Below are 66181 nucleotides of genomic sequence, written 5' to 3' on the forward strand. Positions count from 1 at the left end.
CAGATTGGCTACATTCTCCTTTCTCAGGCCCTGGCAGACAGCACTAATCAATCACGGCCGTCCTTTCGCACCGAGGCTGACTGCAGCCTCCATGGTGTCTGTCCGCAGTTCCAGGCAGCCCACAGCAGCTGATCCGGGTCAGCCCTTAAGATGAAATCCACCTGCCCTTCCTGCTTTAGGCTGCTCCCACCAGGCCCTTCATCTTGAGCCATCCTCAGGGCCGCCTGCGCTGTCACCTTTGACTCCTGTCCGCCTCACTGCCGGCCACAGGCCGCTTGAGCGTAGCCAGCTGTGGTTCTCTCTGTCCCCATAGGCCGACGCCGCACGGTTCCGGAGCTTGGGCCCAGGAGGCGGTTGAGGGCACTGGGGCGTTGGCCCCCAAGTCCCCAGCACCGAAGAGGACCTGGTGGGTTTGCTGTGGGTCCCGAGGGCAGCCAACCCCCTGCTGGGGAGAGTGTGTGCAGGCCCGGGGGTGATGCTCTTGTGTCCAGCACCTGTGCAGCAGCAGCACCCAGGCCCTGCAGGCACAGCTCCCAGTCCCGACAGGCCTTGTGCAGTGACCCTCCCCCACCCCCCAGCCTGGCCCCGGGGCAGGCAGGAGGTGAGTAGCAGACAGCAGGCCCAGGGCGGGGCAGCCGCCCAGCACCCGGGGGGCGGCACACTGCAGCCGCCCCAGAGACCCGCCACCCTCCCCGCCGCCGAGCCCAGGATGCGAGAATGGCCAGCTCATCTCTGCCCACCCTGGTGCCTCTGGGCCCTGAGAGCCTGCGCCCCTTCACCCGGGAGTCCCTGGCAGCCATAGAGCGGCGGGTGCAGGAGGAGGAGGCCCGGCAGCAGCGGAACAAGCAGATGGAGATCGAGGAGCCTGAAAGAAAGCCGCGCAGCGACCTGGAGGCTGGCAAGAACCTGCCCCTCATCTACGGGGACCCCCCACCGGAGGTCATCGGCATCCCCCTGGAGGACCTGGACCCCTACTACAGCGACAAGAAGGTCTGGGCCCAGTAGGGTTTCTTTTCCCTGCCTGTCCATCGTCCGTCTGTCTGCCTGTCCCTAGACCTCACAGCACTCTCTCTGCCACAGACCTTCATCGTCCTTAACAAGGGCAAGGCCATCTTCCGCTTCTCTGCTACGCCCGCCCTCTACATGCTGAGCCCCTTCAGCATCATCAGACGCTGTGCCATCAAAGTGCTCATCCACTCATATCCTGGCCAAGTGGGGCGAGTGCAGGGGCAAGAAGGGGTTAGGGGCAGACAAAGCCAGGTGCTGTAGGCGAGGAGGCCCTCCGCCTACCTCCCCTCCCCACCTGCTCCCTCACTTTCCTTGACCCTCCCCCTGACGCTGTTCAGCATGTTCATCATGATCACCATCCTGACCAACTGTGTGTTCATGACCATGAGCAACCCGCCTTCCTGGTCCAAGCACGTGGAGTAAGTCTCCTCCTCCTCGGAGGCCCCTTCCCGCCACCCTGCCCTGGTCTGGGACATAGCCCACCCCAGGGGTCTGCACCCCGAGGATGCCCCAAGTGGCACTGCTCTTGTCTTCCAGGAAGACACACACTGCAACTGTCCCCCCCATCAACACCACCAGACCCCAGGGTGGTGCACACTGTCACTCTCACCAATATCCTCAACCCCCCGGGGCGGCATATTTCACTGTGGTGACCTCCCTCCTGGGAGGCCCATCCTCACCACCCCTGGCCCTGGGCACACTCTCCTGACCAGGTACACGTTCACGGGGATCTATACCTTTGAGTCCCTCATCAAGATGCTGGCCCGGGGCTTCTGCATTGACAACTTCACATTCCTCCGGGACCCCTGGAACTGGCTGGACTTCAGCGTCATCACCATGGCGTGAGCAGGGCCTGGAGGGCATCCCGAGGTGGAGGAGGGTGAGGGGAGGGGGCCAGGCCTCAAAGAGGGCAGCTGAGTGGGCTGACCCTCTGGGAGGGGCCGACTGCGGGGGTGACGGGCAGGTGTGCGGTGAGCTACCTGGTCCCGGGAGCTGCCATTTCTGGGGTCTGGCAGGGAGGCTCTCCTGATGCCCCCTCCATGAGCCTCCACACTCTCTGTGCAACCACAGGCGGCAGTGCTGGGCCCCGATCCCACAGGCCTCACGCACTGGGAGAGCTGGGCTACCCTTGCCACCCCCACGCCCAGCAAAACTCCTGCACTGTCTTCCCCAGCTCTCAGGACCCAAGAGGAACCTTGGGGTATCTGACCTGACCTTCCCCCCCAACCCCTGTGGTAACCCCAACCACAAGGATTCCTCAGCAATCCTCATTCCGGGCCTAGAGAAGCTATGATTTCTGCCCTCACATCCACTCCCGACTCTGACACAACCTTCACCCCAACCCCCCTGCCCAGGTACCTGACGGAGTTTGTGGACTTGGGCAACATCTCAGCCCTGAGAACCTTCCGGGTGCTGCGGGCCCTGAAAACCATCACGGTCATCCCAGGTACTGGGAAGGTGCAGGGACCCTCTGCCTGAGCCAGCGGGCCTCCCCCTACCAGTGCCCAGGCCTGGAACCTGACACTCAGGTCCAGGAGCCTGACCCAGGGTCACAACACTCTCACACCAAAACCTGGAAACAGTTGGGGGGGCCCCATGGCCAGGGAGGAGCAGGGGCTGGAGGCTGGAGGCTGGGCGTCTGAGAGGCAGCACAGCAAGGCGGTTAGAGCACAGACTCGGAGCCAGACTTCTTGAGCTCAAGTCTCATCTCCACCACTTCCTAACTTGGACTTCGGGCAAGTGGTTCAACCTGCCTATGACTCAGTTTCCTCCTCTATAAAATGTGCATAATAATAGTCCCACTCACTGGGGTGTTACGAGGATTAAATATGCATGGATGTGTGTTAAATAAAATGAGCAGACTGGGCAGAGCAGAGAACTCCCCCCGAGAAAGAGACAAAGGGAATGAGTGATGGAACGTGCCGGCCCCGAGGGCTCAATAAGGAACATGCCACATACCCACTGAGCAATCCCAGGCCAGGGCAATCCCAAAGTAATGCATCAAGAACCATGAAATAAATAGAATCCTGAAAACCCAGATCCTCAAAAAAGCACATGGAGAAACCGGACAAGGTTCACGAAAGGAAAGGAAGATGGTCTGAAAAGAGACGGACCCTGGGAGGAGGAGAATTAGGTCTGAGTGCTAGAAAGTACCGTAAGTTTCCCCTAGTCCAATGCCCTCAGACTGTGGCTGAGGAAGGTGAGACCCTGACAGGCCCTGGGAGGGGAAGTGCTTTCCGAAGGCCACACTGCTCTCTGGCCACCGAGTGAAGGCTACGGTCCTCAATACCACGCTTCCAGCATCCTCCCAGCTTGGAGGGTTTTGATAAGGCAGCTGCTGAGCCCCTGTTTTCCACATCAGGATGAGAAAAGGAAATGAACTGGGGAGACTGGGTGGCTCTGTCAGTTCAGTGTCTGCCTTCGGCTCAGGTCATGGTCCCAGGGTCTTGGGATTGAGCCCCACATTGGGCTCCCTGCTCGGCGGGAAGCCTGCTTCTCCCTCTCCCACTCCCCCTGCTTGTGTTACCTCTCTTGCTAAGTCTCTATCTGTCAAATAAATAAATAAAACCTTAAAAAAAAAAAGGAAAGGAAATGAACTGATATGGAAGTGAGAGACACTCTGATTAGGCCCAAAGAAGAAGTTATGGCTCTTCCATAAACGATGGGAATCCATCCCTGGAAGTCTGTAAGAGTTTCTATGCCTTTGTCTGTCCAAAGGGGCAGGTTGCAATAAGATCTCCAGCTCAGTCTAGAGGGACTGTTCCTTGGGTGTTAATAGGCATTATAAGAAAAAGGGTTCTTTTGTCAAGTAAGTTAAGAAAATGTATTAAAATGTGTGTTTGTTTCTGCAGGACTTGTCAGAGCCTTTGATAGGCTAATCTACAGTCATGCTCCAAGAGTAGAATCTAGAACTGAGCCTTTCCCAAACATTTATCGAACCCCTTCTTTTAAGGGCACAGCTGGGGAGATCAGTTTTGTGTAGAACCACAGTTTGGGAGTGTTGACCTGGTGACATTCAACTCCACCGTGGGCCTGTGTGTTGCTCTACGAGTCAGGCAACAACCTGGGAAGTCCTTACAGTGCATTCTTCTAGTGGCCGAGATTCTGTGGCCATTCAAAGGCTCCACATCAAGGATGAGATGGGAGAGGGGTGGGCTCATTTGGGGAGGCTTCAGGGAAGTGGTGCCCCTCATACCTCAAGCCTTGACGATGTGTAGGCAAAGGCTTGAGGGGATAGGAGAGGGAGCTCTCACCCTGCGCATCCCCTACCCTCACCCTCCCTCTGGTCAGGGCTGAAGACGATTGTGGGGGCCCTGATCCAGTCCGTGAAAAAGCTGTCGGACGTGATGATCCTCACCGTCTTCTGCCTGAGTGTCTTTGCGCTGGTGGGGCTGCAGCTCTTCATGGGAAACCTGCGGCAGAAGTGCGTGCGCTGGCCCCCGCCCTTCAATGACACCAACACCACGTGGTATGCCAACGACATGTGGTACGGCAATGACACGTGGAACGGCAACGACACGGGGAACAGCCATGAGAGCTGGGCCAGCAACTCGACCTTTGACTGGGATGCCTACATCAGTGACGAAGGTAAGGGCGCAGGCTGTGGAGGCCCGGGGGGATCTGTCCCAGCCCCTAGGGCAGCCCCTCGCGTGGGATAAGCAGCAGGGGGCACCGAAGCTTAAATCCATCGCTTACCAGCTTGGGGAAACTCTGACAAGTCACTTGGTCTCCCTAACCCTCAGAACCCTCACCTCTAAAACTGAGGCAACAGTGCCTTTCTCAGGCGCCTGGGTGGCTCAGTCGGTGAAGCATCTGTCTTCGGCTCAGGTCATGATCCCAGGGTCCTGGGATCGAGCCCCGCATGGGGCGCCCTGCTCAGCAGAGAGTCCGCTTCTACCTCTCTGTCTGCCCCTCTCTCCCTCCCCCTTCCCTCTGCTCGTGCATGCTCCCATGCACGCTCTCTCTTTCTCAAAAAAAAAAAAAAAAAATCTTTAAAAAAAAATGCCTTTCTCAAAAGGTGAGCATGCCAATGAATGCCCCATGGCTTTGAAAATCCTCCAGCTTTCCCTATGAAAAGCAGGAGCCCATTGTCCCCATTCCCCAACCGACACATTCCTTATTTTCCCCCATAACATGATCTCCTGGCACCCTGGCAGGGCCACCACCTGCCACCCACGGACTCGCCTAGTCACACCCCATACTCCACAACCACACACACGAGCCACCCGTTTTCACACAGCCACAGTTAGTCCATACAAGGCCTTCTGGCGAATTAGGAAAAGGTACCCCTTCTTCAACCTGGCGCCTGGATGCCAGCTCTCCCCACACCTGCTCACCCCTCAGTTGGGCGTCTCACGCAGGTGTGCGCACACACCGTCCGGCCGGCTCTGTGCCCCTGCTGCGTCCCGACTGCCCAGCCACACACCGGAGGCGGCTGAGCTCCCTGGAGTGCATCTACCCAGAGACCTTAAAGGAGGGGCAGGGGCAGCCAGAGAGCCTCCATTTGGTGTATGTGGTGCACACAGATGTGCCCCCAGGCGTGCAGTGGGTGCGAGTGTCCACAGTGTGTCCACGTGTGTGACCTGTCTCCTTTGTCGCCTCTGACTCCCAAAGGGAACTTCTATTTCCTGGAGGGTGCCAATGACGCCCTGCTCTGTGGGAACAGCAGCGATGCTGGGTGAGTGATATGGGGGACTGGGAAGAGGTGTCCCAGGGGTGTCAGGAGACGGGAGCTGATTAGGGACAAGGACGTGGGGTGGAGGGGAATGTAAGGAAAACCCGTGGACGTGAATGGAACGCTTCCCTGTTTGGGGGACGTGGACAGAACTATAGGATTTTTCCTCTTGGGATGCCCCCCGTCTTTTCCTCGGCTGGCGTTCTCTTCCCTCCCTAAAGCCAGCAGCCTGTTTTATCCACAGGCACTGCCCTGAGGGTTACGAGTGTATCAAGGCTGGGCGGAACCCCAACTACGGCTACACCAGCTACGACACGTTCAGCTGGGCCTTCCTGGCCCTCTTCCGCCTCATGACCCAGGACTACTGGGAGAACCTCTTCCAGCTGGTACGACTGCCCCCGCCCTGCTCGAAGGCCCAGCGCCACCTCACCCCAGCCCCACAGCCTCCTCAGGGCGTGGCCGGACCTGTAACAAGGCCCCCTCCTCCCTGAGACCCCCCTCAGCACCCCTGCAGACAGCTTCTCGGAGGCCTCTGACACTGGGGACCTGCCCACATCTGACCACGGCCTTCTCTTCCTTCGCCACCTTCGCCTTAAGCGCTGAGATCTGGGCCTGGCACAGAACCCCCAGGCCTCACAGAAACCAGTAGGGTAGCTTAGAAATTCAACCCTGCCGCTACACAATTATTTCGCTTCTACTGTTTGCGTGGTAGGCGGGTTGCGTCTGGAGCCGCAGTGCCTTCTGGTCCCTGGTAATGTTTCTAACACTGATGATATTAATGATAATAATAATAATGGCAACTATTATTTGTTGAAGTCTTATTAGATGCCAGGCACGGTAGCAACGGAAGGATTCAAGTTGACCCCAAAGCCCGTGTTCACCCCCCTTTTCTTATTTTTCTTATCCTGGCTCTCTGATCTCAAGATGTCTGTCTCAGGTCCTCAGGGCTCTCTGAGCCAGGAGACCAGGAAAGTCTGGGTCCCAAGTGTATATTATGAAGCTCCCCAGAATGTGGCTTAGCCTGCCAAGGATGGCTATCCCCTGCCTCAAGGTCCTCAAATCGCCAGGCTCTGTGAGCGACCCTCCCTGTCTACCTATCTGGGCAGTGGGTGTGTGGAAAGGGGTAGTGGGTGAAAGCAGGCAGGGGGCTATGGGACGCTCCCTCTCCCTCTCCCCCTCTTCCCAGACCCTTCGAGCTGCTGGCAAGACCTACATGATCTTCTTCGTGGTCATCATTTTCCTGGGCTCCTTCTACCTCATTAACCTGATCCTGGCGGTGGTGGCCATGGCGTACGCAGAGCAGAACGAGGCCACCCTGGCCGAAGATCAGGAGAAAGAAGAAGAGTTTCAGCAGATGCTGGAGAAATTTAAAAAGCAGCAGGAGGAGCTGGGGAAGGTCTGGACTCAGGGAGAGGAGGCCCTCAGCCTGGGTTCTCCTGGGCAGGCTAAGGGTGAGGGAGAGGCATGGGGTGGGGGCTGCAAGGCAGGCTGAGCACAAGGCCCCAGGCTGGGGGCTTTGCGGGGATGGGAGGCATCCAGGCAGTAGAAAGAGTAATCCGCAGCTCTGTGCCTCAGTGTCCCTATAAACAACAAGGCATCTGAGTAGTTAAACCTGAAGTGACCTTCCAGCTCAAATATCTATGGTCTCGTGATTCTTTCTGGGTGGGATAAGGGGCCCATGCTGAGGGAGAGGTGGGTCCTGGGGAGGTCCCGGCGTGCAGCCGCCCATTTCCTCACCACCTCCTGAAGTGTGGGGTCAGTCAAGGCTTCCGAGAGCTGTGGGTCTTCAGGGATGAAGGTCTTCAGTCACTTTGGTCCCTACCCTGTCAATCCCATCACCCCCGAGGTCGCTCCCCAAACCACCACACCGGGCTCAGGACTTGGAAAGAAGCTCTGAGAGTCCATTAGTCCATCCACCGGGCTCCGAGATGGACTCCGTGCCCACCACCCTTGCTGATCCACAGGCCAAGCCTGCCCAGGCTCCGGAAGGCGGGGAGGCAGATGGGGACCCAGCCCACGGCAAAGACTGCAACGGCAGCCTAGACACGTCGCTGGGGGAGAAGGGGCCGCCCCGGCAGAGCTGCAGTGCAGACAGTGGTATCTCAGATGCTATGGAAGGTGAGTGCTTGACACCCCTCTGGACATCCTACTCTGCCTGCCCTGCCCATCAGGACACTCGGGCTCCTGGGCGGGGGGCGGGCAGGTGGCGACTGGCTGGGCCCAGCTTCGGAAAGACAGTAACTGAATATAGGTATCAAAGAAATGGCCGTGATAAATATAATCCTGGCTTAGCCCTGCCCAGTTCTGGCTGCAAGGCCAGGCTGCTATGGGAACTGGGGGCTTCCAGGGGAGGACCTCAGGGGCTGCCAAGGCAATGGGGAAGGACAGGAGGATCATACTAACCAGGAAGGCCCAGTATTCTGGAAACTGGAAATCCTCCTCAAATGTCTTCTGGACAGAAGTTAGAGGTCAAAGGTCAAACTCTGCCCAGGTAGAGTCCCAGATTCCCCCAAATCCCCATACTGCCCTACAAGTGCCAGGGAAAGAACGCGAAAGGTAACAAGGACAGGGTGGACAGACACAGACGTGGATGGCTGGATGGATGGACGGACGGATGGATGGACGGATGGATGGACGGGTGGATGGATGGACGGATGGATGGACGGATGGATGGATGGGCTGAAAGATGGGTGAATGGGAAGAGACATGGGTGTGTGGATGGATGAGAGGAAAGGGGGGAGGGAGGGAAATAGGAGGAGGGAGGAAAAGGGGAGGAGGAAGCAAAGGAAGAAGGAAATCTGACATGGAAGAGATCTGGTCCCCTTCTCAGGTCCCCCTCCCCTTCCTTGTGCCAGGAAGGACTGGCAGGGCCTAGAGGACTTTGGAGACCTCTAGAGGACACCTTCTCATCCCACCTCATATGACACTGTGCCCTGCCGGAGAATGCTGCAGGGGGTGCTCAGTGTCACTGGCCGAGGAGGTCACTCAACGCTGCCCTGGCTGGGATCGCTGTGAGAAGTTTTGGGTGTCAGACACTGTTTGAATCACCTGCAGTGACTTGGGGGTCACCAGCTTGGGGGTGGGGCTGTTACTATCAGACTAGAATCTGCAGCCTTTGCGAGGTCCAATTAGCTAATTTCCTGGGGTGTCCCAATCCTGCCCTCGAACCCAGGTCTCCATGGGACTGCTCCTGACTCTCTCCTCATCTATGAAATGGGGGGCACTGTTAGCACTTGTCTCATAAATTTCTGGTGGTAATGAAATAAGATCACGCCAAGGCTGCGGACTCCCACAGGCCAGCAAGAAGGGCAGCTTTAGCCATGGGCCTGACAGAGCCCCAGGGCTCTAGAGCTGGGATGGCAAGAATAGGCGATGTTTCCAGAAAGCCACTCCGGTGGGAAAGGATAGACGGGCTGGGGACAGTGTGGAGGGGTCAGCTTTGCTGGCAGTGGGAGGGAGAGGCCTCGGGGGGGTCCTTGGTCCGCTCTGAATGGCATTGGCCAGAAGCAGGTGGAACGGGGCCCAACCCTCTGTGGTGGCCTCCCACCTCTCCCTGCGGACGCTTGGGCCCAGCCAGAGATCAGGGGTCTCCCGTGCCAGGATCACAGCCCCGGGGCCACGGGCAGAGGGTGGGAGTCACTGAGGGGCGGGCTCTGTGAGGTGTGCCAAGAAGGTCCAGCCTGAGGTGGGGCATTAAGAGAAGGGATTCCAGGTAGGGCGGGCCGAGGGGGTGGCGGTTTGAGGGTGGGAGCATTAATAGGCGGGGCTTTGGGGGCAGGACATGGGGGGGGTTGGGGCATGTGGGCGAGGCCTCCAGGGACAGGTCTTGAGGGTGACACCCCCCCACGCCCCAGAGGGGGCTTGAAGTAGGCTTGGCGAGGGGATTGGTTTGAGATGTGGAGCTCAAGCAGCAGGCCTGGAAGGTGGGACCTAAGGTCTGGGTCAGGGATGGAGGACACTTGGGGTGGGGGTGGGGGTCCTCAGCAGGTGTGTTTCTACCCTACTCCCAGAGCTGGAAGAGGCCCACCAGAAGTGCCCACCGTGGTGGTACAAGTGTGCCCACAAAGTGCTCATATGGAACTGCTGCACCCCATGGGTGAAGTTCAAGAACATCATCCACCTGATTGTCATGGACCCCTTCGTGGACTTGGGCATTACCATCTGCATTGTGCTCAACACCCTCTTCATGGCCATGGAGCATTACCCCATGACAGAGCACTTTGACAATGTGCTCACCGTGGGCAACCTGGTAGGGAGGGGACAGGGAGAGGTGTCACTCCCAGGCAGGACAGGAGAGGGGCCAGAGGGCCCTATGGGGCCATCTGGGCTGTGCAGAAATACGGGGCACTATTGGGGGGCGTATGGAGACAAGCTGGGCTTATTCCTCCCAGTATATAGGGGGCAAGAGTTGAGATACAAGGGAGGTACATGGGGTGACCCATGGGATGTGGAATTTGGGTTTTAGAGTATTTGGAGGCAGAGAGAATGGGAATGAGGTGCGAGACATTTTAAAATTAGGACTCAGGGGGTCTGGGGTCCAGGCCATGCCCTGGAGGCAGAGCTGGGGGAGTGGGGGGCATGGGTGACAGGTCTCCACTTTCAGAGGTTGATGTGGACCTAAGAGGGACCAACGGACCTGAAAGTGGGGGCATAGAGCCCTGGGCACCCAGGCCCAAGAGGCCCCCTGGCATAGTCCCCCAACCCCAGTGCCCTGCCCACTACCATTTCTCCAGCGTGGCCAGGCCAGCTCTGGGCGGCGGCCTTTCCTGCCTGGCTATTGTTGACATGCACTGATCCGCCTGCTTATCCCTGCCCATTAGGAGCATTATCACCTCGTTTCCAGCCCCGCAGAGCCTGACAAAGGGAAAAAGCCGCCTCATCCTCCAGCCCTGCCCTGCCCTTCCCCATTCCCTTAGAAATGTTTCCAGATGGCAAATGGGCCAGATGCTCCCCCTACCACCCTGAGGGTGAGGAGAGCCCAAGGAGAATAAGATTTGGGGGCCTGAGGCAGGATGTGGACGATATGCGTGGCGTGGGCATCAGACCCTGGCCTCCCAGCCTGTGAGGCAGGCACTTCTATCCCATGGAGATGTCTAAGGCAGCCATGCCAGGCTGGGTTGGAGGGGCAAGCATGTGCTCTGGACTCACAGTGCACTTGCCGGGCTGTGCGTGATGGGCCCAGCCTGCCACCTGCCCACCACCTGCCCACCCCCTGCCCGCACTCTGCTGCCGTCTGGGCACCTGCTATGGCCAGGGACAGCGCCTGGGCGGGGTTCAGCATGTGCCCGGGCAGGCTGTGGACCAGGGCAGCTGGTGCCCGGCAGGAGGGGGGCTGTGGCCAGGGAGCTTTCAGAGGCTAGGAAGCCCTTACACCCCTGCGCCCGGTTTGTGGAGGGCAGCTCTGGCCTTCTCCTGGATCCCTGACCTTGCCCCCTTTTGGCCCCTACCCTAGATTTCTGAGTCCACCAAGGTTTGCTGAGTTTTGCCAATCAGGGTAGAGAGGGTAGGGTGTAGAGACAGGAAGACTGAATTAAGCACCCCAAGACCTGGCTTTGAGGTCTGACTCATTCCCATATGGGTGGTGTGAGCAAGCACTTGCCACTTACTCTCAGAGTCTCAACGTTCTCCTCTCTGGGACAAGTACGTAGAAATTGGCATTCCAGTGAGGTCATCACGTGAACCGCAAAGTGCTGTATAAGTGCTAAATATTATGACTGGGGGGAGGCCCCCAAGAAGTGAATGACTGGCCCATGGGCACAAGGCCAGAAGCGGATGGGTTCAGGCCTCCCTGAGGGTGGTACCCACTGTGCCCTGGGGCAGGGCCATTCCACTCACGCACGCACACGTGTGGGCCGCGGGTACCAGTGCCTGCCCCCACTCAGGGCTCTGCCAGGAGGTGGGAGTTGGGGGGGTGACTCCCAAGGCCCTGCACTCCCTGAGGCTCTGTGATGTGGGGCACCCCCCACCCCGCAGGTCTTCACTGGCATCTTCACAGCAGAGATGGTACTGAAGCTCATTGCCTTGGACCCCTACGAGTACTTCCAGCAGGGCTGGAACATCTTCGACAGTATCATCGTCACCCTCAGCCTGGTGGAACTGGGCCTGGCCAACGTGCAAGGGCTGTCCGTGCTCCGCTCCTTCCGACTGGTGCGTGAGGCCCAGGGGCCAGGCTGAGGAGGGGCAGGGTGGGGGTACGCAGGAAGATGGGAGGGGAGATCCCCAGGAAGCCACTTGTGCGTGCCACTCCACCACTCAGAACCTTCCTTACTGGAAATGGGGAGGAAGAGAGCGCCCTCCCTTATCACACAGGGCGGCTGGGGGCCAAAATGAGAGCCCTGGGAGCTGACATTTGGGCTTGACTCCTTAGTGACCTTGGGTGACAGTGGAGAAGGCACCATATTGCAGACCTGAAGGCTGGGGCTCAGGAAGCTCATTAGTAGTGGAATCAGGAGTCCAGTTTAGCAGCCTTTCCGCCACCCCGTAGGAACGCTTTTTTTTTCTTTAAACTTTATTATGGGACCTGTCATTCATCCACAAACATATAAAGTATACTGAACGTCTGCGCACCTATCACCCACCCCAACAGCCATCAACGTTCTGTAGTTCTTATTCCCTCTGGCCCCTACTTGTTATGGGGGGAGCATGTTAAAGCAAATCCTGACCTATAATGTCACTTGTAAAAAAAAAAAAAACATCTTTAAGAGATAAGGACTCTATTTCTTTTGAACACAGAAAGAGGATGAGGTAGTCAGATAGGAGTGTTCCCATTTAACAGAGAGGCAGGCTGAGGCCTCAGATCACTCATGGGGCGGGGTTTTGAGTTGTTCTGGAGAGTTCTTTCTCCTAAGGATGGGGCTCCCTCGGGTGGGACCGGGTGGTGGGAGGGGGAGGCTGGGCCTCACTGGACCCTGCTTGGCCCCTACCCTCCCCCCTGCCCCGCAGCTGCGGGTCTTCAAGCTGGCCAAGTCGTGGCCGACGCTGAACATGCTCATCAAGATCATTGGCAACTCGGTGGGCGCGCTGGGCAACCTGACGCTGGTGCTGGCCATCATCGTGTTCATATTCGCCGTCGTGGGCATGCAGCTGTTTGGCAAGAGCTACAAGGAGTGTGTGTGCAAGATCGCGGCCGACTGCAGCCTGCCCCGCTGGCACATGCACGACTTCTTCCACTCCTTCCTCATCGTCTTCCGCATCCTGTGCGGGGAGTGGATCGAGACCATGTGGGACTGCATGGAGGTGGCCGGCCAGGCCATGTGCCTCACGGTCTTCCTCATGGTCATGGTCATCGGCAACCTAGTGGTGAGTTAGGCCGGCAGGGTGGCTCCCCCCCCCCACCCTGCCCCCACCGCCAGGAAACCCAAGCGTCCGAAACACGTGCATTCAATTATGTCCTTTAAATTGGGCTGTCCTTCAAGGGCCTTTGCCCCATGTGGTTAAACTGGAGGAAATCACTGATACTGTAATGTATTCTGCTTTCCCCACCCAAAAGGGCAATTTTATATGGTTTAACCCACGGGCTCTCCAATTTTAACCTGCTTAAGAAGCACCTGGGAGTTTCTTAAAACCCAGATAGATTCCTGGCCCCACGTCTGCAGAGTCTGATTCAGCAGCTTGGGGCCGGGGCCTGGGACTCTGCTTTTCTAACCAACGCAGCTGTCACTGGTCCAGAGACGACGCTGTGAGTAGTACTGTTGAAACCTAGTGTTTGGGGCAAAGTAACATGATAACTGGAGTCAGACAGACCCACGCTCCAGGCGCAGCTCCGTTGTCATCTGTGTGACCTTGAACAAGTGACTGCTCTGTGGTCAGCTGGGTGCGGGAAGGCGGCACGCGGGGTTGGCATCAGAACTCCCCGGCCTCCTGTCTCTCTCTCACCCTCTCACCCTCCTCTGTTCCTGGAATTGGGCCCCGGGAGAGGGGAGAATCCAGAGATGGCATAAACTGCCTTCATCCTGCCGCTTTCTGTGGCTCAGGGCTTCCCTGTGGGGCTCGTGTAGGGGAGGAGCCGCAGGGGGGCCCATGAGGAGCAGGGGTGCAGGCCGCCATCATGCTGACCAGCATTTCTGTGGCTGGGGCCCCGGGGTGGCGTGTCTCCACATCCTGACGCCCACAACTCCTGCCCTGCTCAGGGTGGGTGGCACTTCTGCCAGGAGCCCTGTGCCTGGCTGCCCCCTGCTGTGGCTGACGCTGCCCTGGGCAACGGGGTGGGGGGGGTGGGAAGACGCACGTCCCCACGTTCCGCAAAGGCCGGTGGAATCCTTAGGCTGCTGGATCAGCGCTTCTCAGATATCGCTGAGCTCCGGCTGGGGGTAGGAGTCGGCTGGAGGGGAGGGGTGTCACCTCCACTGAGGAAGAGACCCTGGGATGAGGTCCTGAGCCCCCAGGGAGAGCTAGGCAGGAGAACCCCGGCTGGCTGTCCCTGGGAGAGGGCCTGGGGCCTGGGGAGAGAGAGAGAAGATGCCCCAGCAGAACTTTGGGGCAGGATTGGGGTGGGTGGGTAGCTCTGAGTAGAAGGTAAGTTTAAAGGCCCAGCATGACTATAAAGGTCTGCGGTGGGTTTCCGTCTGTACGTGTGTAAACTCAAAAGCATTGCAAGCCCCTCTTTTGCCACTTACCAGGAAAACTTGAGACGTTATTTAACCTCTCTCTGGCCTCAATTTTTCTCATGCGGAAAATGGGGATGGTAATGGTGGTGACCCCCTTCAGCGTGTGGTCTGAGTGCTCAGCAAAGCACTTGATCTACAAGGCTGGGGCCAGGGGGCGGGGTGGAAAGTGACGGTTCATGTCCTCACCTTAGGTGTCACCCCACCCTCCCCAAGGACTGGGCTCCTGCCCTGCGCCTGTCCCTGCGCAAAGGGCTTTACATGCGTTATCCCTAATGCTCTCCCAACCCTGGGAGGGAGGTCAGGTCCGCGCCGTGCTCCGAGGAGCCACTGCCTGGAACCACACAGTGAGTGTGAGACTGAGCCCAGACTAGAACCTGGGTCTGCGTCACGCCAGTAGCATCAGTAATAGCAGCAGGGCTGAGAATGATGGTGTCAACAGGGGCAGTAACAACGGCGACTGTTGACCTCTCTGCGCATTTGTCCAGCATTCTGAGTGCTTTCTGTGTATCTATCTCCCAATGCTCGCCACCACCCGACTGCGACATGCTGTTTCTTCTCTGGTTTGTAGATGAGGAAGCAAAGGCTCAGGGTGGGAAGCTAGTAACCTGCACAGGATTGGAACCCAAGCAGTCTGGCTCCAGAGTCTGGAACCTCTCCACTGCCTCTGTGTGCCTGTCCCACATGCGTGTCACTCCCCACACACACGCACGCACGCGTGCGCACACACATGCACACCACTGCTACTCCTTCCCAGCCCAGCTCTGCCTCTCTGCTCTCTCACTTTGCTCAGAAGGACTGGACCGGCCCGGGGAGGTGGCACCGGCAGCTCCTTGGGCTGTCCCCGCCCACTGCCCCCCCCCCCCAGCCCAGGCCTCACGGAAGCTGGTGTCTGCCAGAGGGAACTGAGGCATCCTGCCAAGGAGTGTGGGGCCCCATGTCCCCTGCGTGTGGCATTTGGGCACTTCCCCTGGGTTACTACGAAGAAGAGGAAATGACAAGGGCGTAGGTAACCCACCCCTCAGAGCCCCTGGAGGAACACGATGTCCATCCCCCTTCCCTCCAGGCCTCCTCCCTACGCGCCTTGCCTGAGGCAGCTATTTCTGTCCCAGGCAGGAGCCGTGTGCAAACCCTGCTGACCCAGAGAGCAGCTAATTCCCATCTCAGATGTGTTTCTGGCAACTGGATGCCTCTCCCCCCCCCCACCCACCCCCGACAAAGGGAAAGAAAGACCAATAAATGTTGGTTGGGGGCAAAGGCAGAAAAGTAGCTAGGGGGCAGACAGATGTGGAGGAATCCCCCCCGCACCTTCTCCCCCAGTGTGTATATATAGATACACACACACACTTTAAAGACATATGCTAACATGGTAGGTAAGGCGATGGTAAAAAGACCTTGGAGGACCCCTGGTAGAAGCCAGGCCACGAGAGGCACATAGAGAAGTTGGTCAAAGGTGGACACGTATAGGCTCCCCTACTCCTTCATGTCCACTCGTGCACCCAGCCCTGTCCCAAGGTCCCCAGAGTAAGGGGACCTTACTGGCCTCCTCTGGCTGACAGGAGCCAGGACCCCTCACCCCAGCTGGGCTTCACCTTCCTCCTCGTTCCCTGGTGGAAGGTACAGCCACTGTACTGTGCAACCGCTGGGGCTGCCATTCACATTGTAGTCTAAATGAATGATGTCCTCTAAAGTTATGCAATGACTGGACACCTGGATTCTAGTCCTGATTGTGCTGGATGTCATGGGGCATGTCCCTCTACCTCTCTGGGACTCAGTTTCCTTATTAATAAAATGCTGAGCTGGTCTCAAGAGTTAATCGTACTCTTTCCTGTACCTTGTACCTTCTGTCCTTGCACACATAATGGCCAACATGTTTTGAGTGCCTACTGTGTGTTGATCTTTCAATCCTCGCAACAATGCAAGGAGGTGGGTACTGGAATCACCCCCATTATACCCACGAGGAAACTGAGGCACAGAGCAGCAGTATGATTTGCCTCAGGACACATTGCTAGTAAACTGGGGTTCAAGGCCAAGCAGCATGGTTTCAAAGCCTGTGCACCCCAGTCTCTACTGCCATGCAAACCCACTGCAGTGTATCTGATCAAATGTCTGTCTCTACTAGGTTGGAGCTCCCTGACACCACAATGGGAGAGGCTCAGCAAATGTCTGCCTCTGGAAAATAAGGCTGGAGACTGGAGGGGTAGACCAGTAGCCTCCTAAGTCTTTCAGTAGGGAAATGGGAAGAAAACCAGGTGGAGCAGGGAATCCCAGGGAGAGAACAGGGGGTGAATAGCAGTAGGGTATGCTCTTCCCAGAGCAATAGGATACATGCATCCGAGCACCGGGGAGCACTGGCTCTATTAACAGACAGGAAAAGAAGGCTCAGCTGATTCAGGGTCCCAATAAGTCCTGGAAACTCAAAGACGAGAGCCCTGTTCGTTGTTCTGCCTTCCCCAACAGTGGAGGTGGAAGACGGAGTCCTGGAAAGAGCCCCTGTCACCCAGCGGGCCTCCCCAAACCCTGCCTCTGCCATGGTCTTGCAGACTCTTATCATGTGCCTAAGGCTCTACTTCTTCTTCTGCAAAGTGGGGGTGATAGTAACCCTCCTCACCTCTTCGAGCAGTTGTGAGGAATCCAGTAGGTGATATCCTTTCAAATGCCCCACACGTGGTAGGTCTGATCTGGAGGCCTGAGGCCCCTGGTGCTGGCTGAAGGTGGCACCCTTGTGGGGCCCCCGAGGCTGAGCCGAGGTTCCTCCCAACCCCTGCTCCCCAGGTCCTGAACCTCTTCTTGGCCCTGCTGTTGAGCTCCTTCAGCGCCGACAGCCTGGCCACCTCAGATGAGGATGGTGAGATGAACAACCTGCAGATCGCCATTGGGCGCATCAAGTGGGGCATTGGCTTTGCCAAAGCCTTTCTCCTGGGACTGCTGCATGGCAAGATCCTGAGCCCCAAGGAAATCATGCTCAGCCTCGGGGAGCCCGGGGAGCCCGGGGAGGCCGGGGAGAGTGTCCCAGAGGACGAGAAGAAGGAGCCGCCACCCGATGAGGGCGACAAGGACCTGAAGAAGGACAATCACATCCTGAACCACGTGGGCCTGGTTGACGGCCCTCCCCCCAGCATCGAGCTGGACCACCTCAACTTCATCAACAACCCCTATCTGACCATTCACGTGCCCATTGCCTCCGAGGAGTCCGACCTGGAGATGCCAACGGAGGAGGAGACCGACACTTTCTCAGAGCCTGAGGATGGCCAGGTGAGCCCATCACAGGACCTGGTTTGAGGGGGCCACGGGTCACATAGACATGGCTTCAAATTTTTGCGTGACCCTAGAGAAGTCACAAATGCTCTCTGAGACTCAGTTTCTCCATCTGTAAAATTGGGGTAATGGCACCTATCTCAGAGCATGGTCACGAGCTTTAGGTGAGATGCTGTGTATAAGCACACACAAGGCTCTCTGGGCATGGTGGTTGACAATCACTATTCTGACGGGCCCTGCCTGTCCTTCCCCAGTGTCCCTTCGCTCTGGCTCCACACCTCCACCTGGGTTCCTGCTCACCAGCAGGGGGTGCTCTTGGACAGGATGTTCCTACCCGTCGCACCTTAGCTCCCGCGTGGGGACCCAAGAGGTCTCCTTTAACCCGCCTCTGAACTTGAAGTCGCTCCCACTATCCCACTGGGGCTGGTCCCAACCTCCCAGTGTGGGCCAAAGTGCTGGGTCTGGGCTGGGGACTCAGAGAGGTGGAGGGGTTTGGGGGGGGGGGGCAAGGGGGTTGGGTACAAGGAGAGCAGAGAGCTGGGCAGTCTCAGCAGGAGCCCTGACCCACCCACCCAGGAGATGCCCCCTCCTCCTGCCCCTTCCCTGCAAGGGTGACAGAGGGACTGGTAGTCACCCCCAGAAGCTCAGGCTGAGGCCGGGACCTTGCCTGAGCCTCTCAGGGGAGTGGACCCTGAGCCCCAAAGCCCATCCTCCAGCTCTGGCAGAGGAAGGACTAGCACCTCAGGTAAGGCAGGGCCCCCGTCCATCTCCACCCTATCGGCCCTGGGCCTGGCTGGGTACTGGCGTCTCAAAGAACTTTGTTCTGAAAGCTCTTGACTCCTTATTCCCCCCAGATATGTGTCACGCTGACTTACCAGGGGGCCGAGTGCCTGCCAAGCTATAAATACCCAGGGAAATGTGGCACCAACCTCGGTATGAGGAGCGGGGGTGGGGGAGGGCTGGAGAGCACCCCGGGCCAAGGCTCTGGGGACTCTCAGGGGGGCAAACAAGGCTCCAAGGGGGATTGTGGGAGTTGGGACACACAGGCAGGGCAAGTGGCTTAGTGGGTGCCCTGGCTGACCTAATGCCTGCCTCGGTTTCCCTTTCTGTCAACTGGGCACAAGGGGACCTCCGTAATTTTCTGGTGACCGTTCTGGATCCAGAGGCTGCCCCCCAAGCTGTCCTCTCCATCTTCCCCTTCAGGGACCTCAACTCCAGCCATGAAGGGGTCCCCTTGAGGAGGGGGGGCTAGGGCCAGGAACCTGGCTTGGGACAGCACCAGCTGAGGTGGGGGAGGCCTGGCCAGGCCAGAGCCCCAGCCTACCCCACCCTGCCCCACTCCCATCGCGTTTCCTTGGCCCCAGGCTGGAGCTTCTGCTGGGGAAAGTTTTCCATTCCTTCCGGGCTCCTCAGCCCAGCAGCCCCTGGGCATGGGAAGGCTCAGAACTTGAGGACACTGTGGCGCCATCCCCTGCGGGCTACGGCAGCCCCGGCTCCATTCTGACCCCTTTTGTGCTCCCTCCAAAGTCCCTTCAGACCCCTTATTCCTCCGCTGCCCCCACCCCACGCTTCCCAGGACCCCCAGCCCGGCTCAGCCACCCCCAGCCTCCTCCCTCACCTGAGGCCCTCACCTGCCTCCCTGTGTCCTCACATCCCTTCCCAGGTCTCGGCCTGCCCTGCTGCAAATCGAAGCCCCGCGAGGGCAGGAGCCCAGCTGCCTTGGCCACTGTGGTTCTCCTGCAAAGGCCGCAGTGCTGGCTCCATAATCCAGGGCTCAGGGAATGAATGAATGATGAATGAATGAGTAGGTCAGCTCCACCCCCTCTTTCTCCTCTCCCATCCTGACCTCCTCTGGTTCACCTGGTGGGAGGACCCAGGGCTCACATGACCCCGTGGTCCCCTGCAGAAGCCACCGCAGCCCCTCGATGGGAACTCATCCGTCTGCAGTACTGCCGACTATAAGCCCCCCGAGGAGGACCCCGAGGAGCAGGCTGAAGAGAACCCCGATGGGGAGCAGCCTGAGGAGTGCTTTACGGAGGGTGAGGGCGAGCCCGTGTGCGTGCACCCCCACCACCTCACCTGGCAGCCCCTGGAAGGGACAGACCAGGCCAGGGCCTTTGGGGGGCAACAGCCCTGGCCCAGCCCCAGCCAAGTGCCTCCTCGAGGACATCTCAGGATCATGTGCATCACCGAAAGCATGCAGAACTTCCGAACCCCACCCCCCAACATGCTGCCCTGCCCTGACACAGCCTGGGGGAGACACAGCCCCAGGGAGGGGCGCCAGAGCCCAGATGCCTCCCAGCCCCTGACCCCCTGAGCCTCAAGCGTGTGCGGTGGGTGCACACCGGCCCCTGAGGACTGCCGTGCAGAATCCCCACAGGGCCCTGAGTGTAACCTGGTGCTTGGGGATGGCCAGTGCTTGGGAACGGCTGCTCTAAGACCATTACCCTCCTCGGCTTCATCTTCAGAGAGAGGCCAGCCCAGCCCTTCAGGAGAGAGCCCTGTGGACACACTGCTGCCCCCAGGGCCTGGGCTGGGCAGCATGAAGTCCACCAGCTAGGGGTGGGGAGAATGGGATCAGCCGATCCCCAGGAAGGCGGTGGGCACACGCTGACCGCATGTCCGGAGGCAGCCCCCAGTCCTGTGATGTGGTGCCCTTGCCCCTTCCCTCCCCCAGCCTGTGTGCAACGCTGCCCTATCCTCTACGTGGACATCTCCCAGGGCCGTGGGAAGATGTGGTGGACACTCCGCAGGGCCTGCTTCAAGATTGTCGAGCACAACTGGTTCGAGACCTTCATCGTCTTCATGATCCTGCTCAGCAGCGGAGCCTTGGTAAGCACTGCCCTGGGGGATGGGTGTGGGCAGAGGCAGGTGCCAGGCCCAAAGGAGGCCCTCCCAGGCTCCCTCCTTCCCACACCATGGGAGGGACGAGGCTTGGGCAGTCTGGACCCCAGAGAATCCTAAAGGGACTCACTTGTGGTTGCAAGATATGATGTAGAAAGTGTTCATTTTCTTAAAGTGACAGGTGGGGTCCGACTCTGTGTGCACCCCCAGTGATAGGTGCCAGCCAGGGCAGAAGTGGGAAGGCCCTTGGAATGTTGAGTTGCTTGGGTGGGGGGGGGGGGGCGGTCAGGGTTGAAGATGTGTCATGGTGCTAGCCCCCAAGCAGATGACTGAGTGTCACCCCTGGGGAAGGGCTGCTGAGGGGCTTCTCCCCAGGGATCTGGCACCCGTGGGCCCTGGGGAGTCTGGGAGAAGCCAACAGCCTGCCCCTGGCCTGGCCCCGGTGCCAGACCCCTGGGAAGCCCCAGCAGCAGGCAGGGTGGGAGACGTGGTTGCTGCCCTGGCCTTCCGGGCCCGGGCCATCCCCGGCCATGCTGGCGTCCCCAGGCCTTTGAGGACATCTACATTGAGCAGCGGCGAGTCATCCGCACCATCCTGGAGTACGCCGACAAGGTCTTCACCTACATCTTCATCCTGGAGATGCTGCTCAAGTGGGTGGCCTATGGCTTCAAGGTGTACTTCACCAATGCCTGGTGCTGGCTCGACTTCCTCATTGTGGATGTGAGTCTGCCCCGGGGGATGTGAGCCAAATCCAGAGGCGGCCCTGAGGCCAAGGGGCTTAGAAAGCCCTGGCCTTGAGGCCCTTCCTGCCCTGACCAGCCCACCCTCCCTCTGCAGGTCTCCATCATCAGTCTGGTGGCCAACTGGCTGGGCTACTCGGAGTTGGGACCCATCAAATCCCTGCGGACGCTGCGGGCCCTGCGTCCCTTGAGGGCGCTGTCCCGATTTGAGGGCATGAGGGTGGGTGCCAAGGGGGGGCTCTGAGGAGGGCTAGGGATTGGGGGAGCAGCCACCGCAGGGCAAGGTGCAGGGGGCGCAGGTCTGTACTCCAGCCACCACGGGGGGGAGGAGAAGCCTCAGACTCTGGGCCCCGCTGAAGGCCAGATCTCAGGGCCCCCAGACATCCTCCTATACTACTCGAGGGCCCCTTCCGGCCCTCAGCCCCTCCGGAGCTCCTCCGTGCCACCGCTGGGGGACAGCAGAGGCTGCATCAGCTCCCAGAGGGGAGCCGTGAGGGCACGGGGGCAGGGAGGGAGGAAGAGAGGCAGGTCGATGGGTGTATAGGTGCCCCTCCCCGGTGTCACACCGGGGCCCGCCAGGGCTCTGAGACCTGGGTGAGCCGACCAGTCCTGTGCCTGGCCTCTGGGCCTGCCCACCCTTCCCTCAGGCCCTTGAGAACAGAAGTGACAGTAAATAATAGAAGCTTTGGCTGAGACATTTGGGACTTCCCCAGCCAAGAGGGGTCTGTTGGGAACAAGACCCACTTGGAGGGACAGACGTCTGTGAAGCAGCTGGTCACAAGCCAGCAGGGCACTCAGCCGGAGGGGCTCCCTCCTGTTCATGCAAGGGGCCAGCCAATGCTGGGTCCTCCTGCCCCCAGAACCAGGGACCCCTCCTCCCCGAGGGGAAATGACCTGCCCATGCAGCTGGTTGGTGCCCCAGCCAAGAATAGAGCTACCCCAGGCATTACCAGGTCTGTGCCACCCACTCTGTCTGGAGGTCGTGAAACAACATCTCCTTGAAAAAGGACAATTCTCAGATCTGGCCCAGCCTGACAGAGTGAAGTTGGCCTATGCAGCCAGGGCTGGGGAGTGGGGCACAGGGTCCTGCCGCTTTGAAGACCCCCGATGGCTTCTTTTCGGTCTGTGTGTCTCTAATGCTGGGAGCAGATGAGCAGGGGGCCGGGTCACGGGGGCTGAGTTTCCTATGGGGGCCGAGGTAGGAGTGTTTGTCTCCTGCCTAGTGACCCGTGGCCAAGCTGCTTCCAGAGAAGCCTAGTGCCCCGACTCTGGGCTGATGGATCCAGCGAAGCAGAGAGCTCTCTTCAACCATAGGCCAGCAGCACCCCCAACCCTACTCCTCACTTCCCCACCCCCACCCCCAACATAGAGCCCAGCAGACTTCTCCCCCAGGCCTGGCTCAGAGTGACCCTCCTCCAGGAAGCCTTCCCTGAATAACAATGCCCAGCCCTGTCTGGTGCCCTTGTTAGTGTAGGTGGGGAGCCCTGTCCCAAAGGGGCCTGGGTAAAGATCTGGCAATGACCCCTTCCCCCCGGCCCCCCAGGTGGTAGTGAATGCCCTCTTGGGAGCCATCCCCTCCATCATGAACGTGCTGCTTGTCTGCCTCATCTTCTGGCTCATCTTCAGCATCATGGGTGTCAACCTGTTTGCCGGCAAGTTCTACTACTGCATCAACACCACCACCTCTGAGAGGTTTGACATCTCCGAGGTCAACAACAAGTCTGAGTGTGAGAGCCTGATGCACACAGGCCAGGTCCGCTGGCTCAACGTCAAAGTCAACTATGACAACGTGGGTCTAGGCTACCTCTCCCTCCTGCAGGTGGTAAGTGTAACCTGCTGCCCTTGCACAAAACTGGGATGGAAGTGCTCCCAGATTCGTATTGTACCTGAACCCACTGTTCCTCTTTGTTAGGAGGCCCCCCCGCCCTGCTCCCAGTGCTGTGTAGTATCTAGACCTCTCTGGTCTCTATGTGATGCCTGCCCTGTGGGGCTCTGGGGAGGACCAGGCTGGGGTGAGGAGGGAGACTCATGGATGGTGGAAACGGCCATCTCCTCACACCCAGCCACACTCTCCCAGGCCACCTTCAAGGGCTGGATGGACATCATGTATGCGGCCGTGGACTCCCGGGAGGTGAGTGGGCCTCACCGAGATGCGGCCGGTGAGTGAGCCCGGGGAGAGGACGCAGACCAGAGACACCATGGCAATTCTGCCCATCCCCGGCCCCATGCTGCCTCCTCAGAAGCCCCCAAACTCAGGAGCCTGGGCGTGGAAGGGCCCACCTCTGGGCCCCAGGCCCTTCTTGCCCACAGTGAGATGGGGAGCAGGGGGCAGCCAACATGCCCCCCCAACCTCCCCATCCCACCCCGTCCCAGCCTGTCCTGTCCTGTGGCCTCTGCAGAAGGAAGAACAGCCCCAGTATGAGGTGAACATCTACATGTACCTCTATTTTGTCATCTTCATCATCTTTGGGTCCTTCTTCACCCTCAACCTCTTTATCGGCGTCATCATCGACAACTTCAACCAGCAGAAGAAGAAGATGAGTATCCACCCACCTTCCCTGGGCTCTATCTCCCTCTCTTCGCTCATCCGTCCCTTCGGATAGTCCCACGTGCTGCCTCAGCAGCGACTGTGCTGTGGCTGGCGGCATGACTGAGGCAGCAAGCCTGGGTTCAGACCCTCCCCGGCGACCGTGAGAAAGGGACTTGGCCTCTGTGAACCTTGGTTACCTTGTTAAGAAACGAGGCTGGTGCTCCCTACCCAGCTGGGTCATTCAGAAGACCCAGCGAGACCCTGATGGCAAGTGTCTGGCCCCAAACAGGCTATGAGCCAGTGCTGGTCCTCTTCCAGACTCACCCCACACCCCTCCCTCCTTTCTCGGGACCCCGCAGACCCCCTTCCCCTTCCTCCCTCCCTCAGCCCCCATCTCTGGCCCCTCCCGGTCCCCTGTTGGGGTGCGGGCTGCTTTAAGGGTGGTGCCTGAGGTGGGGAGGTCCTGGAGGCAGAGAAGAGGGGCTTCTGGCCTTACAGGCACCATCCCACTATACTTTGGAGGGAAAGACATCTTCATGACGGAGGAACAGAAGAAATACTACAACGCCATGAAGAAGCTTGGCTCCAAGAAGCCTCAGAAGCCAATTCCCCGGCCCCAGGTACCGGCCCTCTGAGCCCCTCCTCCTACAGCCTGGATGAACCTTGTGCCCAAGGGGGCCCATGGGGGCCAAATGCAGGCTGTGCTCTGCCCACCAGGTGGTGTCCCCAGCGTGACGCTGGGTCCCCATGCGGGAGAGCTTGCCTCTTTGTAACCGCACTGAGGCAGTGCGTGTGGGGGCAACAGCAACCTGATAAACCCCAGTCGCTGGTTTGCCCCCCGCCCCAGTTTCGGCCCACCCCTTCAGCGGGTGGCCTCTGGGGCAAGGGCCCCTAGACGCGGGAGGAAGAGGGTGTCCAGACACCCTCCCCGGTGAGCAGTGACTTCGGGAGAAGGATGAGAGGTTGCCAGGGGACCTTGAGAGGAGGAAGCATCCTAGAGTGAGGAAGAAGGCCATGGAGCCCCCCAGAATGGCTTGTCCGGATGGGTCTCCCCTCCCTGCCGTGGCCGACTCCACCACAAGGCCTAACACCTCCCCGCCCCCGTCTCTCTCTCATGCTGTTGTGTCATCCTGTGTCTCCCGCCCGTGCACATCCTGTGTGGGTCCTGACCACTGCCGCCCCCCCCCCCGCCAAAATCCACCCACCTGCACCCCTGCACCCTTCCCACGCTGCAGAACAAGATCCAGGGCATGGTGTACGACTGCGTGACCAAGCAGGTGTTCGACATCGCCATCATGATCCTGATCTGCCTCAACATGGTCACCATGATGGTGGAGACAGATGACCAGAGTCAGCTCAAAGTGGACATCCTGTACAACATCAACATGGTCTTCATCATCATCTTCACCGGCGAGTGCGTGCTCAAGATGCTCGCCCTGCGCCAGTATTACTTCACCGTCGGCTGGAACATCTTCGACTTCGTGGTGGTCATCCTATCCATCGTGGGTGAGCGGGGCCGGGCCGGGCAGACTCGCGGGAGCCCGCTGCTCCCGTCCTCGCATTCACACACCTGCTCTTGCACCTGGAAAGCTCACACACGCATGTACATGGACACGTATGCATAGGCAGCTGGAGTTCACACTTAATGCACAAAAGGCACATGGGCCGGGTCCACAGGCAGTCTGTCACCTGCACACCCACGAATACACTTCTAGAAACCAGTAGATGCGCACTCGGGTGCCCGTGAGCCTAGTGGAAGACAGAAGATGGTTCCAGGCTCCACACACACAGAATTGCACAGACGTGTGTCATCATGACAGCAACTAACCACCATTTACTGACCATTTACTATTTGCCTGACACTGTGCTACCCCAGGAGGTAGGTACTGTTACCACCTCTGCTTTACAGCTGAGGAAACTGAGTCACAAACAAGTCATGCTCCGAGTCACACACAGGGCTGCCCTCCCTCTCTGTCTCATCTGGGGCATCTACAAACAGCCTTGGGAGTCGGTTTACCCTGAACCCCATCAGCTTGGGCCTATCTCACCTCCTTCCGGCTGTGTCAGGGCAGAGCAGAGCCCGTGGCCCCACGACCCTGGGGGAGCCCAGCTTCATGGACTGTGCTCCTCTTGCTCGGTTCCGGGGAGGAGCATACCAGGCCAGGCCCCCTTGAGCCCTGCATGCGCCCCACGCCCCACTCCCCGAGCCCGCCTCCTACCCCAAGGACAGCGCTCCTCACACTTGCTCCCTGCAGGCCTCGCACTCTCCGACCTGATCCAGAAATACTTCGTGTCTCCCACACTGTTCCGGGTGATCCGCCTGGCCCGGATCGGGCGTGTCCTGCGGCTGATCCGTGGGGCCAAGGGCATCCGGACTCTGCTCTTTGCCCTCATGATGTCCCTGCCGGCCCTCTTCAACATCGGCCTCCTCCTCTTTCTGGTCATGTTTATCTACTCCATCTTCGGCATGTCCAACTTTGCCTACGTCAAGAAGGAGTCGGGCATCGATGACATGTTCAACTTTGAGACCTTTGGCAATAGCATCATCTGCCTCTTCGAGATCACCACGTCGGCTGGCTGGGACGGGCTCCTCAACCCGATCCTCAACAGCGGGCCCCCCGACTGTGACCCGACACTCGAGAACCCGGGCACCAGCGTCAGGGGTGACTGTGGCAACCCCTCCATCGGCATCTGCTTCTTCTGCAGCTACATCATCATCTCCTTCCTCATCGTGGTCAACATGTACATCGCCATCATCCTGGAGAACTTCAACGTGGCCACCGAGGAGAGCAGCGAGCCCCTGGGCGAGGATGACTTCGAGATGTTCTACGAGACGTGGGAGAAGTTCGACCCCGACGCCACACAGTTCATTGCCTACAGCCGCCTCTCGGACTTCGTGGACACCCTGCAGGAGCCGCTGAGGATCGCCAAGCCCAACAAGATCAAGCTCATCACGCTGGACCTGCCCATGGTGCCGGGGGACAAAATCCACTGCCTGGACATCCTCTTTGCCCTCACCAAGGAGGTCCTGGGTGACTCTGGGGAAATGGATGCTCTCAAGGAGACCATGGAGGAGAAGTTCATGGCCGCCAACCCCTCCAAGGTCTCCTACGAGCCCATCACCACCACCCTCAAGAGGAAGCACGAGGAGGTGTGTGCCATCAAGATCCAGAGGGCCTACCGCCGGCACCTGCTCCAGCGTACGGTGAAGCAGGCGTCCTATATGTACCGCCACAGCCAGGACGGTAGTGGGGACGGCGGCCCGGAGAAGGAGGGCCTGATAGCCACCACCATGAGCAAGATGTACGGCCACGAGAATGGGAGCAGCGGCGTGCCGAGCACGGGTGAGGAAAGGGGCTCGACAGGGGACGCCGGACCTGCCATTGGGCTCACGCCCATGAGCCCCTCGGATGCTGCCCTCCCTCCCTCCCCACCCCTGGGGCAGACAGTGCGCCCGGGGGTCAAAGAGTCTCTTGTCTAGTAGCAACGGCGAGGTAGCCAGCTGAGCCTGGCACGGCACCCCCAAAACTCCCTCCTGGTGCCTGCTTGCCGAGGGAGCAGGCTTTGAGTCTGCAGCTGACTGGCTCCCTGTCAGGGACAGGTTGTGGCCACGCTGGGGCTGACACCCAGGCCATGGAAAATGGGAATTGCCCTCGGAGGCTCCACCCTGGGCCTGAGGCTCCCCCCACCTTCCGCCGCCTCCCCCCCCCCCCCCCCCCCCCCCGCTTCTCTGGTTTCTCACTTCAAGTTGCTCTCACCTCCTCATGGGCCCAGCTGCCTCTCCTTTCGGGGGAGGTCGGAACACCAGAGATCTCTGCCCCCCCCACGCGGGGGAGGGGCCAGCCTACAGCGGAGGGATGAGCTGCCATCCTGCCACCAGGGTCTTAAGGGCTACAGGCCTCTCCCCAGGAAGTGGCTCAGGCCCCCCAGGCCTCTCCCAGATAAAGATGTCTTAATTGAATGAGAGCGGACACCTGACCCAGGGCGTGCCCAGCCTCCAGTGACTGGGATACAGCTTCGTCCTGCCGGCTCACGAATTTCCTGGAGAAGAGAAACGTCACTGGTGCACAAGTGGCTCCCCGAGTCCGATTGGCCACTGGATCCTGATGCATCTGGCGGGGGTTGTGGCCCCTGAAACCACGTCCCGCTTTGTCCATTGTGCAGCCCCTGCTCCCCTGGCTGGCCCCTGGGGGACGAGCATGAGGGAGGAGTCCACTCAAGAACTGTCTTCTTCTAGGAAGCATGGCGGGTTGATAGAGGTGGGGTCCCGCCAGCCGCATCACTGCACAGGAGGCTTCCTTGGCCAGAGCGCCCAGACCTGGGGCGGGGGCAGGGACCCTGGAGCTCAGGAGGTAGACTTCTGGGCCCTCCCTCCCCGATTAGCACCACAAGGCTCCCTGTAGCCTCACCCAGCCTCACCCCCCAGCACACCCATCTCTTCCTCCCTCATCTTTCTCTCCCCCCTCCTCAAAGTGATCCTAAGAGTATTGTCGTCAAGCCCATGTTAGAGATTTCAACCCTGGGATGTGCACAGCTCACCTGGCTCAGGCCCAGCCTTCCAACTTCCTGCTGCCTGGCACGCCGGGCAGCATCTTTGTTGGTACCACTGGTCCGGGTGTGGCCGTGCCAGGCCTCTTCTGGCTCTTGGAGAACAGACGGAGGCCGAGCTCAGAGGAGGCAGTGAGACACCTGCTTCAGGCGTCACTGGATTTACTCACTTGTGTGTGTGCCTTGTGTCTGCTTCACGCCTGTGTGTACAGCTGTGTGTGTGTTCAAGGTCACGAAGCACTGTGCCCTGCCTCTGTGTATTGTGTCAGCGTGCCCCTGTAGTCTGGTGTGTGTGTGTGTGTGTGTGTGTGTGTCTCCTATGCAGGTGTGCCCGTGCTGTGTGTGGATGAGTGTGAACATGTCTGGTAAGGTTTGCACGTTGAGTCCCCGTTGACCTTAGTTCCTCTTCTCTTTCTTGTTTCTTGTGAACAGTTTGATTAAAACTCAGGAAGCAGCAAAACCTCCAAAACAATGTGGGTGTGTGGGTGTGTGGGTGTGTGGGTGTGCGCGTGTGCCCACAGGCTGGAGCCTTCCTTTCTGTCTGCCCTATTCTCTGGCCTCCTGGCCACCCATTGTCCCTTCTTCCTATTCTGTTCATCACACCCATTGCCCCAGCCCCGCTCCCTGTCTCTTTCCTGTGTCCTCCGTGGAAAGGAGGCCCTTCTCCTTCTACCTTCCTGCAACCGTTCTGTCTCTTGCTTCAGAAGATGCGTCCTAGAGAGGGCAGCCTCCTCTCTGACCAGCACCCTGCCCCCTGCCCTTCCCTCACACTGGGGCCCCAAACTGGGGTGGCCTCAAGAGCCTCCACATCTGTTGGACTGGATACTCACCACTGGACTTCATACAGACTGCAGAGCCTCCCCTGCCCGTGGCCCCCTCCCCTGCACACCCACACCCATCCCTACTCTGACTGGGTGGGAACAGACCCAAGCCAGGCTGGCAGGCAGGCTCCTTTGTACAGTTCTTATAATAAACCTACCCCCCTCCCCCGACCGGTGCCTCTCATGTGTGGGCTTCTTCCTTCTGCACCTCCGTGTGCAGACATTGACAGCGTCTGAGGGCTGCTAGAAGCAAGAAGGGCTGGTGGGGATTGGAGCCAAACGGGGAAGACTTGGGGAAGCTCAGGGTGGGCAGAGGGCAAGATAAGGAGGACTCCAACTCCCTTTCTGGCCCAGGCCAGCTCTCTCTTGCCCCCCCTCCAAAAGGAGGCTTGGGTTTTGAAAATTAATAAAGGGAAGCCTCACTAAAACGGAGTTGGGAGGTTCAGCAGGGGGAGCTCTCAGGCTCCACCACTCCTCATCAACTGCAGACCCAATAGGAAGAAGTGGACCTTGCAGGTGGCTACCACTTTACTCTCCGGCAGGGAGAGGAAAGGCTTTCCTCCTGCCCTGGCAACAGCCCAGCCAATGAGAGACACTCAGAACTCAGCCAATGAGAAGCCACCATACTCCCTACTCCCACTTTCCTCCAATAGACTTTGCGTTTACAACAGCCTTCCCAACATCCCCCTTTCCTCTATAAAGAAGCCGGTCCTCCCTCTTGTGGCGGTGCCTCTAGTTTTGCCTAGCTTGCCTGTTTGGTCTTGCGATTCTCTGCTCTTCCGAATTAACCCGTCTTTTGCCGGTAAGATAACTGGCAGTTTTATTTTTAAGGTTACAGCTCCAACCTCTTAGCTGGAGTCCAAGACGCCAGGTGAGGTCAGGGGTCGTGGCCCCCTCCCCAACAGGCAACGCCGCGCTCCCCCCGCCTCCATGAGGGTGCCCAGGAAATGGCATTGGCACCCAGTGGCCCCAGCCCCTCCTCTCTAGAAGCCCCCTTCGCTTCTCTGCGTCCTCCAGAGGCCCCGAGGTGCCTGAGGAACACATGGTGTGGCCCCTCCCTCCTCACAGATACTGTCCCCCCAAGGACCCTTCCTCTGGCCTCTGACCTCCGGGAGCCCAGGGTCCTGTGGACCTGTGACAGTGAGTAGTATGATGTAGTGAGCTAAGTCCACAGTCCTGGTGGGTGAAATCGAATTTTATATATGTTTTTGTTTTCTACATCTTGATTTTTGACTCCCAGGGCTGTATTTGTCCAAACTAGGAAACGGCCCTTTACAAGATTTCTACACCCTCTTTTCCTGGGTCCTGAGGTTACATGGCACCTGTGCGGGCCCGGGAGGGCCACCAGAGGCTACCCTGACGTCCTTCAGCCATATTCCTGAGGCCCCTTCCCTCCTTGCTGTTCTCTATGCGTGGGGAGAGGGGTCCAGCATCCCTGCAGGGTTCTGAGCTCCCCTACCAGGGTGCTGACCTCCCTCCCTGGGGCGGGGGGGGGGGGGGGGGGGCTCCTTCTCACTCTTAAGTTTCTCCATGCTGCGCCTGGGGCTTCTCCAGCTCCAAGGACAGGAGAGCTTGCAGGGTGCCCTGGCCCACCCTTCCCCTGAGCCTTGAATAGTGGTGGAAAAGAGGCAAAATACTAGATGAAAAACAAAAGCCAATATTTCAAATCATCCCCTCCATCAGCTATCAGCTGGCCCCAGTGCCTTTGCCAGTGCCCCCGGGGGGGGGGGGACCACTCCTCACTGAGAACCACCAGGTAACTTGGGGCGGCTTTCTGGCTGGAACACTACAGGGCCAGGAATCAAGCCTACCTCCTTCTTAGCCAGCGGGGCCTCCACCCTCTGCCACAAAGCAGCAAGCCCAGCAGGGCCAGGCAAAGTGGATTAGTGGGAGGGGCGGAGGTCTGGGCCCCTCCTTCCAAACTGAGGTTCTGCCCTCTCCCACCCTCCCCAGGGGTGCTGCGGGTCCCTGACCTCTTGCTTCTTCAAACTCCTAAGCCCCTGGTCCCCTCTCCCTCCACCCCCATCTCTTGTCTCCATGCTGCCTTCCTGGAAGGGGGAGGTGGAGGCTGCCGAATGTTGGGGTGTGCAGCCCAGGGTAGCCGGGGGCAGAGGCAGGAGTGGGCTTATGGGGCCTCCTGTTCCAGGAAAGAAAAGGCGTCACAACACGAGACAGAACTCTGTGCTGTTGTCACCGGAGAAGGAACAGCACAGCCCCAGCTGTGACAAATAACCCTGCAGGCGGTGGGGGCCCCACTGCTTCCACCCACTCCTGAAAATGGATCCCTGCCAGGCATGAATGGGAATGAAGTCCAAAGGACACATCTGCATGCCTGCCCGCAGGGGATGTGGGGGTGTGGGTGTGTTTGGAAGATGCCATCTGCCCCCCTTCCTCCGTGCCCCCTGTAGTCACCCTGGGCCCCGGGCCCAGCTCCTGAGCAGGACCCACACCACGCAGCCCAGGCAACGCATCATGTGAGCATACATGTGCGCGCGCACACACGCACACACACACGTGTGTGCCCCAAGTCTTCCCCAATTCTCTTCCCAACTTTGGGGGGACACTAGCTCCAAAGCTAACCAAGATCTCCATCATGAGGAAGTACTTTGCTAAAGGAAGAAATCCCTGGATTTTCCCCCCCATTCCTCTGGGGGGGTCTCCAATCACCCCACCCCCCCCAGCACAAGGGGCCTGTGGTCCCCAGGCTGACCTCAGGTGATGTTTATATTCCTGGGCTGTTTGTTCCGTGAACTGAACATCTGACGCCTTTTCAGAGAAATGTTTTTTTTTTTTTCATTTGGAACATCTGGAAACAGCAAGAACATCTGGGACTGCCAGGAACGAGCTGTTCCTTGGGTGAAACCTAAACCCTCCTGTCGCTGTTTTCTATAGTTCTGGTCCTGGCCCACACTCCTTGGCAGTGGTCCCTACCATCCAGGTGAGGCCTGTGTCCACCAGGACTGAGGGGATACCACCCAGACCCCTGCCTTTCTCATTGCCAACCCTGGCATGGAGCAGGTCCACGTCTCTCTAAACCCAGCTGACCCACCAGTAACGTAGGCTGTTTGAAAAATGGAGGGTGGCAGGAAGAATGAGATGTAGGCAGAGGACACATAGGATTCAGCATCTTTCTTCCCCTCCTGGGAGTTGGGAGAAAAGCGGGATTGAGGGGACAAGAGAGAAAAAGGGGGAAACATAAAACTCAGAGTGGGCTTGGCTGCGGGGCTGAGGTATGCAAGCCTGCCATGTGTGGTTGTGCAGGTTGTGCACTGCACAAGGGCAGCCCTGTTCCTCCCTGCCCCCCAAGGTGCAAAAGTTGTGTCTGACTCAGGGACACAAAGAGAGAAACTCAGACAAGTTTCTGGACGCTATGATTCCATCCACTGCTCTGCTGACTGGCAAGATAAAGCCAGAGAGCCTTTGAGTGTCAGAACCTGGAGGTTCCCCCGCACTAGGCTCCTGTCCCCTACCCAAGACCTGGGAGTTAATGGACAACTCCCTGGAAGTCCCCTGATTCCTGAGTGGTGGGTTTTTTCTAAGCTGTCTCTACCTAAGTCCACCCCCTTTGGCATCTTCTAGCAAATTCTCTCACCAAGTGAGGGAGGGAGGCCTCTTGCCAGGGTCTGGCCAAGTAGATGCCACATCTGGCTCTTGCTCAAGAACTTCTGTGGCTCCCTCCCTCCACAGGGACAAATCTTCATCAAGCCCCAACATGGCTGCCTGCGCTCCAGCTGAGAGGCTGCATGCTGGGCCCCTCCGGGTGCCAGGCCAGGGCCCAGTACAAGTCCCCCCACCACCCCCAGCACCCCTGCATCATCCTTCCAGGTGCCTCTCTTCCTGCAGAGTGCAAGCCGGCCCAGAGCCAAGGAGCTGGGCTCGCATTCACCCACAGGTCCCGGGTGTCTTCAGCTAAGGGCCTGGGAACCTAGACTGCACAATGGAAGCCTGGGGACCCCAGGACATGACCATCAGTGGGGTGGGGGCGCGGGAAGGGGAGCACAAGATGCCCTCGGATGACCCAGTGGCCCTTGCTCATCCACTGTGGTGCCCTGTGAGCCTAAGCTGCACAGCTGACGAGAGAGCCCGCCCTCCCCCAGGGTCCCGGGAGAGCTGGTGCCTCCCCTGGGTCCCAATTTGCATGGCAGGAAGGGGCCTGGTGGGGAAGAGGCAGGGAGGGGACGGGCTGCAGCCCAGGCAGTTACACGTTTCCCCCCAGGAGCCTCTGTCCTTGCCACCAGCTTGGGGTCCGGGACGGAGCAGTGAGCATGGCCGGACTGCTGCGCCCCGGGCCCGGAACCTGGCTGGTGCTGTTGCTACTTTCAGGTACGCTCCCTCCCCCACCACCGAAGCGGCCATCGCGGGCTGTTTGGCCGTTCTGTTCTGTTGTTCTGTGTCCCGCTCTCTCCAGCCCCTGCCTTCTGTCTCCCACTTTCTGCCTCCTGTCTCCCTCGGACCGCCCTGGGGCCTGGGTCTGTGGGTGTCACCCCTGCTCAGTAGCTCTGGGCTGTGGGGCCTGGGCCCCGCTCCTGCTTGGAAGGTGTCCGACTGAGCTGGGCGCGAGGGGCTGGTGTCTAGGACCGGGACGGAAGAAAGGAGTATGGTTTACCCCAGTCCCCCGAGGGAAGTGTGTGTATGTGTGTGTGCGTGTGTGCGTGTGTGCGCGCGCGTGCGCGCTGGGGCGGGGGGACACGGGAGAGAGGCTGCCCCCAACCAGACCCTGGGATGTGCATGTTCCAGAAATGGTCCCCTGGTCTGGAAGACAGTTGTGACCTTCCTCCTGTCTCATCCCGGTGTCTGCTCAAGGCCAGCCAACAGGCCCAAGGCAGAAGGGGGACTGGGAGGTGGATTTCTGGTGACTCTTCCCCACTCCAGTCTCTCCAGAGCAGTGTCAGGGAGGGCTGAGGGCTCTTGACCTTGATGTCCTGGGAGGAGGAAGTGGGTCTAGGAATGTAGGGGCCACAGAGGTGGGGCAGCCAGTTTCCAGTGGAGAGCCCGGACCCAGCCCCGCCTACTTCCTCCCACCCAGCAGGTGTGCCTGCAGCCAAAACAGAAGACAAATACGCGGATAGCAAAGGTCAGCAATTTCCCCTGCCCCTTCTGGGGGCAAGTATGTGTGTGTCCAATGCTGGTCCTGGTCCCAGGGGCTGTCCCATGGCGGCCCCTGTGCCCTTGTCCCCCCTGGATCTCCCCAGCCAGGACACCCATCTCTGGGCGACCTTAGGGTCTCCCTCTCAGAGGCCTGGCTCCGAGGCTCCCCCCTCCAGCACCCCTCCTGCCAACTGTCACCCTCATTAGACATAAGCCTCCAGTCCCAGCAACTAAGGGGTGTGGCTCAACCCAGGGTGGGAGGGGGGAAGCCAGAGGGAATTGCACGGAGGACTCAGGCTGGGTCTGTCTAGCTGGGGAGTCAGACTCAGCCTGAGAAGGAGCCTGTAACCTTAGGGGCTCTGACAGGCCATAGGGCCTCAGAGATTCCCAGGGGCCTCTCACTGGGAATGCTGGGAACGATGCAGGAAGGGGGCTTCTTGGAGCAGGTGGGTGGAAAGAGCTCGCCAAGCTGAGAAAGAAGTTTTAGGAATCAAAAAGTGGGAGCACCAGGCCAGGTGGGGGGCTACCCTATGGGCCTCTAGGCCCCAGTGGGTGAGGCCTAGATCACACTGCTGTATGGGCATGGAGAGGAATAGGAAGGTTCCAGAGGCCTTCTAAAGGAAAATCAAATGTTGGGGTGGGGGCATTCGGCAAGGGGCGGGACCCAGTGGTTTGGCCTGCGGCCACTCATGGAGCTCAGCTCTCACACACCTCCGCCTCATGACTGTCCCAAGCCCAGGAGCAAGGACAGACGAGGGGGGCAGAGCCGGGGTAGCGCCCCAAGGGGAGGGGCCCACGGTGGGGCAGGCAGTCAGGAAGATGCTCCACGGGATGCTGATCCCGGCCTTGGCGCCCACAGGAAGCACTTGCTCCGGCATCTGGCAGAACCCACGCTTCATAGCGCGGAAAAGGGGCGCCACAGTGGAAATCAGGTGCCACACAAAGGAGTCGGCAAGTGTGAGCTGGCTCTGGAAGCGGGAGATGGGCTTGGAGCCCAAGCCGCTGCTGGACAAGGGCCACGTCGTAAAGAGCCACAACGGCTCCATCGCCACCCTCACCATCAAAGGCATCCAGTTCCAGGACAATGGCATCTACTTCTGCCAGCAGAAGTGCTCGAAAGGGTCCCTCAGCAAGGGCTGTGGGACTGAGCTACGAGTCATGGGTGGGTTTGGGGCCTGCCTTCCAGCTGGGGTGGGGGGCAAGGGCGACGGGGCTACAGAGCCTTCGTAGAGCCATCTGCATCCCGCCCTGGCCCAGCCTGCCACCAGTGGGGGGGGGGGGAGAGGGGCACACTGTGAAGGTGGCCACGGCCGTAGATGGCCCAGGAGAGCTGCTGAGGAGGTCCTGAGGGGCTCAGGCCCAAGGAGGGGGCCCCCAGCCTCACCGCCCCCCGCCGCCTCCCCACAGGGTTAAGCACCTTGGCACAGCTGAAGCGAAGGAACACACTAAAAGATGGCATCATCATGATCCAGACCCTGCTCATCATCCTTTTCATAATTGTGCCCATCTTCCTGCTGTTGGACAAGGTGACCACGGCGGCCAGTGAGGCGGCCATGGGGCAGGCTAGACATGGGCAGGGTCTCCATCTCCCCGGCCCCGGAGCCCACCCATTGACTCACCTATACAGTCTCTCCTTCATCCATTCAGTTGTTCTGAGTGCTCCTCACTCCCTGACCCCAGACCCCTTGCCCCCAACCCCTCTCCCCGGCCCAGTCTCCCCGGCGCTCCCCAGCCTGGCCCAGCAGTGGATGGGGTGGCGGGAGCTAACACTCTGCTCTCCATCCCCTGCCCCACCAGGATGACAGCAAGGCTGGGATGGATGAAGATCACACCTATGAGGTAAGGAAGTGGGGGGGCCCGCGGCGCCGAGGGCTGTGGGGTGGTTGGCGGCCGTCCGCTGGTGTGGTCCGAGAGGAGCCAAGGGCTGAGCACCATCCCGTGTCTCCAGGGCCTGAACATCGACCAGACGGCCACCTATGAGGACATAGTGACTCTGCGGACAGGAGAGGTGAAGTGGTCAGTCGGGGAGCACCCGGGTCAAGAGTGAGGGGCCGGCCCTCCCCACGCCCCTGGGCCCAGCCAGCCGGGCCCTCATTGACTGAGTGAGAGCCGCCTCCAGCAACCAGCTCAGCCCCTCTTCCCTGGACCTCGGTCAGCCTCTGAAGCTGGCCCGCCACGTCTGCCTGCCACCACCCCCCCTCCGGCCCCTGGTCCCCAGCTCTTGCCGCAGAGACTGGAGTGGAAGGGCTGCAGGGCAGGGCAGTGCTTTGGAGTGGGGAGTTCTCTGGGGATAGACTGGACCCAGACTTCTGGGGGTGCTATGTGGGGATCCAGCCCATGTTCGGGATGGGGAAGGCAGAGGCTTGTCTGGAACCTGCAAATGGACTCAAGCAGACCACCTTCCTGCAGAGCCCGGGAAAAGCCGTGGTCCATCCCACTTGGCCACAGATGGGCCACAGAGGGCTACATGCCTCTCCCACCCTCTCCCACCCTCTCCCACCCTCTCCCACCCTCTCCCACTCCCTCCCACCCTCTCCCACTCCCTCCCACCCTCTCCCCCCCCTCCCACCCCAGGGGGCTCCTAGCCTTGATCCATTCTCCCATGGAATAAACAGTGTGTCGAGAAACCACACACAGGCTTGTGACATCTATGGGTATGGGGTGGGTCAGGGTATCTCTCTGGGCACAAATGTTTGGGCCTCTGTGGGCCCGGACGGTGTGGGAGAGGATCACTGCCATGGGTCTCATGGGCCTTTCCTGGGCTCACTAGGCTTCTCTCTGAAAGCCTGGCTGGGATCTGTGGTTACGCCCTTTGGGTTTTCCCTAGCTGGGCCCAGATCGGAGAAAGGCTGGTAGCCCTTTTTAGCAGGAAGCCTTCATCCTGCATTCCCTTTAGCCCACAAGCAGCACTTGGGTCCTGCTCTGTAGGGCAGGGGTCTCAGCCTTGAAGGAGCTTGCCCTCGCCCACCCATTCCCAATCCTTCTGTGCCTGAGGGCCCTCCATCTGTGAGAAGCCCTCCCAAATATCCCCAGTCCCTGCCCAAGCCCCGTTCCTGCCTTGTGCTGCCCATGCTGACCTTAGTCTCCAATTAAACTACTCCCCACCACGCCTGAAAATTTTTTTTAACTTTGGCCCAGAGCCACGCAAGAGAGAGATTCCTAAAGAAGGAGGCTTTGCGGTGGTGAAGTTTGGGGGTCCTTAGGTGACTCCTTCAGCCTTTCCCAGCACCACATCAGAGGCCCCCTAAAGCCCCAACATCCCCACAAAATGACCCCTAGGGCCCTACAAATTAGGCCCCAATGTGCCGGCTGCAGGAGGGACAGGAGCAGTTCCCAGCTAAGAGCTTAGGGCAATGAACCTCCGTGTGCCAAGCCAGGCCTCACTCAGCTTCCTGTTGACCTTGCGGGGGCGGGGGGGGGGGGGGGGGCTGAAACACCTCTTTGCCACTCATGCTCTGGATTTGGGCCAGAGAAATCCCTGCCCCCAGGGAAGGGCCAATTTAACTGGAGAAGAAAGACCAGCGTGTGGGGACCAGTAAGAACAGCCACCAGTTGTTACTAGCTTCCCTGCTGGACCAGCAGGTGGGGTGGGGCAGGGGGCTAAAGTTCCTGCGCCTGGGGTTTCCAACAGTCCATGTGTGCGTGGCTCAGTGGCGCTCACCGGGAGCCAGGCTAGGCAGGCCAGGCAGGGCCCGCTCCCTCCGTGGCCTCCGTGGCCTCTGGGTGGCCCCGAGGAAACTGGTTTGTTTTGGCATCTGCCTCCACTGAGCTGGAGTCCTTCCTCTCCTGCTGCTTTGCATAGTGGCACTAATTCTGTCCTCCTGCCTCCGCCAGGGACCCTAGCAGGGGGCTGGGGGTGGGAGGGTGTCTTCACTTCTCCCCTCAGCAGGGTCTCCCCTGACCTGGGGCTGCCCTGCATCTAGAGAGGCCCTGGCTTTACCAAAATACCGATACTTTTGGGTCACTGAGTTTTCCTAGCGCTTCGCAGTGCTGTTGGCTGAGAATTATTTGAGCCGTGAGCCCTGCCTCCTTCCCCGGACACCCCTAGAGGGTATTTGCCCTCATGGTTGTGATGTAGAAGCCCTCCCTGGTCTGTTTGTCTTTTTTTTTTCCTTTGTTTTTGTTTTTGTTTTTCTGTTTTAGGGGCTTATGCTCTGGTTATCGTCATATCTATATTAGGGGCCCCTGGCCCCCAGAACTGACTGAGGCACTGCTGATGAAACTGCATGATGCTGGGGGGGGCAGTGATGAAAGTCTCAGGTCTCAGTTGCTTTATCTGTAGAACGGGAATCATAAAATCTTGTCTGAGAGAAGGGAGTTGAACCAGATGCTGTTCTCTCTTTTTTTTTTTAATTGTCATACAGTAAAATTGACTTTGTTTTCTTTCAGTATACAGTTTGATGAATTTTAGCACGTGTGCAGATTTATATACCCCCCCCCACCACAATCAGGATACAGAACATGAACCAAAATCTTTTATTGGGCCCCTAAAATACTTACATACTGAGCACCTCTGAAATGCCAATAAAACTGTATCAAACAGCCCCCTATTCATGTACATAATCTTGCATAAGCCCCAGCATAACCCTGGAAGGGGGCAGCATCATCCCCATTTGATAAATGAACAAATCAAGGCTCAGGAAGATAACAGTGGGTCAAAGTCATAGCTTCTGGGGGATGGGACGCCTTCTGATGCCAAACCCAGCATTCTTCCCGGTACCTCGCCGCTGTCTCCCTCGGAGGACCCTGCAGCATGGAGACGTGGAGGAGGAAGTAAAGAAGGAGGAGAACCCGGGAGGAGAGAATTCCCAGGACAACATTGGCCATCTGCAAACATTTCCCATTGTTCCCAAGTCCCAACACACGAGGACACGCGACCCAGCCTGGCTGGAGTTCGCGCCACGGGGCCATCCTTCCAGGGGTCCCCCTCTGGCCAACTCCCCCAGGCCTCCCCTTCCACAGAACACAGCCCTGAGGTGCCGTGGTGGGCACATGCCCCACTGCCCACCGGGGGAATCCAACCGGGTCCCTTGGGGCCCTGCTGTAAGCAGAGACTGGTTCCTTCTTCGTTCTAGCTTGACTTCCGGCCCCTCTGATGCAGGTGCTGCCAGGCCTGGGGTGCTCTCTGACCTGAGGGTTTGGGTGTTTTTTCCAGCAGAATCAGAGGTGAGAGAAAAACAAAACAGAATGTCAGAAGCTACCGCTGTGTGGGTGTCGCTGGTAGGTAGTGTTTGTCCCTTAGCAGGTGTCTGAGTCTTCTGCGAAGGGGCCAGAAAAGGCCATCTTGGAACACAGGGTTTGGGATTCCGAGATTCTGTCTGCCAGTGTTCTGCTCTTCAGATGGCCCTCGGGGCTGGATTCAGAGCCCACATCTGTGAAGTTCCCCGGGTGAGTCCGGCTCTCCACAGTGCTCCTGGTTCCGGCACCCTCAGAATCTGCCGGTGACTCAGTTGCAAACAAACAAAAAAACAACACACCTTCTACTTGGGATACCTCAGCGACCCCTCCAACTCCAAAGCCTCTACCTGGAAACTTAGATGACTCCACAGAGCACAAAAATTAACTAGCGTTCAATCCTGAGTTCAGAGTGTAGTTTGTTAAAGCACATTTAGATGGATCCTAGCGCATTTCCTAAATTAAAAAAAATAAATAAATAAAGACCTCTTTCTCTCCAGCTGAACACCACTTTCTCTGGGGGTAAAAGCGGGGGGGGGGGGAGGGGGGCGGTGCCAGACACCTCAGGAGGTCCCGCTTAGGGCTCAGGTTCTGCAAGTCATGAGTCTGTGTAGAATATTTGTGTGTACTTGTGATCAGCATCTGCATACTGCCTTGTCTATTTTTTTCATTTAAATTTTTTTCATGCACATAGTGCCGTGTATTGCAAGATCTTGTACTTTTTATGATTTTTGGGGGGTACTTCTCATTTCATTCTCTGAGAAGGACATGGAGACACAAGGTGGCCTACCTTATCGTTTCCAGGTGAGTGGGTATTTGAGTTCTTCCCTTGGCATCGTCCTTGCATTTGCTTGCCCCGCCTAGCACGTGCTGGTTGAGTTCCTGGCTCTGGGACTGTGCTCGCTGTCTGTCCTCCCCCTCCTCCCAGGCTTTGCTCTCACCTCTGTATCTTAGCTGTTTCTTTCATGGCATTTTTGGCAATGTGAAATTTCCTTGTGTATTTTGCCATTATGTATTCGTTTGTTTGCTCTTGTCTCTCTTCCCCGTAGACTGTAAGCTCCAGCAGAGAAAAGATGGTGCCTTCTTTTCATCTGGGTATGCCCATCTGCCGGGTACAATATCCGGCACATAGAAAGAGCAATGACTACTTCTAGAACCAGTTAATGCATGAAAAAGAGAATGAGTGAATGAATGAATTGATGAAAGGCATGAATCCAGCCTTGAAGGGTTTACAGTCCCACAAGGGACATAAAGTGTCATAAGCACAGAATTAGGTAAAAAGGAGTCAGAGGTGATTTCCAATAAAGGGCACCAATCAGAAAAGCACCCCAGACTTCCCACAGCTGCTGGACACACCTGGGTACTCACTACTTCTTTTTCTTTTTCTTTTTTTTAAGATTTTATTTATTTATTTGAGAGAGAAAGCGAGAGAGACAGAGAGAGCAGGAGGAGGGGCAGAGGGAGAAGCAGACTCCTCGCTGAGAGGGAAGCCCTACTGTTGGGGATCTCGATCCCAGGACCCCAAGATCATGACCTGAGCCGAAGGCAGCCACCCAACCGACTGAGCCACCCAGGTGCCCCTCACTACTTCTCTATCCATGGGACTGTCTCCCTGGGGAATAATCCCCAAAGTGGAAATCAATAGGTCCGTTATGGAGGCTGTTATGCACTTGTAGATGGTCCAGAGATTCTCCGCCAGGGTAAACAACACCCTTAGTAACCCACAGGAGTGCCTACCCCTATGCTACCCCCACCCCCAAGCCCTCCAAGGCCCTTCCTCCCTGCTTGAGCCCTGTGGCAAACCCAAGGGTCCAAAGAGAAAGGAAGTGAAAACATGATGCACACTGAAACGTGCAATTCACATGTGAAGGATGATGTGATTTGGTTCATTAAATCGGGTTACATCGGGTTGTTTTTTCTGCAGCTTTTCTTGGTGTCTGTGGACCTCATTCTGGGGTGAAGCTCCTTCCGTTCAATTCCCCCCCAGCTTCACTGAATATCTTCTGAGTGGGGATTTGACCCTCCTCTGCTAGCTTTGTGCTGAGGAAAGTTCTGTCCATGCCCAACAGCGCCACTGTCTTTCCCGGATGAGGGTTCTAAAGAGTTCCATGTGGTGGGAAGATGGGGGCCTTGGGCAGCGATCACTTAGGAGCCAAGAGACTGTGGGCAAAATACTTTATTTCTCTGAGTCTGAGTGTCCTCCTCTGAAATGGGCCTCCCACCCCTATCAGCCAGGAGGGAGTCTAGCACGTGGTGGGCACTCAGAAATGTTGATCTCCTTCCCCACCTCCCCTGATGAAGCCTTTGGGAATCCCCACATAACATTCTCTAGAGACCCTGACCTAGGGCTAGATGACTGACATGGTGCTCGGACTCATGCTGGAAACAAAGCGGAGGCAGAGTTACATCCCAGGGGTAATCCCAGCCTCCAGCCTCAAAGAAGCCAGCACAGAGTTCGTGGTGGGAAACGTGGGCCTCAAGTGACCAAGGTGGGGGAAGTAGGAAGAATGGTTGCCAGTCTCTCTGAGGCTGGCCCCAAGGCCGTGGTAAGTATGACTCCAAAATAAGTTGGCCCCAAACCTCACGGATTGAACCTCAGAGGGCTTCCTGAAGCCTGAAAGAGGCCACTTCCATGAGCTTCCACAATAGGTACAGAAAACCCCAGATTTCAAATCTGAAAATATGAAGGGCTTCCAAACACACTGGATTTCATGGATTCCAAGATGATGGGCAATTCATCTCGAGCCTTTTGAGGCTGACCCCAGAGATGCTAATCACAGCCTCTTCCTACCGGCCACCATGCAGAGGCCATGGTTCGACAATCTCTGAACCTGAAGAAGCCAGGGCTCTGGCCCTTCGGTGCCCCAAGAAAGGGTGGATGATTCCCCAGCACCGGAGGGAAAAATCCCAAGTCTACCTCCCCACCCCCTCCGTTCTTGCTGCCACCATGGTAACCCTAAAGGGGTATCCTCAGGGACCTCCAGAGTCCTGTGAGCCGATCTAGTTCTGGGGTCAATGGAAGTGGGTTTGGTGAGAAGAGAAGAGCCCCTCCCCTGCTCTGGCCGGTTCCATCTGTTCTTGGCAGTACCCTGCCTGTGGGGAACCTCAGCCCCACTTCCCCTGTGCTCACCTCGTGTGGTTCTCGAGCAGTCCCCAGCTTGGGCTCCTGTACCCTCAACCCTAGGGAAGGCCTGACTCTTCCCCCGTGGTCCACAGTTCACATACAAGTTCCCCCACCATGAGCTAGAAACTGGTCCTGAAGGGTTCCACATCAGTCCCCCTCCACAGGGTGGAAGGAGGGGGGCAGGGAGGTAGAAGGCTGTGTGGGGCTCAGAGAGCTTCCTCCATTTTGCTCCTGGCCCCTCCCCTGTGGTAGAGCTGCAGGGAAGAGAGGAAAGTCTTCCCCACGCTCCCCTTTTCCTCAGGCCTCCGTCTTTAATGATAGCCCACTCTGGTCCTCCCTCAGCCCTGCCGGGGGAACAGCTCCGTGTGTCCAGTGCCTTCCCCAGTAGATAGTGAATCAGGGCACGGTTAGGCAATGATTCCAGAATGATGGGAGAAAAGGATCCTAAAAGTGGGAGGTGGCAAGACGCCAGCACTCCTGTCCTGGACCATGAGGGTGTGACTTTTCAACGGTTGGCTGTCAACACCATAACCAACGACCTCTAGAAGGGTTTGCTGGTTCGTTTGTTTGTTTTCCCACAGGGCAAGCGCTAAATGTTCTTAGATTCAAGGGGTGGAAGGTTTACACGGAGGGGAATGTGTTCTTTCCTGCTCTTAGCCCTGGGGGTGATCTGTTGCTGGTGGCCTGCAGATGCCACAATGTCCCCAAGCCTGGGCACCAGGAGGCTGGAGGGCGGCTGTCCTACACAAGCCTGCCCGGCCCCCGCCTTACAGGGCTACCTGGTCTCCGACATGCCACCGTCTCGCCTCGGAAATGAGGAACAAAAGCCTGCCTCGTAAGGGAGGACAAAATGAGGCAAAGGGACCCTCGTGATGAGGGGCAGGATCCCTGTGTTGAGAGGGATTTAGAAGAAGAAATGACCGAGTGGTCCACCCAGTCTGCTCAGGAGAAAGAGTCTGGGATGATCAACAGGGAAAGAGCAGGGTTTTGGAGGTCAGCTTCAGCTGAGGTAGCTGGCACGAGCAAGGCTCTCTGAGCCTCGGTCAGCTCCTCTGTAAAATGGGGAGGTAATAATACCGCCTTCACGAGATGGTTGTGAGGGTCAAAAGTGTCACAACATGATGAGCTCTGTACGAATATTTAAAGGGGAAGAAAGACTGGGAGGAAACTAGGGTGACTGGAGAGAACATCTGTGGGGGTGCTGTACCCGGAGTTCCAGCGCCGGGGACGAGACCCAAGCCCTCAAGGGCTCTTCCAATCTTGAGATCGTCTGGCGGGGCCTGGGCTTGGGGGGCGGGGGGAAGCACTTGGGGCCTGGGTCTGTTCACTTCTCTTCTTGGTTTGCATCTCTGTAGCAGGTCCGAGGAGCAGGGGGGGATGCCTCCAGTTTTGGTTCTCTGCCCCAGCCACCTGGGGGCGCCCCCACGTCAGGGAAAAGGCGGGGGGAGTTGGTAGGGAGTGGACAGTGTAGGGCTGGGGCCCCCTGAAGGTCGGAGTTCAGCACCAGCTGCCTCAGGCTGGACCAGGTGGTGGGATGGCGGGAAAGGGTGGGGGATGGTGACAGCTGCAGAGGTGGAATCTGGGGCTGAATTGTGCCCAGAAACCCCAGGATCCATGGCTGTTCTGGGCTCCCTTTCCCCAGACACACATTCTCTCTGGTGGACAGAGGGGAGCCGTGCAGGGAGGAGGATCGGGAACAGAGGGCGAGGAAAGGTGGCGCAGCCCTCCCAAGCACTCCCCGGCCTGACACGGCCCCGCTTTTGGGGACCGGTTTGGGTCCTCCTCCCCTGGGCGGGCCACCTCACAATGGTACCCTAGCAGAGCGCACCTGCCTCCTCCCCCTTGAAATGAGGACCGATTGGGTGGTCTCTCAAGCTGAGACCCTGTGTGCAGGGCCGGTGACGTCGGAGAGGGGAAGATGGCAGCGAAGGCCTGGGGGACATGACCCCAAGAAGAGCGGGAACAGGACAGGAGGGAGGAGGCTCTAAATTATCCATCAGTACAGACCGGCCAGTGGCCTGATGCATAAATGTATAGAGAAAATAGGGGGGGCAGAGGGGGAGAGAGAGAAGGGACCAGGGTATAAAAAGGGCCCACGAGGGACCGATTCCAGGATCCCAGCACCCAGCTCCCCAAAGCGCTCAAGGTCCTGTGGACAGCTCACCCGGCTGCGATGGCTGTAGGTAAGTCCCCTTGGGCTGGGTGAGGCGGGGGCCCTGCCAATGGATGGGGGCGCTAAGCCTGGGCTCTGGGGCTGCTGAAGGGGAGCACAGAGGTCTGTGCCCGGACGTTTGGCCAAGCGTTACATGTTCTCAGTCCCGGGGCGGGGGGCAGGGGAAGGGCTGGAAAGAAACAGGCCTCTCTCCGTCTGGGCCCCAGCCTTGCCCTCTGTGTCCCTGTGTGTCCTTGTGTGTCCCTGTGTGTCCCTGTGTAGGCCCTCGGAACTCTGTGCTCCTGGCCTTCACCCTGCTCTGCCTGCCCTGGCCTCAGGAGGTGGGCGCCTTCCCGGCCATGCCCTTGTCCAGCCTGTTTGCCAACGCCGTGCTCCGGGCCCAGCACCTGCACCAGCTGGCTGCCGACACCTACAAAGAGTTTGTAAGCGTCCCAGGAATGGGTGCTTGGGGGGGGGGCGGGGCAGGAAGGGGTGAGAAGTTCAGGGTGATTTCATCCAAGCGAAGAGGCTGTCTGCTGAGCACAGCCTGAGGGGGCTTCCGAGTCAAGCAGTGAGGCGGTCCTGGGCGGGTGTCCTTGCTGCAGGAGCGTGCGTACATCCCCGAGGGCCAGAGGTATTCCATCCAGAATGCGCAGGCCGCCTTCTGCTTCTCGGAGACCATCCCGGCCCCCACGGGCAAGGACGAGGCCCAGCAGAGATCCGTGAGTAGGCCAGGGCGGGCCAGCCAAGGGTCAGGGGCCTCCCTCCTTCCAAGAAGGCGGCCCCTCCTCTCCACAGGAGTCAGGCCCCTGGGGCGGGAGGGGGCGCGGGGTGGCAGGGTGGCAGCGGGAGGCCCCCAGGCCCCCAGGCCGAGGCCGGCGCGCCCACCCTCCCCTCTGCCCGCAGGACGTGGAGCTGCTCCGTTTCTCGCTGCTGCTCATCCAGTCGTGGCTCGGGCCTGTGCAGTTCCTCAGCAGGGTCTTCACCAACAGCCTGGTGTTTGGCACCTCGGACCGAGTCTACGAGAAGCTGAAGGACCTGGAGGAAGGCATCCAAGCACTGATGCGGGTGGGGATGGCACTGTGGGTCCCCTCCTGGAGGGCCGTGCCCGCCCTCTGCTGGGCCTGGTGGCCCCACTGGCTCAGACGAGGGGTGGGGGGCTTCCAGGGGCGACGGTGCCCCTTCCTTTATAGTAAGCAGTCCGGCCTTGACCCCTGAGAGCGCTTCCTCGGTCCCCCCACCCGTGAATCCTCCGTTCCCTTCCCTGAGCCTGGAGGGGAGGGCCGCACCCGGAGGGACCTGGAGGAGCAGCGGCCGAGACCTGGGCCTCTCTCTCCCTCCCCGCCTTTTGCAGGAGCTGGAAGACGGCAGCCCCCGGGCCGGGCAGATCCTGAAGCAAACGTACGACAAGTTTGACACAAACCTGCGCAGTGATGACGCGCTGCTCAAGAACTACGGACTGCTCTCCTGCTTCAAGAAGGACCTGCACAAGGCCGAGACGTACCTGCGGGTCATGAAGTGCCGCCGCTTCGTGGAAAGCAGCTGTGCCTTCTAGTGGCCAGGCCTCCCTTTCACCCCCTCCCCTGTGCCTCCCCTCACCCTGGAAAGGGCCACTCCCGTGTCCACTGTGCTTTCCTAAATAAAATGAAGTTGCATCACACCATCTGAGTAGGTGTCATGCTATTATGCGGGGCAAGGGGCAGGCTGGGAAGACAACCGCGGGCACCCCGTGGGGTCTGCCGGGAAGGGTAACTGACCCGATTCTTCCTGGGCTGGAAAGAAACCGACACATTCACTCCTGTCCGTTGCACGTCAAGTCCCCTGCCCAGGCCCTGGGTCGCAGCTCTCTGGGCAGCTGTAGGTCAGGCGCACCCCCATAAAGTCCCTGGAGGTGTTCCTTCCTCCCCCATGGGCCCCACAACACCAAATCTAACCCCCAAGAGCGGGAAAAAATGGAAAGCAAGACAAGCTAGTAAGTACAGAAGCAAAACGCCCCGACATGGGAGCAAACAATGAGAGAGATCGGAATTACTTTTGTGCAGAAAGTACACATTAGACCCACCTGCTCTTGGAAAACAGGAACGATGCAAAATGGCTTTGGGACAAACAGACCCAGAATATTTGGGATCTGAACGGTGGCAAGGGAAGCAGAGGAAAGACTAAATCGGGGTTGCAAATTCAGCCCCAGGAGGTGCCTGGTAGATAATTTGGAAAGTAAGGAGGGCTGGGCGTGAAGGGATAAGTCCTGACTGACAGTCCACTTCCTCATCTGGGGTACAACACAGAACATGGGGACCAGAGCAACCTGGAGAACTCAGGCCTTGGCGCCATTCGGGACCACAGGGCAGGGCTTCCAAACCTCCTGATTTTTAAGACACACAAGACATCCAGAGTTTCACACGAAATCTGATTTTTAAACATTGGTGACTAATTCACATTGAAAACATTTTTAAAAATATTTTACTTGTTTATTTATTTTAGAGAGAGAGAGTGGGGGGGAAGGAGCACAGAGAGAGACAGGATGGGGGAAAGAGCTCAAGCGGACTGGGCACTGAGCCCAAAGCCTGACGCGGGGCTCGATCTCACGACCCTGAGATCATGACCTGAGCCGAAACCAAGAGTTAGACGCTTAACCGAATGAGCCACCTAGGTGCGCCCATATTGCAAACATTTTTAAGGTCAAAAATGAACCCAAACGCATTTGCTCTTCGAGTTGTCAGTGAGTGATTTGTTCTAAGGACAGTGTATTGGGATAACTTGTGAGGGAAAGAATCAGAAATATTTGGACTTGAATTTAGGCTCCTGAGTAGATTACTTAACCTCTCTGGGACCCAGTTTCCTCACCCATAAAATGAGATGATAACAAATTGCCTTGCAAGGCTAATGTCAGGATTAGATAAAATGGTGTTTCTGAGGTGTTTGACACATTACAGCCCTCAAAAATTGCAGCTCTTTTGCACTGAATTTTGGAGCGTCCCGTGTTTTCTGATGGAATGTTTAAATACTTGTTATTAAATCAAATTCTGTTTTGCTAATAGCTTCTCAACTGTTTCTTAATTCCACATAAACTTACAAGGCAGTGGTTAACACTTTAGAATGAAGTCTTTGGTCACCCAAGCACCTTCGCTAAGTAGTGACCTATATATAAATCAATACTTAGATGCTCAGAGTAACTCTATTATCCAAACATGATTTTACAAAATCAATAATTCTTTTATAATACAAAAGTCAGTGTCCTAATTAATCTTCTTGAAAAGTTCAAATTTGTATATGCTATGATGAATTTCCTTCAAAACAAGACCCACCTGTATTCATTTTGGATACTTTACATTTAGTAAGTTCTTGGGGAGTCGTTGAGAGCTGGGATAATCAGAGCCCAGAGCTCCATTTCTTAGCTCAGAAACCATTCGCCTGCCGTAGATCATTCTTTTAGTGTCTGGCTTAAAATCATGGACTTTGGGGGTTAGAAGGGGCTCATAGGTCATCCTAATTCATTCTAACTTAGGAGTCTTACTCCATAGCATCGCTTAGAGATAGTATTCGCTGTGTAGCGCTAGTATGAGGGAGTTACTATTTCGCAAGGCAGCTCACTCTATTATACCGCTCTGGTTTCAGAGAAGTATTTCTTACGTTAAGCTGAAAAGCATTATTCCTGTATTATCCCTCATTGGATCTTAGAATTATTTGGAAATCTCATATTCTTCAGAAGTTGAGGTAATGAGCACAAATATAAGGATCTCTTAGCTTGGACAAGTGTTTTAGAAGGAAACGTGACCCATCTTTAGAAAGTACAGTGTTTGTTGAATGAATGTGGCAGAAGAGTGCCTTGGGAGCAGTGTTAGAGCTGCTAGTGAGAGGGTTCTGCAGTGGGCTTGTCATGACAGCAGTAGACTGCAGGGGGAACCACAGGCCAGGGAGCATCGCTCAGCTCCTTCTGGGTTTAGGCGAATCCACTCCACCAAAGCTGGTTGAGAAATTCAAAGACACTGGTTGATTTTGCAAAATTTTAGAATTTAAAAAGACCTTAAAGACCATCTCCCCTAAACTTTTTGATTTGACCAATGTTATTCTGCCTTTCGGCTTTTCACAATTAAGCAGTGGAGGCCACCCTCCATTGCAAATTAGAAACACCTGAAATGTTTTCTAAACAACTCTGGCAGTAGCCTCCACTCTCGGCAGTTTTGATTTAATTGGTCTGGAAGGGAGCCAGGAAGGAGTGGTTTTAAAAACCTCCCCAGGTGAGTCTAATGTACAAACAAAGTTGAGAACCAGTAAGTCAGGGACCACAAAGATGAGATATCCGGGTCCACCCTTGATGAAGACCTGGGTCAGTTGTGGCTCTGTTTCTAATTCTAAACAGTCCTCTAAAAATGTTTTAATAAGCCAGTAACAAAAAGACAAGTACTGTATGGTTTCTCTCTATGAGGTACTTAGCATAGTTAAATTTATAAAGACAAGAAAGTGGAATGGTTGGTTACCAGGACTGGGGGAAGAGGGAATGAGCAGTTGTTGTTGAATGGGTGGACTATCAGTTTTGCAAAATGAAGAATTCTGGAGACTGGTTGCACGGTGTGAGTGTACTTGACACTACTGAACTGTACACTTAAAATGGTTAAGATGGGGGGCGCCTGTCTGGCTCAGTTGGTAGAGCATGTCACTCTTGATCTCGGTGGTTGTGAGTTTGAGGCCCATGTTGGGTGTAGAGGTTATTTAAAAATAAAATGCTTTTTAAAAAATGATTAAAATGGTAAATTTTATGTTATGTATATTTTACCACAACTTTAAAAATTTTTTTAAATTTCTAATGAAAAATCTTCCCAAAGGTGAGATTGGTGAGATTTGCCGAAGAAAGAGTTCAATAGCCAGAGCTCAAGTAATCTTGAACCCCCCTGGAATAATGTTTTTCGGACTCCATGTAATCTTTTAAATTTACTCTAACCTAAAGTGACCTAAATTTACTCTAATCCGAATTTCTTCTGTGAAAATTAGTAAAAAGAAACCTAGTTTAGAATGGAGTTGGGAGGCCAGCAGGGGGCGCTCTCATGCCCTACCACTTGGCGATTGCAGACCCAACAGGAAGAGATGGACCTTGCCGATACCACTTTACTATCAGGCAACTAGAGGAAAGACTTTCCTCCGCCCCAGCAACAGCCCAGCCAATGAGAGGCACTCACAACTCAGCCAATGAGAAGCCCCCATACTTCCAACTCCCACTTTACTCCAATGGACTTTTTGTTTACAACAGTCTTCCCAACGTCCCCCCCCTTTCTCTATAGAAAAGGAGTCCGCTTTTTCGCCCTGCAGGCTTCTCTATGGTTTTGGGGTAGCATACCTCCCCTAAATTGTGATTCTTTGTTATTCCCATAAAAGCCCATTTTTGCTAGTAAAATAACTGGCATTTTATTTTTAAGGTTAACATTAGTGGCCATGAGTGGGATGCAGAGAAGCGCCCCAACAATTCTGGGGCTGGGGAGCAAACGGGCGCTGGTCCCCGCAGAGCCAGTCGGGCGCACTGACTCCTCCAGGACCTTGGCGTTGTGAGGGTAAGTTTTCCCCTGGATTTTGAGCTCTGCTCTCTTTGTGTTTGAGCTCTTCGGTCTTTTTTCAGGACGTGTTTTCAGATCTCGTTTTTTTTTTTTTTCTGAGAGCGTTCGCTTGGCCTTCCGTCTGACTCTTTTTCCGAATCGAACTGTTCCTTTTGGATTGGGCTGCCCTTCGGTCTGACTCCCATTTGGAACCAGACTGCTCCTGGTGGAACTGGGGCTGTTGAAAGTGTGTTGGCCTTTGGTGTGGCAGAAATCATACTCACCACAGCGGAGTCCTATCATTTGTTCCTCTTGGCCCAGCTACCGTCTTCTTTATGAGCAACATCTTCAGGTGATACTGGCAGAATCCACAGTGCACCTCCCATAGGATTCAAATAGATCCCTCAAAATCTCTTCGCAGAATGAATCAATACCGTATAAAGAAGTCCTTCAAGGCATCAAGGCTATAATAGAAGATTGCAAGGCTCGGAGCCTCATTATCCCCTGCACTAGTGCCTATAATACCGCTATTTTACCTGTGAGGAAGCCCCAGTAGCTGAGGATGGGGGTTTGTCCCCGACCTCTGAGCAATAACAACATTGTTACCGCTTGGCACCTTTGTTCCTAAGCCCCATATGCTACGGACCATCCAGTCCCACTGAAGGCCAATTTTTTTTTTTTTAAGATTTTATTTATTTGACAGAGAGTACAGATAGGCAGAGCGGGGGGCAGAGGGAGAAGGAGAAACAGGCTCTCCGCAGAGCAGGGAGCCCAATGCGGGGCTCGATCCCAGGACCCTGGGATCATGACCTGAGCCGAAGGCAACGGCTTAACTGGCTGAGCCACCCAGGCGCCCCTGAAGGCAAATTTTTCACTGTAATTGATCTATGCAGGGTTACAGACACAGTCCTTTTTACTTTTCACCAACCTTAAAAGCTGATTTGGGTGATAGAAAGTTTTCTGCAGGTTCTATTTTGTTACAATTTGTATATGATTTACTTCTCTGCTCCCTTTCTCAAACCTCTTCACAGGAGACAGCATCCACCTGTTAAAACTTTTGGCCTTAAAGGGACATAAGTTCTCAAAAAAAAAAAAAAAGGGCCATTTGCTCAAACTCAGATGCGATACTTAGGGCATCTAGTCTTGAGACAAGGACTACATTTATACCCAGACAAAACCCCTCACAACTGCTTAACACTGACAGATTACCTTTTGACCCTCCCCCCATGGAAATATACAGGAAACACCTCTAACCAATGCAGGTTTTTCATGGTTTACTGATGTTTCTTTTTTTTTTTTAAAGATTTATTTATTTGAGAGAGAGTACATGTAAGCGCAAGCTGGGCCGGGGCGGGGGGGCAGGGGCAGAGAGAGAGGGAGAGAAAGTCCCAAGTAGACTCCATGCTGAGTGCAGAGCCCGATGTGGGGCTTGATCCCACGATACCAAGATCATGACCTGAGCTGAAATCATGAGTCAGATGCTTAACTGACTGCGCCACCCAGATGCCGCTTACTGAAGATTCTTATTTAAAGGATGGTAAATATTGTGCTGGGTATGCTATAGCAACTCCTTTTGAAGTCGATGAGACAGGAGCTTTACCTTTATAATTCAGCCTTACTCCAGCTTGTAACTTAGCTGAGGATAAAACTGTTACCATTTACACCGATAGGTGATAGGCGGTATGCTTTGGGGGTAGCTCATGACTTTGGAATGTTATGGAAACAGCAAGGTGTCTTTACCTCCAATGGAAATAAAATTAAAAAATGGCTTCTATGTCCAAAAATTTTTAGATGCCATACTTTGCTGGCTGCTCTGGCTATTACTAAGGGTCCTGGGCATTCGACACTTAACTCCCTGGAGGCCAAAGTAAACCACTTCGCTTATATTTCTGCCAGAAGCAGTGCTCCCAAGGAAACAAAAAGCTAAACCTCTGTCATGTTCCAAAGTGATGTTCTCCCAAATGATAACTTGGAAAAATTGACCAGAGATACCCAACAATTGGCCCTAGAGAGGGAAAAACAATATTGGAAATCTAGTAACTGTTGGCTCAATAAAAAGGGGGACTTCTGGTTTGGACCAAATAACAATCCAGCCCTACCAGAAATTCTAAATGTTCCATTCCTTAGCACTGTACATGCATTAAACATTGGTCCACTGAGAAATAATAGCATTCACGCACCAATATTGGTGGGGAAATACTAACAAGGTCACAAAAAGTACCTACCTCTCTTGTTCCACCTGTTTAAAGTATAATCCAGGGAAACCTGTTTGTACAAATGAATTTCATACGGCTTCCCCTTCTCGTGGATATAAATGTTTTAGTCATGGTTTATATGTTTCTCACTGGCGTGACGCTTTCTCTTGTAAACAGGCCAATGCTGCTTCTGTGGCTAAAATTCCATTAGAAAAAAATATCCCTACCTGGGGAACCCCTCTCATACTGCAGAGTGATCAGAGAACCCATTTTACCAGTCAGGTGCTCCAACAAGTCTGTGCCATTGGCTGGTTTCACAACACTTTTCATTGTGCATACTGTCCTGAATTCTCAGGGTTTGTTGAACAGACTAATGGCACTGTTAAGACTCAATTGGCAAAATTTGAAGAAATCCTTCAAATACACTGGCCAAAAGCACTGCCATTAATCCTAAATCTCAGATCTACCCTAGAACTCGTACTCTCACTGTTTGAGGTAGTCCCACGACGTCCGATACCCTTGGCCCCTGCCTCCACGGACCCCCAGTTGACAAAAGAAGATACACTTCAGTATTGCAAGGGCCTAACTGCTTCGTTAAAATAACCATGCTTTGGTATAGCTGTCTTTTCATGGTCCATTCCTGGGAGATGATAATCTTAAGCGTCACACCTTGCAACCTAGAGATTTATTTCATCTGTTGGAAAAGACACCTCCGGAAAGGCTCTCTTCAACCTCGCTGGAAAAGACTTTATCAGGAACTTCTAAACAACCCGTATGCCACCAAACTCCAGAGAATAGACTCTTGAATTCATGTGTGACACATCGAAAGAAAGCACCAAACCCTGACTGGACCTGCATGCCCTCTGGTGACCTGAAGGTAAGATTGCCCAGAATTGAAGCAGGTGGCATCTGATGGGACCACGTTTCCAAGATGTCAGGGCAGGCCTGTATACGTTTTCCTCACTGTTGCTGCTGCTGCTGCTGCTTCTTCTTCTTCTTTTTTTTTTGTGGAAAGATGATGCCCTTGTCTGCATTTTCTAAGCCCGCGCAAAAGGGGGAAACCTCTTTTGATTATGGGCTTTTGGAAACAGCCTCATGATGATCCCAGCACAAATTAATCTTACACTTGCTTTTTCTGAAGGATTAGAAGGTTCAGAATTCACAAAGCCTTCTTTTATCTGAACTGTTAACTGAATTTAGACTCTTATCCAAATTCATGGTCTCTGAACTTCATGGTCTTTGCCACCTTAGAGGCTGTATTATCAATAACACATTTGTTTCAAACAGTTCCTCTGAGATAACAATACTGTTTTTATTTTTTTTTAAGATTTTTTATTTATTTTTTAAGAGAGAGAGAGACAGCGAGAGAGGGAACACAAGCAGGGGCAGTGGGAGAGGGAGAGGCAGGCTTCCTGCCGAGCAGGGAGCCCGATGTGGGACTCGATCCCAGGACCCTGGGATCATGACCTGAGCCGAAGGCGGACACTTAACGACTGAGCCACCCAGGCGCCCAACAATGCTGTTTTTAAACAGCTTTCAAAGTTTGCTGTTTTGCAAAAAGTTCATCAGCTCTTGGTTTAGAACCATCGTATGATGTGGAATTGTTAATGTTACTTTTTCTGTTTTGTATCCTTATTTTCAGTTTTGTATTTTGTTGCTTATCAGACTTTTAAAAGCAATGTACCCGATAAGGTGATGCTGGCTCAACCCTTGGGGATGATCTCCAGTGCTTACAGTCTTGATGAGTCTGGACTATCAAGGTGGGAAGGTGGGAGAGCTCTCCCTCCGAACCTTCCTTGTTACTCAAATGTGGCCTGAGTGGTTTCCAACTGCTAGGCACTTTCCCGCCAACTTAGAACATGACAGCCGGGAAAGGCCCTTCGTGGTACTGAGGGACAAAACCATGAAATGTGGAGAACCTGACTCTTGATCAGTGACGCTTTCAAAGAAAGATCTTGATCAAAAAGGGGAAATGTGAAAACTAATCAAAGAAAATCTTGTTTAGAAAGGAATTGGGAGACCGGCAGGGTCTCATACCCTACCACCTGGCAATTGCAGACCCAAGAGGAGACAGACCGTGCACCTGGATATTGCTTTACCAACTGCTTAGGAGAAGAAAGGCTTTCCTCCTCCCCCAGCAACAGCCCAGCCAATGAGAAGCCATCATACTTCCAACTCCCACTTTACTCCAAAGGGCCTTTTGTTTAGAACAGTCTTCCCAACGCCCCCCTTTCGTCTATAAAGGAACTGGTCCTCTCCTCTGTTCTATAGACTTGCCTGGGGTTTTGCTACATGTAGCTTGCTTGTCCTGGATTGCAATTCTCTGCTATTCTCCAATAAACCCATTTTTGCTGGTAATATAACTGGCAGTTTTATTTTTAAGGTTAACACTTACATCAGCATTGCTGAAACACATATTGTTTTGATCCTTTATACACATTTGAGAACAGAACTGACACTTTCCCCTTTCTTCACAAGTCCTCAGAATGACAGGACCTGGTCATCTGGGTCAAACAAACATGACACTTTGCCTCGCAGCTTTAATTCAGGAGACCCCAGCAAACATGAGAAATACAGTATTAGGGTCATCAACTCCTCCCCATCTGCATGAGACCACTGATTTTAGCATCTCAGAACACCTCAGCTCAGTGCAAACTGGTACAACTGGTCATCCTCCTAGTAGTCCTACATCGTAGGGAACAAAAAAGGGGAAAAGTAGAGAAAGGAAAAGGGAAAGGAATAGAAGAAAGAACACAATGGAAAAGAGAAAGGTGTCCGTGGTGTATGTGACTTTGGATGGCCCTCCATGGCTGCCATGGTTTTCTGACTCTTGCTTTGAGTTTATGATGGTTATGGGTATGATTACCACCAGCCTTATTAGTGTAGTAAGAACTCATATTGTGTACATATGTACAACACCATGCCAGTGTCTAAGTACTGTCATTTCTTTCCAACTATAATCCTGTAACAGGTAACTAGTATTATTATCCCTATAGTAAGAAGGCCCCACTGAAGAATTAACTTGTTTTCTCTCAGGTCTATAAAGAAACACACCAGAAAGTCAACTTGACTTTCTTAAGAGGATAAATTTATGGAGTATTAAAGGTAGCTCTCGTCCCCTGAAGATAATCAGGGTAGCTGCAAGTTAAGTGTGAGCTAATTGTTCGGAAAAAGAGTATATGCAAACTTTTTAGGGGTGGGGCTCCCTGAAGACAAGGCAGCCACCCTCAGAATGGGCAGAGACCAGCTTTATTATTCTGGAAAAGAGGTGTAATGAGATCCTTTGTACTTTAAGAATTAACTAGGAGGGGCTGCCTGCCCCCTGGTTGTGTGGATCCCTGGGGAAAGAAAGAGAGGGAACAGATGTTCCAAGTCTACGTAGGGAAAGGCCTACCAAAATCTGAAGAGCCTTACTAGACAGCTAATCTAAAGTAGTGAGGTCTGTAACCCTGGAAGTTCATGCAAGGAATCACCCCTAGCTAGACCAAGCCCAAGGAAACGAATTATCCTCCCCGAAAGCTCCACGGCAGCGGACCTGGGAACCTGGATCAGGAAGCATGAGGTTTTATGGCCTGTGTAGGACTGTCAACAGTGACACCAAGTGGCAGCAAGAAGCAAAGGCAGGAGCCTCTAGGCTCTCCCTGGTGCCTCGACTGTGCCTCAGGGTATGGAGGCCTCGAGGTGGGGTTTGCTCTGTGGGGTAACTACAGACCTGATGCAGTTGATCCCAAGACACTGGAAATGGCTGGAGATTCCTGGATTAGGCTGCTCTATACTCTTTTCTTTTAAACCCACTTCCTTATTTCCCTAAGTGCTCAATTCAGAAAAGTGAGTGATTTTCTCAAATGATGAGAGAGCAATGGCCGTTGTATTTAGTGGAAAAATTGAGGCTGAGGTCATTTGATGCAAGGCAGGGGTGATGCTGTTTTGAAAATCAAACAAGATATTTCCAGTCTCCTCCCAGGAAGCCTCCCTTGATCCTGAGTTAGGCGTTTTCATAAGGACCTGTGCTTTCCCTGTTATGGGAGTTAAGGTACAATTGTGATTTCCTGTTGACTTGCTCTGGCTTCCCTCATTGACTAGAAGCTTGTAGAAGGCAGGGACACTGTTTTGTTCACCATTGTATCCCTACTGCCTTATATGTTTTGAAATCAAAGGGTTATTTTTATACCTGATCTGTAACCCAGACTCAGGTAAGATCTGAAAAGAATGAGGTTTTTTCACTTTGATGCCTGATGCTGTATTCTTTCTCTTAGTGTCTACAATTTGGAAGGCTGCAGACCCCTATCTGGAGGTCTCAACTTTAGTTTTAAGGGCAGGTCAAACAGGCTGCTGCCCTGAGCTAACTCACCACCTGCCCTGGGCTAGTTGTTCGTGCTACCGGCTTAACATCCTTTTCTTAGAAACTGTACTCAAAATGCAACCAGGTGGCTTAATAACAGTTTTCCAAAATGACACAGAAGAGAAATACTTTCAGATATCGTAAAATCACTTTTATTTTTTTACTATATACAACATTTCAGTGACGCATACATGACTGATTTGGGAGAAAAGATCTGGTTTTATGACTTCTCAATCTTCTGTACGGGTGAATATATATTTTCCAAAGAACAGAGAAGGAAGCTGAATCATAAGATCTATGGTAAACATTGTCACAGGAGGAGTTGTTCTGAAGCTTAAAGGACAGTTTGCAGACATATGAAAATAAATACTTCTTTATGGAAAGGGAGAGAAAACACTGGAACTCTGCCTAAGAGCCTGTATAGATTAAAAAATTATTATGTCAAATGTGAACTCACAGATGATTACTTTATAGTGGATTATGAAAAGGAATTCAGAGATGTTTGGAGCCCATAACCTATGAGGTCAGTTTAATGGAAGAACTCTCATTTCCACTTCAGGGACAGAACATGGGGTTAGGTAAGCTGCTTGTCTGACAATATGGAATTTATGACTTTTACACTCCTCCAAGGCACACAATAGATGGTTAGTGAGTTGAAGCCTAACTACCCACGGACCCTTAATGGTGTTATCAAATTCAGCTCTGGGAGCCAGCACTCCAGAACCTCAGGTTAGGGGAGCAGGGGAATGTGTAGGCAGGAATAAGCTTCTGATTCCTATCTCTTTGGTATTCACTCCCTTTGAAGTCCTGTCTGTGGACTGAGAAACTGGTTTCCACCTAGTCATGAGGAAACCAAGAGAAATGAGTTGCATTTCTGAGATATTTCTGTCTCTTTAGTCTGATGTTTGGGAGCAAAGGTAAGGATCTTTTTTGAGTCTAAGAGCGAGTGGACTGATTAAGCACACAGTAAGGAGCAGGAGGCCCTCTCATTAGCTGGACACTGCGAGTGAAATTCTAGTGACTAGAGTGACTTCAGGGGAGCTGAGCTTGCGGATGGATGAGATACAAGGGATGCGGGGGTCTGAAACACCTTTATTTTTTTTAAGATTTTATTTATTTATTCATGACATAGAGAGAGAGAGGCAGAGGGAGAAGCAGGCTCCCAAGGAGCAGGGAGCCCGATACGGGACTCGATCCCAGGACTCTGGGATCATGACCTGAGCTGAAGGCAGACGCTTAACCATCTGAGCCATCCAAGCGCCCTGAAACACCTGTTTTGTGGGACTGCAGAACACAAAGGGTAATGTCTCCTCCTTTCTCCTCCCCCCCCTTTCCTCCCTTAGGAAACCCCAGTAGTAGAGGTTGCCTTCAACCAAATAGCTGTTTCCATTTAACAATTATGTGCATTGCACTTTTCTGCTTGCTGAACAGCAAACTGGCTTTCCTGCTCTTTGTTCTTCTCTTTCTGCCTATAGGGCAATTTCCGCCTCTCTATTTTGCAAGGCCGGTAGTTCAGATACAGTGCTATGGCGGTGACACCCACTCCAAGGGCGACAATGATGACGAAGATGGTGGAGCTGATTCCTTCATCCAGTCCTGCCCAAGCACAGAAGACAGAGTTCAGGAGGGTTACAGGGCAGGGAGAGTCCCTGCCTCCCCCAGCCTACCACACCCACCTCTCAGTTTCACCCTCCCTCTGCCCAGGGGAATTTTTCTTCTTTCCAGGTTTGGATAAGAATCCCAAACTCCTGGGGGATTTCCGTCCTAGGCCTGGCAGCAGGGGAGAGCCACAGTCACCTTGAACGATGACAGCAATGTCTTTGCTGACAGAGCCCAGCTGGTTAGTGGCTGTGCAGCAGTAGGTTCCCGTGTGGTTCTGGGTTGCCTTCTGTGGCACCTCAAGGTGGAAGATCACTCCATTCCAGGTACACACCAAGGCTGGAGTTGGGTTTCCCTTTGGGACGCACACAAGCATCTGCTCTGCCCCTTTGACCCACGTCTGGTTGCCAGGGCAATCAGATTCCTCTAATCGAGGCTTGTCTGGAAGACAGTCCCCCAGAGAAATGAGTTCAGTGTGCCACATTCCTTCCTCACCCAGAGGCTCAGCTCCCCCTCCTCCCCTAATCCAAATGCTGTGTCCCTTTGACCCAACAGCTTTCCTTCCTGAGGGAAGGACCACTGTTCCCTGCTTTGGGCCATGTTTGTCTTTCCTTCCCTAGGGGCGAGGAGTCTGAGACACAGCAAAGGCATTCTAATGGATTCAGACTAAATGATCTGGGTTGTCCTATCAATGGTGGCTTCCCCACTTCCCATCTTTGCTTCTCAGTGAGTGAGGAGATGGGTAGGGACGACCCCAGAGATGAGAGATTTTCTACTTTTCAAAATACAGATTCTTATATGGAAATTTCCCTCCTCAGCATAAACTCCCAACTATCACTTTCTGTGTCCTCAGCCATCAACCCTCAACTAAGACCATCTGATCACCTTGTATTCTCTTTTCCATTCCCAGTTCCCCCAGCTCACTTTTCTGGGGCTACGGTAAGCTTGGGGAGCTTTAATGTTATTTTCTTCTTTGATTTTTTTATTTTAATGAGAAAAACAATAACTCTAATATTGAAGTTGCTGGCCAAGACCTCTGGAAATGAGACTAATAATAATCCTTGTTTTGACCAGAAAGTTCAGGCTTCTACTCACATAAGACATGGAGCTGCACTGCAGTGGTTTTGATCAACTGTTGACCCTGAACCTCCATAGAGGCCTCACAGGAGAAATTTCGGCCATTATCTTCCTCCCTGGTGGTAAGTGAAAGCCAAGCAGGCTCCCCAGGGGCAGGGAGGTCTGGGGCTCCCTTCAGCCAAAGAGTAGGGCTGGGTGATGTTAATACATGCCCTGAACAGGTCACATTAATGTCTGTCCCTGCCAGTGGGTATAATTCTTCTATCTCCAGGATTGGTGGAGGGAAGCCTATAAGAAAAGGAAAAAGAGAACCAAACATATTTCTCAAAACTCACAGCCACTTCTGTACTCTTGCTGCTGAAGGTGTGGTATCTAGGCAGACAAGATGGGAAAGACTTTATATACCTTCCTGCCTCTGTGCTGAATGGCAGGAGCAATGAGATTTGGGAATTTGAGAGCTCTTCTTACAACAAATGCAGTGTGCATACATTTGGCTATGCCTCTGTGGCAAGGACAGCAAGATGGCTTTTCATCTTACAGATTTTTCCTCTTTACCTCAAAAGTTGTTCTAGAAACAAGTTGAAGGACCCACAGTCACTCTGTAAGTAGGATGGCCTGGGGAAACAGGGTGAAGGCTGAAGAGAACTACTGTCCCAATACGTGTCTCCAACCTGCCTGCACTCATCAGAGAAAACTCACTTGAGAGTATACCTTGGAAAGGTTAGTAGGGATATTTACTGTCGAATCACCAAGACTTTACTGTGGAAGATTTCAGTGGCAGAGAAACCCCGTGCAGAAGGGAAGAGGCAGGTCACTTACTATAGACATGCACTGGTTCTCTTGTTTTCTCTTCCATTGGACCCAGAGATACAAGGCAAGACAGCTCCTGATCACCAGTCTCCATGGCCTGAACGGTGGCATTGGCCCATGCTGTGTCTCCTTTCCAGGAGACAAAAGGGCTCAGCTCCTGGTCTCCTAGGAACATGTGGAACATGACCTCTCTGGCTGGGAACACCCTAGACAACTCACAGCTCACAGCCTCTGCCATCCCAATCTCCAAAAGTGGGGAGACCCAGATTTTGGGGCTCTGAGAGAATTCTGCCAAGAAATGAAGAAAAGGAAAGAAAGGAGGAAAACCATGATAAATCATGTGCTATGTAGAACTCCACAATGTAGGAAGGGAGTGTGGCTAAAAGCACTCTGTCCCCCAGGGTAAGTTTAAGGCCCAAGTAGAGGTAGAGCTCAGTTACCCTCTCACCCTCATCTTAAACTTTGTGGGAACTTAGTCCCAAGGGCCAAGGTAAGACAAGGAAAATGAGCCTCAGGATCCTTCCACACCTGGGCTCTGACTCACCAAAGATCCGGAGTACCTTGATGGCTGAACTACTGTGAAAGAGCCCTCCACCATATGAACTCAAGTCCAGTTCTGCACGGCATGAGAAATTACACCTGTCATCTGCCCTTCGGGCTTTGACATTGATGGTGACCTCAGCTCTTTGGGAGGCCACAGCCAAGCTCATAAAGTTCCTTCTTTGTAGTTTCTTGTTACCCTGGAGAAGGGTAAGGGTGAGGTTCTCCAGGGGTGCTACACTGGGCACATGGCACTTCACTGTAAAGGCTTCATCCATGGCTACCCATGCAGGCTCCAGCTCCAGGATCACCTGCTCTGGTGGCTCTTTAAGACAAAAAGGTGGGCTTGATGAGAGAAGGCTACTCACCTCTCCAGAAAGAAATGATACAGGACGGGCAGCCTGTGATACAAGGGGACTGTTACCCTTGAACCGTCTGATCAGCAGTGTCAGCTTTCTGCCAACCCTGCCCTACATGGAACGAGTCAGTCTTCTGACTCTTCTGCTCATGAAAGGTGGCCAAGAAGTATGACTGCTGAGGGGGAGTCCCTTGTGTTGACTGTTGCTGCCATTCTGGAGAACTTTCTCTCTTCCAGAGGTGCTTCAGAGGGACAAGCAGCTTCTGAGGAGCTCCTCAGCATCACACAAAAACTAGTCTACCAAGTCTACCCTAGTCTACCAAGCTTTTACCCCACCGAGGTCACACTCTTATGGCCGTATCCTTGCCAGTGCTACTTTCCCACCTGTAAGACCTTCCTCACCCATCCCCATCACTTCAAATCCTTACCATTCTGCAGGAGGGAAGCTCAAGAGCCTCCTTTTCCATGGAGACTTCTCCAACTGCCCCGGCCCATAAAGACCCTCCTTTCTCCAAACTCTATTTATTCTAAGAATTTGTGTCAAATAATTTAGCACTAATTGTATACTTTTTTGATCATTTATAAGCTAGCATTATTGGCATATGTCTTCTGTACCTGAACATATGCTCAAGCACAATGTCTGGATGCCCTCTATGGTCTGCTCCTAATTTAAAATCCTACACCAAAGGGAAATAGAAGTAATTGGCCCTAGAATTCCTACAGTGTAACAGAAATCTCTATTAAGGTTCCTAATTCTCTCCCCTAAAAGAAATCTCTGATTTTTCCCTAAATGAGGCCTTGTCCTGTTCCCCTACTCTTCCCTTCCTCCTCAGCCCTACTCACGATACACAGTGATGCCAAGGCTTGTGTCCTTTTGGATCCCTGCACAAGAGAAGAAGCACTGCAGAATAGAATTCTCTGTGACATCCTCCAGGAGAAACTCCTTCCACTGAGGTCCTTTGTCCACCTGGGTTTTCTTTAATAAAGTCTCAATTCCACTGGGTCCGGGGTCTGGACAGGTAGTGCTGCAGTTGACCATTAGAGACTGTCCAAGCTTTACCAGGGCCTGATCTGGCCAAACAGAAACCTCAAATGTGTCTTCAGTAGCCCCTGAAATCATCAACCACATAGGCCAAAGACTTTGGTGAGGAACACATGACCCAAATAAAATACAAAGCTGATTCTATTTGATGGTTAAAAATAGGAAACCTAGAGGCATCTGGGTGGCTCCGTCATTAAGTGCCTGCCTTTGGCTCAGGTCATAATCCCAGGGTCCTGGGATCGATCGAGCCCCGCATCGGGCTCCCTGCTCAGCGGGAAGCCTGCTTCTCCCTCTCCCACTCCCCCTGCTTGTGTTCCCTCTTTCAATGTCTCTCTCTCTCTGCCAAATAAATAAATAAAATCTTAAAAAAAAAAAAATAGGAAACTTACCCTGAAGAAAAAGTTACAAGGAACTAGACAAGAAAAAGACCCTTAATGAACAAGTTAAAACCCTGATTCCACCACCATTCCCTCCACTCATCATCTTTCTAGGGATCTTGATTTCTCTATTAGTGTCACCTTGGAAACTATGGAGTTCTTAAAACTCATGCCCAGGAAACCATTCTCTTCCTGAGCTTCCAGATGTCTTGGAAGCTCCCAGGATTGGCTGCTGAGGGGCTCTCAAGGGGTTATCAGGCCCTGGAGAAAAGAGCTTTGTTACTTAGTTACTTATACCTCAAAGCAGTGTTTCTTTGAAATTATGGTCTAAGGACTGCCTTCACCAGAATCACCTGGGGTTCTTGTAAAACTGCAGATTCTAGCTCCACCTCAGACTGAATGATTAAGAACTTGTGAAAGTGGGACCTGGAAGTAATGCAAGTGAACAGAACGAGCATTCCTGATGACCCATATGCATACCAAATCAGGAGAACCACTAGCCTGAAGGTGACTCCTAGGGTCATTCATTTCCCAGAGAGTTTTCACCTCTTCTCAACATGAGACTATTCCTTTTTGCTTTGGTACTAAGGCAACAGATGTTTTTGGATGCTTAAGAGTTTAGTCTGTTAGGGAAATCTCAGGTGCAATGAGAGAGACATCAGGTAAATTTTAGATGCCTGACATAGGTGAGAGGCGGTCTTCTGAAAGCTTCCCTACAGGTCCCTTTTAGCTACTCCATGTCCACCATCTGCTTCGTCTCCCAAATACCAGTCCCATCTAGGAATACACAACTCATGAGGCAGTGTTACCTACTAAGGCTCCAGTTCCTTTCTTGCCACCTAGAGAACTTGCTTCTCATAATTGAGCTATGGGCCCTCTCCTATCGAGACGCTGTTGTAGCTTTTCATGACACAGAAGGTGGCAACAATGAAGTAAAAATATTCTCAAGAGTGGAAAAATAAGACGGTCCTGGGGCAGCAGGGAGCCAAGGAGAGAAGGCATATTTCTTAAGGAGAGTTCTAATGGTCTATTATCCTGTCCATCAATTCAGGTTCCACAATTATAAGCCAGAGACACCTACCCATTCTGTGTCCTAATGATCCCAAAATAGGAATCTCTCCCTAGGGTCCAGACAAGTGAATACTCAATTTTTGCCCCACTCAGTACTTCTTATCCTCTTTCTCATTGGCCAGCCATCTGCACCCTGGTACATACTGACTAAAGAAACTATCCCCAAGTAGCCTCACCTGGGAAAGGGATCAAGGCCAGCAGGGCCCAGACATGAAAGAGTAGCATTTCCATCCTTGTGAGAAGGGCCAAAAGCTGGAGAGGAGAAAACAATGCCGGAGAAAGTGATCAAAGAAAAGCAAAAGGATACAGAAAATTATTTCTCTGATATTGTTAAAGGTCAGCCCCTTTCCTAAAACCTTGCATAGTCTAGAGAAATTGTAGCAAGAGTAACGGTGGTGTGGTGTGGGTGTACTAAAAGGACATAAGAAAATAATAGAGGATATTAGATTAAGTGAGACTCTTGTAAAGCTTGTATTGCATTTATCTGTCTACATATTTGCCTCCATCTATTTGAGTCACTAGAAGGCTGTTAGCATGAAAACAAAAAATGAAGTTTAGAGAGATGAGATCAGCCAATGTATATCTAGCACTGTCCAATGGAAAGTGACCCTGAATCTAGAAAACGTGGTCACTAGAGTCCCATTCTCTGACATAAGGGAGAAATGTTTCATCGCGGCTCTCTCCTCATGACCTCTATGAAATATCCCTCAAGACAATCCATCTCTTTCTGATCTGCCTCCATGTTCACCAAGCAACCTTTGGATTATTAATTTGGCTAAGTGTAAAGTGTCTACTTCTCTTTTCTCCACCAATCCATACCAAGTTTTTTTCTTTCAAAACCCCATTCAAGCTAATTTCTTCTAAGGAAGTTTCTTGACTAACCCTCTCCCACTTCACAATCCCTTAGTTACTACACATGGTACCTCACTTTATGCCAAACATGATTTCTGAAGCTATGTATATTAAAATGCAATTCACTTTAGTGAATTTTTTTTAATGACGAAATTATTACTACTATTACTATGCTAGGAATTCCCTGAGGACAAGAGACTATAATTTATTTATCTTGCATCTCCAGCACCTAGTACAGTGCCTAGCATGTTATGGGTATTCCATTAAATGAATGATTACCCTCTAATTCTGTATTTGAATTTTCATGCATTGGGTTTTACACAGGTGTACCTTTATGTGTATGCTGGTCTGAAAGAGGTTGTTTTCTTGGTGGGGGTGTCTTTTTTATAAAAATAACAATATTATGTCAAGTGTTATTTTAAAAATTCCCGGTGGGGGGGAAGTAAAGTGAGAATTAAGTGACTTAATTCAAGCCAGTGTTTAGCCCAGTTCCTGCTAAGATTTCAATAAGTTAGTGATGATGCTGATTGTGTCACTGTTGCTGATGCTGCCAATAATGACAAACAAATTGATCAAGGAGCATCGAGGAGGAAATCGTTACTTCTCTCTGAAGGAGTTGAGAAGGTTTCTTAGAGACACCTCCTTTGAACTGGTTTTCTATTATGACTGGAAGTTTATTAAGGAATGAAGTGATATGGAGAAGAGGTCAGGCCAGACTTAACTGAGAAAATTCAAGAAGTTCAATATGGGTAGAGGGTAGCTTATAGGGAAAAGAATTGTGGGATAAAGTTAAGAGAAGTGGGTATACAATTAAGTAGGCAAGTAGGAATTTACAGTTTTTAAAGCATAGGGGTGAGATGATCAACTTTATTTTTCAAGATGACAACACTGGCAGTGTGTGGAAAAAAGAAAGATGAAGAGAAGATTGGTGGCCATGAGATCTGTTAGAAGGCTACTGCAGTAATCCAAGGGAGATATGAGAGGACCTGAAGGCAGTGGTGGCTGCAAAATTTCTACACAGAAGATGTTCAGGGGGTCTCAGTCTGGTTGGAAATAGAGGCTAGAGGTTGTGTTTACATAGGACACATATTGGTTTTACTTAAAATGTATCTTACAGATCAATAAAAATAGCGTTCTAAATATTTTTTCACATATTTAGAAAATATCAATTATTCATATCTAGTATTTTGAAAGTGGCATGGAAAGGGCGGAGGAAAATGGCATTCCCACTGTTTGAGGGGCATGTATAACATTCATTCGGCTATATAATTTTTTTAAATATCAGTCATATTAACTTGGACACTGTAGAATTCCCATTTATTCTTGTATTTCTTGAAGTAAAGTGCTCTCTTCCTAACACTGTATCTCACTTCAATGACTCTTTCTCAATCACATCTTGTCTAACAGCTTTTAACATTAGTAACCATATACTGTGTTCCAGGCTATGGACCCATGCTGAGTGGTTTACTTTAGTTATCTCATACCAATCCTATGATTATTGCTAGTTTTATAGATGAAGAGATGGAGGTTAAGAGAGGTAAAGTAACTTACCCCAAGTCACACAACTAATTAAGAGGTAAAGCCGGGATTCAAACCCAGACATCTTGGCTACAGGGCAATGCTTACTATTTCACTGCTTTTTTATATTCAGTGAATCTAGATTATCTGTGCTTTGATGGGGTCACAGTGCCACAAATAATACCCCTTAGAGGTTAATCCAAGAGCTCCTTCTATTTTAGTGATCTCTCCTTAGCTTACTCCTGTTGCCTTTCTCTGCAAGCCTAATCTTGCTGTGAATGAATCTCATGATTATATTCTGCTCCCAGA

The 66181-nt window shown here is 54.3% G+C and overlaps 4 protein-coding genes across 7 annotated transcripts; 3 read left to right on the forward strand and 1 right to left on the reverse strand.

Annotated features, from left to right (window-relative positions):
* The first annotated feature begins 717 nt into the window (after nt 1–717).
* Nucleotides 718–27305, forward strand: SCN4A (sodium voltage-gated channel alpha subunit 4). Of its 2 annotated transcripts, none has more exons than XM_088028191.1 (24): nt 718–990; nt 1081–1199; nt 1338–1427; nt 1722–1850; nt 2364–2455; nt 4300–4596; nt 5623–5686; nt 5928–6069; nt 6870–7079; nt 7648–7801; nt 9694–9932; nt 11657–11830; nt 12626–12982; nt 17062–17541; nt 19451–19583; nt 20222–20376; nt 20935–21108; nt 21226–21348; nt 22672–22950; nt 23206–23259; nt 23528–23669; nt 24181–24278; nt 24894–25164; nt 25914–27305. In XM_088028191.1, the coding sequence occupies exons 1-24, from the start codon at nt 718–720 to the stop codon at nt 27137–27139; spliced, it is 5475 nt and encodes a 1824-aa protein (XP_087884317.1). In that variant the 3' UTR covers nt 27140–27305. The 2 variants fall into 2 exon arrangements, with proteins under 2 accessions (XP_087884317.1, XP_027943339.1); XM_028087538.2 differs by having other exon boundaries at nt 23528–23665; nt 24174–24278.
* A 5891-nt stretch (nt 27306–33196) lies between these two features.
* Nucleotides 33197–36627, forward strand: CD79B (CD79b molecule). 2 transcript variants are annotated; one of them, XM_028087542.2, is made up of 6 exons: nt 33197–33350; nt 34054–34101; nt 34975–35277; nt 35523–35641; nt 35913–35954; nt 36064–36627. In XM_028087542.2, exons 1-6 carry the CDS (start codon nt 33293–33295, stop codon nt 36160–36162), a joined length of 669 nt encoding a protein of 222 aa, XP_027943343.1. In that variant the 5' UTR covers nt 33197–33292; the 3' UTR covers nt 36163–36627. The 2 variants fall into 2 exon arrangements, with proteins under 2 accessions (XP_027943343.1, XP_027943344.1); XM_028087543.2 differs by having other exon boundaries at nt 33198–33350; nt 34057–34101; nt 36064–36626.
* A 7853-nt stretch (nt 36628–44480) lies between these two features.
* Nucleotides 44481–46226, forward strand: LOC114196721 (somatotropin). Of its 2 annotated transcripts, XM_088027261.1 has the most exons (5): nt 44481–44597; nt 44849–45009; nt 45172–45288; nt 45473–45634; nt 45921–46226. In XM_088027261.1, the coding sequence occupies exons 1-5, from the start codon at nt 44588–44590 to the stop codon at nt 46119–46121; spliced, it is 651 nt and encodes a 216-aa protein (XP_087883387.1). In that variant the 5' UTR covers nt 44481–44587; the 3' UTR covers nt 46122–46226. The 2 variants fall into 2 exon arrangements, with proteins under 2 accessions (XP_087883387.1, XP_027943293.1); XM_028087492.2 differs by having other exon boundaries at nt 44578–45009.
* Nucleotides 46227–58018: 11792 nt separating this feature from the next.
* On the reverse strand, nt 58019–63748 carry LOC114196758 (intercellular adhesion molecule 5). Its single transcript, XM_028087557.2, has 7 exons — nt 63679–63748; nt 61856–62122; nt 60659–60979; nt 60124–60402; nt 59323–59592; nt 58426–58668; nt 58019–58224 (listed from the first exon to the last, which is right to left on the reverse strand). The coding sequence occupies exons 1-7, from the start codon at nt 63731–63733 to the stop codon at nt 58019–58021; spliced, it is 1641 nt and encodes a 546-aa protein (XP_027943358.1). The 5' UTR covers nt 63734–63748.
* Between the last annotated feature and the right edge of the window lie 2433 nt (nt 63749–66181).

The sequence above is a fragment of the Eumetopias jubatus genome, unplaced genomic scaffold, assembly GCF_037043125.1.
Source record: "Eumetopias jubatus isolate StellerSeaLion01/CBP00866 unplaced genomic scaffold, mEumJub1_p1.0 scaffold_10, whole genome shotgun sequence".
Classification (NCBI taxonomy): Eukaryota; Metazoa; Chordata; class Mammalia; order Carnivora; family Otariidae; genus Eumetopias; species Eumetopias jubatus.

Bases quoted from the DNA above. Each gene is read 5' to 3' on its own strand.
- LOC114196758 (XM_028087557.2), bottom strand. From the start codon at position 63,733: ATGGAAATGCTACTCTTTCATGTCTGGGCCCTGCTGGCCTTGATCCCT. The intron at 60,403-60,658 runs GTGAGTCAGAGC...ATTTCTTGGCAG, and splicing joins CAAGGTACTCCGGATCTTTG to AATTCTCTCAGAGCCCCAAA. The intron at 58,669-59,322 runs GTGAGTAGAAGC...ACTGTCTTCCAG, and splicing joins AGTGCAGCTCCATGTCTTAT to ACAAGCCTCGATTAGAGGAA.
- LOC114196721 (XM_028087492.2), top strand. From the start codon at position 44,641: ATGGGGGCGCTAAGCCTGGGCTCTGGGGCTGCTGAAGGGGAGCACAGA. The intron at 45,010-45,171 runs GTAAGCGTCCCA...TCCTTGCTGCAG, and splicing joins CCGACACCTACAAAGAGTTT to GAGCGTGCGTACATCCCCGA. The intron at 45,635-45,920 runs GTGGGGATGGCA...CGCCTTTTGCAG, and splicing joins GCATCCAAGCACTGATGCGG to GAGCTGGAAGACGGCAGCCC.
- SCN4A (XM_028087538.2), top strand. From the start codon at position 718: ATGGCCAGCTCATCTCTGCCCACCCTGGTGCCTCTGGGCCCTGAGAGC. The intron at 22,951-23,205 runs GTAAGTGTAACC...ACACTCTCCCAG, and splicing joins ACCTCTCCCTCCTGCAGGTG to GCCACCTTCAAGGGCTGGAT. The intron at 25,165-25,913 runs GTGAGCGGGGCC...TGCTCCCTGCAG, and splicing joins GGTCATCCTATCCATCGTGG to GCCTCGCACTCTCCGACCTG.
- CD79B (XM_028087542.2), top strand. From the start codon at position 33,293: ATGGCCGGACTGCTGCGCCCCGGGCCCGGAACCTGGCTGGTGCTGTTG. The intron at 35,278-35,522 runs GTGGGTTTGGGG...GCCTCCCCACAG, and splicing joins GACTGAGCTACGAGTCATGG to GGTTAAGCACCTTGGCACAG. The intron at 35,955-36,063 runs GTAAGGAAGTGG...CCGTGTCTCCAG, and splicing joins ATGAAGATCACACCTATGAG to GGCCTGAACATCGACCAGAC.